Source organism: Thalia democratica, chromosome 2 (assembly GCF_965202585.1).
Source record: "Thalia democratica chromosome 2, ktThaDemo2.hap1.1, whole genome shotgun sequence".
In the NCBI taxonomy this organism is placed as follows: Eukaryota; Metazoa; Chordata; class Thaliacea; order Salpida; family Salpidae; genus Thalia; species Thalia democratica.
The window spans coordinates 9,838,193-9,910,281 of NC_139166.1; positions in this window are offsets into that span (position 1 = coordinate 9,838,193).

Here is a 72,089-nt window from a genome sequence, read left to right on the forward strand (position 1 = left end):
ATTATTAGATTAAAGTTCTTTTTATTTCAGTTTTTAAAAACCTCATTCTGACTCAGGCTAGTTTATACTAGTTATGTACCAGACTCACTATCCGGGTCCGAGTTCGGCCGGATATTGCCATTTTTGTCTGATATCCGGATCCGGCCGGATTTGAATTTGAAAAAAAAGTCCGGATCCGGTTCCGGCCGGATTCTAATTTGAAAAAAAAGTCCGGGTCCGATTCCGGCCGGATTTTAATTGTTGGTCCGGTACATCACTAATTTTTATACACAAAATTTTCTTAATTTTTTTTTTTCGTTTAACTGGTTGTTTTTTACTAAAGATTTAAATATTTAAACGCAAAAAATTAAATCTAATAGCTCGTAAGGAAATTTTATAAGTATGTGGTGTACGACTCGATAACCGAAAGGTTCCTTTGTAAACCAGCTCTTTAGACCGAACAACAAATAAACAATAAATGGTAAAAAAGTATTTGAGCTGTTAGTGTTTAAATAAAACTGTTCATGAAAAATAAAATTATTTAATTTGTTTTTAAATCAAGTTATTTGTGAAAAAATAACAATTTATTTATTTTTTTGGATAAAAAGTTAATTATAGTTATGGAAAATTTTAAAATGATTCGAGTTAATAAAAACTGCATTAACGCATTAATAAGGTATAGGCTCGGCTGCTGTCCTGGACAAGACGTTAAACTGTATCCGTGGTATGCGACTCGATAACTGAAAGGTTTTTGTGTCCTAGGACCAAATAGTTTGAGCGCTTTTTTGTCGTTCAATAAACAAGTAAAGGTGTTTTTTTCTATGAAATTTTTTATTGTAATTTTATTTTTGCTAATAAAAAAAAAGGAGCTAAACTACAAACATTTAAACCCTTACCTTAATTCAAACACATAATAAACATTATTTTTGCTTATTTAAACAGATTAGTTAAAATTAATTTAATTTCGATTAAACTTAAAACAAACAAAAGTATTATTTTGCCAATTAAACTACTGCAATGCAGTTATCACAATCGGTTAGTTTTATTTATGTTTTTTATTTCATGGAGTGTTTTATGTTTATGAACATATTAATTTTTAACATTGTATTATTAGCTTAGTGCTTCTAAAAAATTTGGGCTTTACAACATTACATTTGCTGTAAAGTAGGTTGTTTATTACAAAAGTTATTTTTTATTTTATCATAAACTTGACATATCATACACAAATAAATAATTTTAACAGTTTGTAAAAAAAATTAGCTACAGTTTTTGCATAGGTCTTTCTTACTTAGTAATCTAGGATGCACAGGTTTTTATTTAAAGATCTACATTGCGAAATTTTTGAGGTCCATTGCCTATAAACTTATTAAATTTCAAATAAAAATTCAATTCTTTGACTATAAATAAATTTAACTTCATTATAAATAAACGAAAGTTAGCTTGTATAAGCATTGCCTACAACAAATTAACAACTTTTATTATTTTTGATTTTACAGTTTTTGACACTAACTTACACAGTCTAAATTCAAACTGTATACTCTTTGCTTTAGTTAAAATATAATAAGAACTTAATTGTAACTGAACATCTTATTGATTAACTAATCATTGCTTTTTGAAAGAATTATTGAAATAGTGGTTTTGTAAATTTTCATTCACCTCAGAATACTTTCTGTGCAAAACACATATATTTTTTAAAGAAGTACTGTTTAATGTGCTAATTATTTTATTCCCAGTACAAACTAATGCTTATTAGATTATTGTTCCTATATAACCTAGACAAAAAACTTTTCTTGCAACTTACTCTAACATAATTTTTCGAAGTTGACAGCAATTTGAATCTACTTTCTAGCTAGTTTGACCCAAAAATGTTTTCTTTTCTTAAATCCGGCCCGCTTCAGTCTATACAACCAAGATTTATTCTTTATTTTAAACAGCTAAATCTATTTTAATACAATTTTTTAACTTTCTTGTTTAATTTACGACACTTTTTAATATTCAAAACCTTAGAGCACAACATCAAGAATATAATTTGTTTTTGTATTTAAAAACCTAGCGCAAAATTAACAAAGGCACATAAAAAAATATTCACGTCATTATTCTAGTATTCTGTAAAAACGCTGTTGTAAATGGAAATTTTCAAAATTAAACTCTTTATTAATTCTGTTTTTAAAACACTATTTTAACATTTAGAAAATTGATATTATTAAAGCATCGGTGTGTTTTACATTATTTGGAGTTTGAAATGTAATAAGGAATGCAAAAACTGCCACAAATAAAAACTCAAACATTTCTGACAAACAAGTATCTGATATAAAATAAATACAAGCGAAAAGAAACGTTTATGTTTCAAAAGTTCATGTAGTTTAAAGCACAGTAATTGTTTTGTGTAAGTTTAATAAAAATATCAAAGCTTTGGTTTAGCTGTGAGAATTAGTTGGTTTTAAAAAACTGCAGAAAAATATTAGAAAAACAAAAAAAAAACAGTTATTTTCAAAAATCACATAAAATTTTTTACTTTATCGCCTTTAAATGGAAACTTGTTTATCTTTAATTTGGAACTTAACTAACTTTAATAAAAAGTATTTATACTATTTTTTAGTTCACAAGAAGACACAAAAAGCATTGGCGTTAGAACTCGAGTTAAAAGTTTTTGTCTGGTAATAAAGAAGTAATGTAAAATATCTGGTCATAAAAACTTCAAACTTGTACAAACAATAATGGAATAAAAAGTTTCATGAAGCAAATTTACGGATCGATGAGTTTAGTGTTGGAATTGTAAAGTTTTATATTTAAATATATTTTTTAACTAAAACTAAAAAAAGCAAGGGCTAAAAGCTAAATAAATCGTTTTTTAACATTAAGTCCCAACATTAAGTGTCATTGTTTTTTTTAATATAGATCGTAAAGTTAGATGGGTAGATATTGACTTTTTTTTTACCTTAATGTAAGATTACAGTCAAAACTATATAAATCTTTAAAAATAAATCAATTAACGAAATGCACGACAAAACCTTATTACTGGTTTCTTCATTTCGACTCTTATATAAGCAATTAAAGGGTTTTTTTTTAATTTGTAAAAAAATTAAATTCTGCAGAAAAACGACAAAAACACAAGCAGCTTGCATTTAACCAGCAATTAAAAAAAATCCTGAAAAAAACAAATATTTTGATAAAGTCACGAACAAACTTTAACTTTAAATTTTTTCAACACTCTTGGACATACGAAATATAAAAAATTGGAAATTTTGAAGCAACCACGAGAGAAAGTCTCGAAACATTCTGCAGAATGATTTGTATTAAAATCTAACTATTTTATTGAAATATTTAAAAAAATCGATATAAAATACAACATCTAAACCTCAAAAAAAAAAACGCCAAAGTTTTCAAAAATCCCCCGGGTCCGAAAATACTCTCGAAAATTTTTCGCCAAAACAAATTCAAAATTTCCCGCCAAAACGTCAGCGCAGCTCGAGCACAATCTGGTCGCCGCGCGTCCTGGCGCACAGGTAGAACGACTGGTCCGGGATGAGGCGGGCAACGACCAGATCCGTGACGAGGACGGCGGGCGACTTGGCAGCGGGAAATCCCCCCGCTCGAAAGTCGGACCTGGTGAACTTAGATTTTCAACACTTTCGAACATAAGAAATATTTAAATAATTGGAAATTTTGAAGCAACCGCGAGAGAACATTTTGCAGAATGAATCGCATTAAAATTTAACTACTGAACTGAAACATAAAAATCATATATAAAATAAACTCTATAAAAAAAAGTTACAAAAACAAACCGCCAAATCTTTCAAAAACCCCCCGGTTACGAAACAGTTATCAAACATACCTACTTTATACTATAGTTACTTAGTTTATTGAACGAAAAAAAAAAACGCTCAAAATATTTGGTCCAAGGACCTTACACCGTGGATACCTTTTAATGTCTTTACCATTGGAATTAAGTACTTATTATAAAGCTTTAAATGATTTTCGTGCAATAAATTTATTTATTGGTTTGAACCGCTTTATTGACTTATTTATTAACTTATCAATTTTCATTGGTATTTTTATTGATAACAATTTATTTAATCTAAGTTTTTCAATAGTTAACCTCAAGTAAATCTGAATATTTAAACATTAGAATGTTTTGTACAAATAACTTGAAAACTTTTATATTGTCAATAAAGTAGCTAAAAGTTTTATTTACAAGATATTCAACCTTTTTAGATAGTAGCTAGTCTAAATAACATACACTTTTTAGCAAAAAAAAATTACATTAATTAAAACGTGCTAGATTAAGCAGCACGAAATATTTTTATGCAGAAAGTTATTTATATAAATTAATGTTTTTAAATTAGTTACATAAAAAAAAAAAATTTAAAAAAATTTATTTCTTTATGCTTAACCTTGCTTCAATTAGTTTAAGCTGTGAATATAATATATAAATTTTTGTTAAGCTTATTTGAAACTATAAAACGTTTCTATTATAAAACAAACTATAAGGTTATGTATTAACCTATGTTTAAGTACTAAGGTATAAGTTTATTTATTCAATAATTAAATTCTTTTAAATAATCCTTTGGAAAAAAGAATTAATAGCAATTATTAAAACAAAATTTATAGATTTTATTTAAAAACTTTATGTTTCTACACTTTAAAGTATCTGAATTTATGAAAATTAAACAAACTAAAGTTTGACAAAAACTGAGTAAATTTTTTGCACAAAGTTTTTATATAAAAGTTACATGATACTATTGTGTTAATGATGAACGGCCTTTGAAAATTGTTTTTATTGAATTATCGAAAACGTAAAGTATTTGTTTTTATTTTATTTTAAGTATCTTACTTGAAATTTAATAATCACGTCCGAATGTTTTATTTTTCTTTGTTTTACTTCGAAACGGTTCATTGCTCGCACGAAAAGTTTTCGATATTACTTAACATTTTTATTTACTTACATAGAAAAACTTACATTTTCATCAAACTGTTAAAACTGGTCTGTGATTTTATTCATTACTTAAATTAGTAAATACTAGCTTAAGTAAGGTGTTTAATTTGTTTTTGATAATAATAGTAACATTATAATTTTTATTATAATATACATTTAATTATTTTTTAATAAAAGTAAATAATAAAGTTAGGACTTTCAAGTGCAGAGATTGTGTTAAAAGAGTTCGAGTAATACGCTTAAAGGTTTTTTAAATAAAAAAACATAAGTTATGCCAAATTTTGACAAAATTATAAAAAAGTTATACTTTAAAAATCAATCTTTAATCTAATTTTAAAAATCCAAACACGATTAGTATCATTGTACAGTACAAAAAGCTTTTAAAATATTTTAATAATAAAAAAAGTCTTACACAATAAATCATTAAAGATTACAAACTTATGAATATTAAATACTTTTTTCTATTATAATATATGTATTTAATTTTGGCTTGTTTTGCTATTTTAAAAACACTTGTACTAAAATTAACGACTGTATATTAATTAATTAATTACAAAAATTATTATGAGTTGTAGTACGTATACTTAAAATACATCAGTAGACTTAGAAAACCTTTAGATTATAAATACGATCTACTAAAAAAAAGAAACCTTTATGATAAACTAATAAAAACTTTTTACTCGATTAAAAAAAAACAAAATACAATTTAGTTTAAAAAAAATCAGAGTTGTGTTTTTGTCGATTCTTTTTACTATAGAAGTTAGTAATAATGTACCTTACATTGAAAAAAAATAAATTAGAGATTGGATAATTTTAAAATTTTGAGTTATATTTGTATTTCAGTTACAATATGTATAATTAAATTTACTGCAGTTTATTTTTATAAACTATAAAGCATTTTCTTTTGTACTTAAATAAATATTTCGTCATTAACAATCTTAGTGTTTGTTTAATGAAAAACAGAATTTGTTTTAATCAAACTAACAACTTGATAATAGCTTTCTTTTTGCGTTAGAATATGAACACTTAAAATTTTAAGCAAGTCACAAAATAATTGAATTTTTTTTCTCAATAAAACAAGTCTTAAAGGTGAACAACAGTTATTTTTTAATTCAAAAACAAAATTATCCTTGTTTTTAAATAAACGGTTTCATAATAATAACTTCTTTAAATTTCGCAAACGACAGTTATTTGTTTCTTTAGAAAATTAATTCACACCTTATGTAAATTAAAAATTTCGTTCAATGTTTTTTATTTGCTTTACTTCAAAGGCCATTACTTACTCGCACGCACACTACGAATGTTTCTTAATAGCTTTTCAATTTGTTTGTCGTTGCTTTGGACGCTTGTGTATTGTTACCAATGAAGCTAGTATGCTGTATATAAGCAGTCTGATGGTAGTATTTTCACTAAACGTTGCCAACCTGATAAGAAGTGTAGTGACAAAAGAAAAAATATTAAACATTTCTAGACAAAGTAAAATGCTGTAGTTGGTAATTGTCTTAACTCATATTTTTGCATTTTAAACTTGTGTTTTTATAAATCAGAAAAAAAAGCTATATTCAGCTATCGAAACTTAGCAAATTTTTATGGAAACATTCATAAGTTCCCAAAAATAATATTATGTTTAAAAATAACTTCAGTATTGTTTATATGCAGCATACAAAAATAGTACAGTTTGTTGTAGCTACATAAGTAAAGCTAGATAAAGTGCATAAAAGTAGTTTTATGAGCACATAAAGTTTGTTGAATAATTTGGTTTTGGTATTAGTTTAACTAAAAAATTTAAACATAAGTGACTCATTTAAAAAAGGTTTTTAGGTAATTTCGTTTAGCACTTCATCAGAATAAAGTTGCTATAAACTGATAATAATTTAGTGTATATTTAGTTATATACAGTAATTTTGAAACACCAACTTGGATAGTAGGTTAAAATTTCTATCTAGAGCGAGAAAAACTTACAATCTCTCAGTTCTAGAATCTTTGTTTATTAGAACTCGTGGGCCGTACATTTGCAAACAAAAACAATACAATTTAAAACTTTATAAATAGCGTGTTTTTAGTATTATTGTTGTCGTTTATTGTCGTATTTTATAATGTACTTTTTATTTAATTCATTCAGGTAAAATTTATACTATCTTAAATGTTTTTATTATAAACAGTTTTGTTTTACAAACAACTTCAAACTCATAAGTATAATTCAACTTTAATTTAAGCATTTTAAACAGACTTTTATGCTTTACGACGTAGTTTTAGCTAGGTTTTTTAAAATAACTGTTTATAACTTGTTTTACACTATATATCATCAGTTTTTAGCAAGTTTATTCTGATGAAGAGCTAAACGAAATTAGTTAATAAACTTTTTTTTAAATGAGTTACTTATTATTAAATTTTTAGATTAAGTTTATTGTAATTAAAAAGAAAACGTTTGAAAAGTTTAAAGGTCATTGTACTAGATTATTGAACTAAGCTAGAAAGTTAAGTTGAATATTTTTTTTTAGTGTTAAGCAGAATTGTTATTTATCTTAAGTCTCGTTACGACCAATGTTTTTGTTTTGTCAACTGTTAACAATCTAACTCTAAAAACCTAGTTTTAACATTAACAAAACAATTAAATATGAAATTGTTTTAGAAAATTATTCAAAATACCAAAATCAAAACTATATTTAACATAACAAACTTATTGCAATATAAAACATGTAATAAAAAATAAAATATTTAACTTAACTTGAATAACTTAAAGTTTTAGATTACATACTAATAAATAAAAAGAAAAAAATTGTTTAATAGTGCATTATTTTCTATTTTTAAGTAAAAATAATTAAATTTTCAGAATAAAAAATTAGAAAAAAAGTATTTTTGAGTTAAATTAGAAGTTATTAGTTTTAAAACTTTAAGTATTTTACTTTTCATTTAAAATCAAGTACGAATATTTTGTTTTTGTTTGTCTTTAAATTTTAAATGTTTTGCTAGTTACTCAAAATTCACGTTTTAATGCTAAATTTTATTTTGATTTTATTTGTTGTACCCAAAACCATTAATTATTTTATTTATTTTATTTATTCAAAAACATTACTTTTCTTATGTCAATCGTTATAATATACCTTATATAATAATAAAGTTTTAAGAAAGTCACAAAATAATTGAATTTTTCTTCTGAATAAAACAAGTCTTAAAGGTGAACAAAAGTTATTTTTTATTTCAAAAATAAAACTATCCTTGTTTTTAAACAAACGGTTTCATAATAATAATTTCTTTAAATGTCGAAAACGTCAGTTATTTGTTTCTTTAGAAAATTAAATCACACCTTATGTCAATTAAAAATTTCGTTCAATGTTTTTTATTTGCTTTACATCAAAGGCCATTACTTACTCGCACGCACACTACAAATGTTTCTTAATAGCTTTCCAATTTGTTTGTCGTTGCTTGGGTCGCTTGTGTATTGTTACCAAGGAAGCTTGTATGCTGTATATAAGCAGTCTGATGGTAGCAGTTTCACCAAATGCTTCCAACTAGATAAGTTGGTGTCTGAGAAAAGAAAATTATATTAAACATTTCTAGACAAAGTAAAATGCTGTAGTTGGTAATTGTCTTAACTGACTTTTTTGCATTTTAAACTTGTGTTTTTATAAATCAGACTAAAAAAAAGCTATATTCAGCTATCGAAACTTAGCAAATTTTTATGGAAACATTCATAAGTTCCCAAAAATAATATTATGTTTTAAAATAACTTCAGTATTGTTTATATGCAGCATACAAAAATAGTACAGTTTGTTGTAGCTACATAAGTAAAGCTAGATAAAGTGAATAAAAGTAGTTATATGAGCACATAGAGTTTGTTGTAAGTGAAAAAAACTTTTAAAAAGTTTGAAGACTATTGTACAAACAACTAGATTATTGAACTAAGCTAGAAAGTTAAGTTGAATATTTCTTTTGGAATACAGCAGAATTATTAATTAACTTAAGTCTCGTTACGACCAATTCTTTTGTTTTGTCAACTGTTAACAATCTAACTCTAAAAACCCAGTTTTAACATTAACAACACAATAATTGTAAAATTGTTTTAAGAAGTTATTCAAAAAACCAAAATTAAAAGTTATATTTAACATAACAAACTTATTGCATTATAAAATATGTATTAATAAATAAAATTCATTGTAACTTATTTTGGTGTATTAATTGTAACTGTAATATTTTACTTCTCAATTTTTATAGCATGCTTCTTAGTTAATTCTCAAACTATATGGTTGTAAGTTTTATATAACTATAATACATAAATTTATAAAAAAAATGTTTATTGAAAATATTTAAAACTACTTAAAGACATTTATGGAGATAAAATTATGAATTTAAAGAAATAAAAACTATTTAAAACACTGTTATTTAACGGATAAAAACTTTCGAATATTTTTTCCAAACAGTTTTGTCGGTTTTAACTATGTTAAAACAGTCTAAGATTATTTAAAGAAAAATATAATAACAACTGTGATAAAGATATTTAAGTAAAAACTTAAAACTATTATGGAAAACTAGAATGTAATTTGCTAATAAAAAGCATTATTAACTAATAAACAACTTAAAGTAATAGATTACATACTAATAAAAAAAAAGAAAATAAGGCGTTTAATACTGCATTGTTTTTTATTTTAAGTAAAAATAATAAAGTTTTCTGAATAACAAAATAGAAAACAAACTTTAATTGAGTTAAATTAGAAGTAATTATTTTTAAAACTTTAAGTATTTAACTTTTAATTAAAATCAAGTCCAAATATTTTGTTTTTGTTTGTTTTAAAATTCGAAATTTTTTGCTTGTCACTCAAAATTCACGTTTGATTGTTCAATTTTATTTTGATTTTAGTTGTTTTACTCAAAACAATTATTCATTTTATAAATTCAAAACCGTTATTTTTCTTGCACACTCAGCTTCAGCGTTTATAATTACCGTTCATTATATATGTTTTTTTCTTTTATTTTAGTTAAAGACATAATACGCTTGTTTAAACTAATTAAACGTTATTAAGTAAAATAATTTTTTGATTATTTTTTTGGGGATAAAAATTATTTAATAAATAGAATCAGCAAAAGTTATAATATTTAACATAAAAAACTAAAATAAAAGTTAATTGCATCTAATTTATCAGTAAATTCAAAATAAAATTTAATAAGATAATCTAAAAAGTGGACTTATGAAAAGAATACCATAATTTAATGATAAACTGGTACAAAAATTACTAATTAAATTGTAGAAAATTATTTTTAAAAATAATAAAATTATAAAAAAACAACATAAGTTATTTGTATTACGATTATCAGTTTTTATGCTTATAATGAAAAATATAGTGTAAAAGAATTAATTAATTTATTATTTGTGATACTTTAAACTAAGTTTTGTTTACTTAATATGTTATCAATATTTAAATGATATAATATAAAAGTCTGTTTTTTTTTTGTTTATTAAAACTAATAAACAGCTCTAAAAGTTCTATATAAAGGTTAACTTTTTATGATATAAAAATTCAAAAAGACTTATTTTATTTTACTATTTAAAAGTTAAACAGTGATTCAGCCAGCAAAGGACATGTTTAAATGCATGATTTGTTTATTTCTCCTGGCAACTTTATTGAAAGCCAATCCAGTATCTGTCAATAAAGTTCAGAACCCATTTAACTACTATTCAGTTAGTTTCTGTTCAGTTAAAAATAAAGTTTATAGCTATTACAACTAAAATTATAAACGAAAGTTATTTAAATTTTTAAATAAGCGTATTCTAATGCATAGGCATGTTGTTTTAATATAATACTTTAGAAATACTGTGTTTTAATGTTTTATCAAGTAAAATTATTTGGCTAAATGCTAAATGCTAAATGAGATTTTATTTAAACTGGTTCAAATTTGACTTTTTATTCAGCACTGCTTGAACAAATAACTTTATCAACAGAATTCCACCAGTCTTGTAAATGATGATGTCGTGAACGTGATTGTAAAAAATTCAGGGGAATTTTCAGTAATGACCACATTTTCCGTCTACTTGGATGAAAACACGGAACTGACGAGTTTCTACGCCGACAAAACCACAAAAACTAGCAACAAGGCGCGAGATTATGTGTTGAAACCAACAGTATTTACTGGTAAGTTTTTTCGTTAGCATGATGCATTACAAACACTTAAAGCGAATAGTTTAAATACGTATCGGGATAACTAAAGTATTCAGTTAACAAATAAATTTATAATAGCTACTGTCATTTTTTGACCCATTTTATGTTACGTTGTTAAACTGTTAGTGGTATAAACTGTGCATAAACTTTTAATGTTGTATCCATTAAAAACACGTATTTATTTTAGTATTTATTTTTGAAACTTCATTAGTTGCTGTTGGTTTAAAAATTTAAAAATTAACTGCTTTTAATAACTTGATATGCTTTATTTGTTGTATGAGACAAAACTTTATTTTTTTGACAACTTTATTTGCAGATGATCTTTTCAAGAAGGAAAATGAAGCAGCTTGGACAAAGATGTGGGTTTCAAAAAATGAACAAGAATCTTTTGAATTCAGCTACAGCGCCGTTGGTGGCCATCCTGAAAAGAAGAAGATGAATAAGTTCTTGAGCGAACTTGTCTTGGACACTGAAAATCCCCAGCAAGTGAATGTCATAATATCATCTGCTAACTTCAATCAGACTTCTTATCCGAGCAACTCAAAACACCAGTAAGTATTTAGTTTGTTATAAAAAACATCTAACTAAGTTTTCTAAATAAATTTTAGTTATACCAAGATTATGTTTAGAAATAAAAAAATTGTTTTAACATAATTTATTTTACAGTACATAAATTTATGATTAATTTTAAACGTGCTCTATTCCAAGTGAAGCGAAAAGTTTATTTTCAATTCAACTAAGAATTCTAAAACATCTACACAAACACAATTAAAAAGTTTTACATTCTCAATATACTATACAGTATACTTTTAATAGAAAAGTACATTAACAAATACATAAACTTTACTGAAAAACTAAACTAAATGTTAACACATTTTTATTGTCAGTTAAACAAATTACTACAAACCAACTAACATAGTTCAAAAAGACAATTCCAAACATTACACAGATGGATTGTTCGATGTCATCCTGATTATGTATTCAACCTTCAATTCACCCATTACCAAGTCGAGGCGGAATTCGATGACGTCACTCTCTTCGACGTCACAGAAGGATCCCGCCGGTTGATATCAGAGGTGTCAGGTTTGGGAACAACGGAAACCAACACCAACAACCTGATGATCAACTTCCGATCTGATTGTGATGTCACAATGTCTGGTTTCAGAGCGGTGGTGTCAGCAGTTAAGAGGAATGATGTTCAGAAAACCACGTCGCCCGTGGCAACTACTGATATCCCACAATCTACACAAAGTACTACGGGTTGGTAAACAATAAGTTAATGAAAAAACTGTAATAAACATCAAAAAATGTTTAAGACAATTTTTCTGATCAAGAATTGAAACTAAGTAAAAGAAAATCTAAAGTAGCACAAAAAGTAATTGAAACGTTTTATATGTTTTTCCTTATTTTTAGCTTACAACGTTCCGGATACTACAGCCTACTTTCCTGAAACATCAACCCAATATGAAACAACACAAATGAACACCACAACTTTACAAGAAACAACCCAAACAACTACTATTTCACCTAACATTTTAGGTAAATTTATAAATAAAATATTGTAATTCCTTATTGTTAAATATTTCTAAAGTTTGTATTTTGTATATAATAACCCTTATCATACTAGTTTGATCAGATCTCGTCAGCTAGCTTAGATGGCTTAGAATTTATTTAATGTACAAGTTTATGAAATGTTTCAAGACTAAAACTATTTAATACAGTCAATGGTTTTAATAATAACATGCTTTTTTATGTTCAAAATAAGATAGTTACAACTTTTATAAATCGTTTAGAAACATTAAATGTTGGTTTTTTATCAAAAACATTAACTTACTTGTTTTATCTGATATTGATATACTGCAAAATTATAAATTTTAATATAAAATTTTTATTAAGTTGAAATCAAAAATTAAATAGTATTAGGAAACTAAATAGTGAATAATAAATTAAACAGTTTGTTTAAATCTAATTTTGTTATTGCTCAATATTATAGCTATTCTTACATACTTTTTAAAGAGTTTTAAAAATTTTCCTAACAAATTTTAATAAATCTAGGAAGAGGGTATAGTTGTAAAAGTATCAAAGAATCTGATCCGAGATCAGTTAGTGGAATATATGAGGTAGAAGTTCAAGGAGAAACAATTAAATTATTTTGTGAAATGGAAAGTTCAGGCGGTGGTTGGGCCGTTAGTATTTTGATAATTTTTACGTATATTACTATAACTTAAATTTTCAAACTAGTAAAAAGTTTTACGTTTTGATAAAATTAAAGATAACGAGCTAAAAATAACAAAATAGGTTTATTGCTTTGATGCATATTTTTTTTTAATTTCCTTTAAGAAATAATTTAAACAAACAAGTTCTTTTTTCTATTTTTTTAGGTCGACTGTATGCAAGAATTTTAAATTTAGCTAAGTACTACTACCTTCAAATCTAAAACTTTAGAGTTTTATTCTAAAAAGTTAATTACTAAAAAAAGTGTACGTATTATGTTAAACAAGTTATTTCACTAAATTTTATACTCAAAGGTAGCCAATTTAAGCAAAAAAAAGTATTTTTTAATTTCACCATAATTTTTTACCTTTTCACAAACCTGTGGTGTACGACTCGACAACCGAAAGGTTCCTTTGTACACCAGGTCCTAAAACAAATTTTTTCAGCGCTTTTCTTATATCTCTCATTTGACATTAAATAGTTTAAAGCTAATGTTACAATAAAAAATCAATTTTAAACGTTTCAAAGGTGTTCCACAATCGAATGGACGGATCTACAGATTTCGCAAGAGACTGGGTATCTTATGAAAATGGCTTCGGCCAATTAAATAAAGAATTCTGGCTGGGTTAGTATTAATATTTGTGATTTGAAACCGAAAAGTCACTAAATGTTCCTTAGAACTTATAAGATACTAAATGTTTTTCGAAACTTATAAGTCACTTAATGCTCTTCAGAACTTAAACGTGACTAATTTTTTTTTAGAACTTATAAATCACTTAATGTTCTTCAGAACTTATAAATCACTCAGAACTTATAAGTCACAAAATGTTCTTTAAAACTTTCAAGTCACTAGATGTTCTTCAGAACTTACGTTTCACTAAATGTTCTTCAGAACTTATAAGCCACTAAATGTTCTACAGAACTTATATATCACTAAATGCTCTTCAGAACTTATAAGCCACTAAATTTTCTACAGAACCTATAAGCCAAAAAATGTTCTACAGAACTTATAAGCCATTAAATGTTCTTCAGAACTTATAAATCACTAAATGCTCTTCAGAACTTAAATGTGACTAATTGTTCTTCAGAACTTATAAATCACTTAATGTTCTCCAGAACGAATAAGTCACAAAGTGTTCTGAAGAACATTAATATATAAACTATTTAAAACATATAAATTTCTTGAAATTATAATCGAGTTCAATCTAACTTTATAAGCTTTTGTTAGATAAAGCACCATTTTTATATAGTTTTCAGTTAATACTATTAATATATATACAGCCTACATTTTTGTTTTTATGCACCTTATTTTAAAATAGAAGTTGAACGTTCTTCAGAGAAAACTAACCAAAGCTATAACTATTTTGTTGGTTTTTCATGCTTTTGTTATTGTATGCTTTTTCTGCAATATATAACTAATTAAAATAGAAATTGAATATCATACACAACAACTTTGATTATATTATATTACACAAAACTATTTTAATTATTCTTTGCAGGTCTTACAAACATCCATAAACTAACAAGCAATGAATCAGTTGATCTTCGCATCGAGATGTCTTCATTTGATGGTAGAAACAAATATGCTGAATACAAGTTAGTCCGACTAAAAACTGTTCTATGACGTTTTAAGTAACAAATATATATAAATTAAAACAAAAAAATGAAAGGTAATGTTTATATTGTTCAAGTACTTTTGATAGTTTACTAACATACAACAACAAATTACAGGGATTTTAAAGTCTCTAATGCTTCAGACAACTATCGACTGACTTTTAAAGAAAACTCTTACTCCGGAAATGCAGGTTAATAGTTTTATTTCACGCTATTTATACTATTTTTATTGTTATACACAAAATCAAAGTTGTCTGTATTAAATGGTTAAAACTATTTAAATCATATAATAATAGTTGTTTAAAATGTTCTAACATAACTTCAATAAAAAAATATTTTCAACTAAAAAATAAATTTTTTTATCTGTTTCATGTTATAAAAAGGTTTAAACTGTAAATATTTCATAACTGTTTTCCATTACTTCATATACAAATGACAGTGAACATGGTATTGACATACTGTAAGTACAAATGGGCTTAGGATAAAACTTTTTATAATATTTTTCCTCAAGATTAAACTAATACTCTACCAGTACCCTGCAACTATTTAGTGAACCAACTTTTTTATTTATGAATTAATGAGGAAAGTTTAACAATTAAGTTACAAAAAAAGTAACAAAAATATAGAAAAAATTTATAGGTTTTTTCAATGCATTCAAAAGCTTAGTCATAGTTTTTGAAACTCAAAAGTTTTAAGTAAGCAATTAAAATTAATACAATATGTTGTGTTGGAAATAATTTAAATACAAAGACAAGTAAATTGGAAAATAGTTATATAGTACATAATCTTACATATAATTTTTATGTTTAAAATGAATTACTTGACTTAACAAATACTGTTTACTTAAAGCTTCCTACAATTCAAAATAAAACAATTCAAAAATGACTTACTTTAGTTTAAATATGCTATTATCTCTTTCATCACAACATTTAATAAATGATATTAATAAGTTAAAAAAAGTATTAAATTAAAAACTTTTTGTATTTGAATTATTATTTATTTATTACTTCATTTACATATTATAATTCAAAATGAAAACTTTTGAAATAGAAGTATTATAAAGTTTATTAAGTTTAAAAAGCTATTAGACCATTCTTAAACATTGAATTACTATTCAAATTGGAACTTTTATAACTAAAGAGTCGTTTAATTAACTTGATATGAAATATATTAAATAATAAATTTAATCATAAACAAACGTTTATGTTGGTCTAACGCTAGGCAGAAAACTAAACTAAGTAAAAATAAATTGTCTTTTACTTTTTTTAACTTTATCAAATGTAAAAAACTGAAAAAAAAGTAAAACAAAATAAATAAAAGTTTGAACTACGTCGATGAGCAAATGTATTTTTTAGATACATAAACTTTGAAATCAGATTAAAATAACTAATGACAGCAATACAGTGCACCATTAAACTTTTTCAATTTTGCTTGTACCTTTGTGTTAATAACCTTGCCTTATTAGTTGTATAGTAGTTATGGTACTAAGCTTAAACATTCTTTTAACTTAAAAGTCTTATTTGATTTATATATTTTCGTATATTATACACCTTGTTTTACGGTATGATATATTTTTAGTAAAAACAAAAATCAGTATTTTACTTACTTTATATTTATAGTTAAAGCTAAACTATTTCGTATACGTAGTTAATCAAGCAATTTTTTTTCAGGTGACGCACTCGAGCACCACAACAACATGCAGTTCAGCACTTACGCCGTGGACAACGATGAGTGGTATGATAATTGTGCTCCTAAGTTTGGTGGAAATGGAGGCAACTGGTACTACGACTGTCTCTACCAAAATATGAACGGAATTTATGGAGCAGACGGAGATGAAGGTGGTGAGTATATGATGTGGTACGATTTTGATACCAGCAGTTACGTTATGGCACTCAAGGCAATGAGATGGATGCTACGCGAAGTTGTTTAAAACAATTTGTTTTATTAGTGACTGTTCGCAGCTGTCATTGTTACATTTAAATATTAATTACTTTTTAATCTTTTATTTCTAAGCAGTTAACATACTCAAAAGAGTGAAACATTTAGCTAAAAGTTTGATTGTTTTAAATACTTTTTTACTTTTAATTGTTTTGAAAATGCTGTAAAGTTAATTCTCATAATGCAATCTTACCTCATTAAACTTTTGTTATTATTTTAAACAATTTAATTGTTTATTTTAAGTGTACAACATTTTAATGTTTACTTTTTTTGATTATAATTACTTTTGCTTTTATTGATCATGTAAATAAACAATTTGTTGCATAATTTGTTTTTTTTTTCTTATTTTATGTAGATTTATACATGAAACTAATTTCATTTGTTTTTATTTGAATTTTTTTCCGCTGTATAAGTATGTAGTAAACATAATTAAAAATAAATTAAGTTAAGTAAGTTAAATTAAACTTATCTTTATTTATATTGACATTAGTTTCATTAAACTTAAAGATTTTACAATAAGAATTTAAAAGTTAGCTTAATTAGTTTACTCATATGCAAAAAAAACACTTTTCAATAACTAGTAATAAGCTATAAGAGGACTAAACAAATAAGTAAAATTTTAGTATTTAGTTAAATTAAATAAACAAATACATTTGAAGTTTCTTTACAATGTTATACATAAAAATATTAGTTAAGTTTTTATTTTTTTTAGTGTATGCTAAGTGTATTTCTTAATCAAGTCTGTTAACTAACAAAATCTGGTAAACTTGTAAAACGTTATATAAATATTTAGAAGCATAAGAACAAGTTACTGTTATAGTAAAAAATGTATACTTCAGTTAGTCTTTTTTTAGAACTAAACGTGTGTAAATTGCTACATGACAACTAAATTACTTTTAAATGACTTCTAAACTTTAAAAGTGTATAATAGATAGTTAAATTCGTGAAAAACTATAAAGGAAATAATTAGAAAGATAACAATTACTATCAATTATCAGAGTTTTATATGTCTCAATTTTAATTATCTAGATTAAGTTGTATTAAACCCATAAAAAAAATATTTTTAATTTGTTTTGGAAACATTAGTATAAGCTCAACAAAATACAAACAAGTGTACTAGAAAGTTTCAATAAAAAGTAATTACTTGTTGTTGTCGTTGACAAATGCAACCAGTACTTTTCAAAACAGTTATTAATCATTTTGTTCAACAAACTTACTTAAAGAAAAGATATGCCATTATAAAAAAATTAAGCAAACTGAAAAAACAAAGTAAAAGTTATACGAAAAGTCACATACGGGTTTTGATAATTTAAGTTTCTTTTAGATAATAGCATTACGATTTTAGTATTTCTTTGATACTTAGCTCTATGATAGGGTTAATGGTTAAAAATATTATATCGATAGTTTGTGGTTATTTAATTTTTACACTAAACAAACATATTATAGAACATTTAAATATATATCATTAAACTAGTTAAGAATAAAACATTATCATGCACAAAAAAAGAAACTTCCGATTAAGAAAAAGTAATTGCCAATTGGCGTTGTTACCCGAAAATTAACCCTTATGTTTTTATTAAGTGATCAAAAGCTGTTTTAGAATTGATAAAAATTTAAGTGAACTTTTTCAGATTTTTACCGTAAAGGACAAATTTTTCTTAAGAAAAATCTTTCACTGACGATTTGTATTGCTTGGTTTTTGTTTAGAGCTTGTTATATTTTAAGGAAACTTTTTTAATAATTATCTTGTGTTAATGTTGAATCAAACTATTATTTTTGTTATTGTGTTTTTCTGTAAACTTTAATTTATTTTTTCTAAATACATATAAAATAACATTTTGTATTTAATCCCTTGTTCGCATCTTTTACCCAAATCCTTTTTGGTTTAGTTATGATCAGATCAGTATCATTTTATTTTTTTAAATAAAATTCTGGTTAGATCTGTACTTTTTTAAAATCAAGATCTGGACAAACCTGTCTTTATTTTTTGAAATCAAGATCTGGACGGAACTGGTTTCTTAGTAAAAATAGCCAGATTGCGAAATCAGTAAATTACGATTTTTAAAAATTTGTCAAACGCCTGTGTATATCTATTTTACTTAAAACCAACAACAGCAGTTGATTTAGAATTATTAAGTTAATTACGATAAAAAGCAAATTAGAACTGTGAATATAATATTTACTTTAAAGCACAATTAATTTAGTATACAACGTTGTATACTATTTTGTACTTGTATCAACTGACAGTTGATACTTTAGGATTGGTTACTATTATCTAGTGTTATTTTATACTTATAAAGATTTTTTATTTTTCTACAGTAAAAAAAAATTTAGACTGTTCGCTTTTAAATAAAGTTATTTATGAAAAAAAAAATGATACAAACTTATTTGCTTATTTATTTTTAAAGAAAAGAAGTTGTGTAATCTAAAGACTAACATAGTTTTGGGAGATCTTAAATTTATTTTAGCTTATAACAACCAGATAAAAGTAGTGCATGATTGTTTACTTTACTTTCATTTTAAAGATCTTGTAGTTTTTGTAAATTTTTTCTAAATAAAATTAAGCAAAAAAGATATAAAAATTTGATAAAATCCTACTGAATTGAGTCAACAATGCCTGTGGTTAAATGCCCGCTAGAGAGTTGCACATATCAAACACCAGATGTCGATACTTCTGTACTTGCCGCTTTGCTTATCATCCACAATATGGTCCAAATTAATTTAATTTCTTCTAAACTAAAGCCTTCAAAGATGGTCCGTCCTCGAATAGTAAGATACTGTAATGAAGAAGTATGGAACACATTTCTGCAATAATAGTGTTCAAAGAAAGCACAGAGATGACAGAGTTATAAAAACGTCGTCAATTATAAATGTGCTGTGATGAAGATCTAGGCGATGCTACTCTATAAAGACATGCAGATGTGATAAATTCAAGTGAGCTTTTAAGTATGATCAAGCAGTTTGCAGTCATTCTGCTTTCAGTTGTTGTACGAAAATCAGACTTTCTTAGTACAAGAAGGATTTGACTGAAATCACTAGATCATTTGCTGCTTGTTTAAATGGTAAAACTAATACGTGCTCTTACATCTGTACTTGCCCAAAGGATGGCTATAATCAAGTAATAGACTTCACAGACATAATCCTATAAGATGTTATGGTGTCTGGTCTAGCAGATAAGGATATCCGCAAAGAGGTGCTAGGATTGGGAGGTCTAGATGCGAAAGGTAGCAATGAGACAATCGGTTTATTGAAGCAAAAAATATGGCACGTGATGCGGTGCAATGACACAATCTGCGATTAAGAATTTGGAGAAGGATTGACATGACGCTACCGAATGATTTGATTATGGATTTTTTATGGAGTATTTTGTTTTTATTAACCATATAGTTAACATTGTGTTATTAGCTTAGTGCTTTTTAAACACTTGTGTATTTCAACATTGTAGTTGCTATAAAACATTTTAAATAACAAAAAGTAGCTTTTTTTATTTTTTCCTAAACTTGACATATCATACACAAATAAATCATGATAACAGTTAATAAAAAAAAATAAAAGTTACATACTTATTGACACAAAAAAAATTCATCTTAGTAATATTTCACCTTCAATAATCACTTAGTAATTTTCATGTTTTTAATAAATGTAGAAATATTTTAAGTTCTTAAATTTTTGTTTAAAACTTTCGGGTCCATAGACTATAAACTTATTAAATTTCAAACTAAAATTCAATTCTTTGAATATAAATAAATTTAACTTCATGATAAATAAACGAAAGTTAACTAATATAAGCATTGCCTACACCAAATTAACAACTTTTATTATTTTGCTTTTACAGTTTTTGACACTAACTTACAAAGTAAATATTTAAACTGTATACTCTTTGCTTTTTTTAATTGGAACAATTCAAATAAGATAATAACTCAATTGTAACTGAAGATCTTATTAATTAACTAATCATTGCGTTTTGAAAGAATTATTGAATTAATGAGTTTGTAAATTTTCATTCACCTTAGAATACATTTTGTAAAAACAAATAAATTTGCTTGAAACACTTATTTTTAAATTCGCTACTAACTTTATTTCCTGTACAAAGTAATGCTTGTTAGATTATTGTTTCTTTACAAATTTAGACTTTAGAATCTTTTTGGTAACTTTCTCTAACATAATTTTCGAAGTTGACAGCAATTTGAATCTACTTTCTAGCAAGTTTCACCCAAAAAAATGTTTTCTTTTTATAAATCCGGCCCGCTTCAGCCTATATTCTATATATTCTTCAGCCTATATTTTCTATCTGGTCATTCTTTGGACGTTTTTTAAAATTGCTTTTTCGAATTAAGTTCAGAATACTCACAAACATTTTGTTTTTTCTTTTAGCATGCCAACGTAAAAAATAGTTATAGATTTATATACTTTGACAGTAAATTATGTATTTAAATAATACAACGACATAACTGTACAAATAATAAAATGATTACATTATTCCCCTGTATAATTTTTATCTTTATTTTATACAGCCAAATCCTTTTTTATACAAACTTTAAAGCTTTTTCTTTAATTTACGACACTTTTTAATATTCAAAATCTTAGAGCACAACATCAAAAATATAATTTGTTTTTGTATTTAAAAAACTAGCGCAAAATTAACAAAGGCACATAAAAAAATATTCACGTCATAATTCTAGTATTTTAAATTATAAACGCTACTTCAAATTTATAAAAGTAAACTCTCTATCAATTCTAACACTATTTTAACATTTAAAAAATTGATATTTTTAAAGCATTGGTGTGTTTCACATTATTTGGAGTTTGAAATGTAATAAGGAATGCAAGAACTGCAACAAACAAAAATTCAAACATTTCTGACAAACAAGTATCTGATATAAAAATAAATACAAGCAAAAAGAAACATTTATGTTTCAAAAGTTCATGTAGTGTAAAGCACAGTAATTGTTTTTGTGTAAGTTTAATAAAAATGTCAAAGCTTTGGTTTAGCTGTGAGAATTAGTTGTTTTACAAAACTGCAGATATATATTAGAAAAACAAAAAAACAGTTATTTTAAAAAATCAAACAAAATTTTACTATATCCTCTTTAAAAAAAAAAGTTGTTTGTCATTAATTTGGAACTTAAGTAATTTTAATAAAAAGTATTTATACTATTTTTAGTTCACAAGAAGACACAAAAAGCATTGGCGTTAGAACTCGAGTTAAAAATTTTTTTCTGGTAATAAAGAAATATTGTAAAACATCTGGTAATAAAAACTTTAAATTTGTACAAACAATAATGGAATAAAAAGTTTCATGAAGCAAATTTACGGATTGATGAGTTTAGTTGGAATTGAATAGTTTTATATTAAAATATATTTTTTTAACTAAAACTAAAAAAGCATGGGCTAAAAACTAAATCAATCATTTTTTCACATTATGTCCCAACATTAAGCATTTATTTTTCTTTTTGCTCAATATAGATCGTAAAATTAAATGGGTAGAAATTGACTTTTTTTTGCCTTAATGTAAGGTTACAGTCAAAATCATAAAAATAAACCAACTTAACAAAGTGCACGACAAAACTTTATTACTGGTTTCTTCATTTCGACCCTTATATAAGCAATTCGAGGTTTTTTTTTATCTGTAAAAAATTTAAATTTCTGCAGAAAATAAAAACACAAGTCGGATAAGTTTACGAAAATAAAGCAGCTTGCATTTAACCAGCAATTAGAAAATCCTGAAAAAAACAAATATTTTGATGAAGTCACGAAAAACTTTAACTTTAAAGTTTTTCAGCATTTACGAACATTAAAAATAAAAGAGGAAATTTTAAAGCAACCACGAGAGAAAGTCTCAAAAATATTCTGCAGAATGTATTGTATCAAAATCTAACTACATAACAGAAACATAAAAATATCCGATACAAAATCCAACATCTAAACTCCAAAACTATAAATCAAAAAAAAACCGCCAAAGTTTTCAAAAGTCCCCCGGGTCCGAAAAAACTCTCGAAAATTTCCCGCAAAAACAAATTCAAAATTTCCCGCCAAAACGTCAGCGCGGCTCGAGCACAATCTGGTCGCCGCGCGTCCTGGCGCACAGGTAGAACGACTGGTCCGGGATGAGGCAGGCCACGACCAGGTCCGTGACGAAGACGGCGGGCGAATTTGCGGCGGGAAATTCCCCCGCTCGAAAGTCGGCCCTGGTGAACTTAGATTTTCAACACTTTTGAACATAAGAAATATTTAAAAAACTGGATATTTTGAAGCAACCACGAGAGAACATTTTGCAGAATGAATCGCATTAAGATTTAACTACTGAACTGAAACATAAAAATCATATATAAAATCCAACATCTAAACTCAATAAAAAAAAAAATTACAAAAACAAACCGCCAAAATTTTTAAAAAACCCCCGGGTCCGAAACAGTTATCCAACATACCTACTTTATACTATATTTACTTAGTTTATTGAATGAAAAAAAGAACGCTCAAAATATTTGGTCTTTGGACCTTACACCATGGATACCTTTTAATGTCTTTACCATTGGTATTAAATACTTAATATAAGGCTTCAAATGATTTTCGTGCAACAAATTTATTTATTGGTTTGAATCGCTTTATTGACTTATTTATTAATTAACTTATAAATTGTCATTGGTATTGTTATTAATAACAATTTATTTAATCTAAGTTATTCAATAGTTAACCTCAAGTAAATCTGAATATTTAAACATTAGAATGTTTTGTACAAATAACTTAAAAACTTTTATATTGTGAATAAAGTAGCTAAAAGTTTTATTTGCAATATATTCAACCTTTTTAAATAGTAGCTAGTCTAAGTAACATACACTTTTTAGAAAAAAAATACGTTAATTAAAACGTGCTAGATTAAGCAGCACGAAATATTTTTATGCAGCAAATTATTTATATAAATTAATGTTTTTAAGTTAATTACATAAAAAATACAAATTTAAAACAATATGTTTCTTTATGCTTAACCTTACTTCAATAAAGTTTAAGCTATGAATATAATATACAAGTTTTTGTTAAGCTTATTTGAAACTATAAAACTTTTCTATTATAAAACAAGCTATAAGGTTATGTTTTAACCTAGGTTTAAGTATTAAGGTATAAGTTTATTTATTCAATAATTAAATTCTTTTAAATAATCCTTTGGAAAAAAAGAATTACATTGTTTTTGAAATAGCTATTATTAATACAATATTTATAATTTAAATATAAAAACTTTATGTTTTTCCACTTTAAAGTATCTGTAGTTATGAAGATTAAACAAAATAAAGTTTGACAGAAACTGAGTAAATTTTTTGCACAAAGTTTTTATATAAATGTTACATGATACTATTGTGTTAATGACGAACGGCCTTTGAAAATTGTTTTTATTGAATTATCGAAAACGTAAAGTGTTTGTTTTTATTTTATTTTAATTATCTTACTTGAAATTTATTAATCACGTCCGAATGTATTATTTTTGTTTGTTTTGCTTCAAAACCATTCATTGCTTGCACGAAAAATATTTGATATTATTTAACATTTTTATTTACTTACATATAAAAACTTACATTTTCTTCGAACTGTTAAAACTGGTCTGTGATTTTATTCATTACTTAAATTAGTAAATACTAGCTTAAGTAAGGTGTTTAATTTGTTTTTGATAATAATAGTAACATTATAATTTTTATTTTAATATAAATTTAATTTATTTTTAATAAAAGTAAACTATTAAGTTAGGACTTTCAAGTGCAGAGGTTGTGTTAAAAGAGTTCGAGTAATACGCTAATAGTTTTTAAATAATATAAACAAGTTAAGCCAAATTTTGACAAAATAATAAGAGAAGTTATACTTCAAAAAGCAATCTTTAATCTAATTAAAGAAATCCTAACACGATTAGTATCATTGTACAGTACAAAAAGCTTTTAAAATAATATAATACATAAAAAGTCTTACACAGTACATCATTAAAGATTACAAACTTATGTTAATTAAATACTTTTTTCTATTATAATATATGCATTTAATTTTGACTTTTTTTGCTATTTTAAAAACACTTGTAGTAAAATTAACGACTGTATACTAATTATTTAATTACAAAATTTATTATGAGTTGTAGTACGTATACTTAAAATACATCAGTGGACTTAGAAAACCTTTAAATTATAAATACGATCTACTAAAAAAAAGAAACCTTTATGATAAAATAATAGAAACTTTTTACTCGATTAAAAAAAAAAAACATTTTAGTTTAAAAAAAAACCAGAGTAGTGTTTTTGTTGATTTTTTTACTATAGAAGTTAATAATAATGTACCTTACATTGAAAAAAAATAAATTAGAGATTGGATAATTTTTAAATTTTGAGTTATATTTGTATTTCAGTTACAATTTGTATAATTAAATTTACTGCAATTTATTTTTATAAACTATAAAGTAATTTTTTTGGTACTTAAAAACACATTTCGTCATTAACAATTTTAGTTTTTGTTATAAGAAATAAAGAATTTGTTTTTATCAAAATAATAATATGATAATAGATTTCTTTTTGCGTTAGAATTTGAACACTTAAAATTTTAAGCAAGTCACAAAAAAAATGTAAATTAAAAATTTCGTTCAATGTTTTTTATTTGCTTTACTTCAAAGGCCATTACTTACTCGCACGCACACTACGAATGTTTCTTAATAGCTTTCCAATTTATTTGTCGTTGCTTGGGACGCTTGTGTATTGTTACCAAGGAAGCTTGTATGCTGTATATAAGCAGTCTGATGGTAGCAGTTTCACCAAATGTTGCCAACTAGATATGTTGGTGTCTGAGAAAAAAAAAATATATTAAACATTTCTAGACAAAGTTAAATGCTGTAGTTGGTAATTGTCTTAACTCGTTTTTTTGCATTTTAAACATGTGTTTTTATAAATCAGACTAAAAAAATCTATATATAGCTATTGAAACTTGGCAAATTTTTATGGAAACATTCATAACTTCCAAAAATTAACATTATGTTTTAAAATAACTTCAGTATTGTTTATATGCAGCATACAAAAATAGTACAGTTTGTTGTAGCTACTTAAGTAAAGCTAGATAAAGTGCATAAAAGTAGTTTGATGAGCACATAAAGTTTGTTGAATAGTTTGGTTATGGTACTAGTTTAACTAAGATTTAAACATAAGTGACTCATTTTAAAAAGGTTAATTAGTTAATTTCGTTTATCTCTTCATCAGAATAAACTTGCTATAAACTGATAATAATATAGTGTATATTTAGTTATATACAGTAATTTTGAAACACTGAATTGGATAGTTGGTTAAAAATTCTATCTAGAACGAGAAACACTTACAATCTCTCAGTTCTAGAACCTTTGTTAATTAGAACTTGTAGGTCGTAAATTTCCGAACAAAAAGATATATACAATTTAAAACTTTATAAATAGCGTGTTTTTAGTATTATTGTTTTCGTTTGTTGTCGTATTTTGTAATGTACTTTTTATTTAATTTATTCAGGTAAAATTTATATTATCTTAAATGTTTTATTTTAAACAGTTTTGTTTTATTAACAACTTCAAATTCATAAGTATAATTCAACTTAAATTTAAACATTTTAAACAGACTTTTATGCTTTACGACGTAGTTTTAGCTAGAATTTTAAAATTACTGTTTATAACTTAATTTACACTATATATCGTCAGATTTTAGCAAGTTTATTCTGATGAAGAGCTAAACGAAATTAGTTAATAAACTTTTTTTGAATGGGTGACTTATTTTTATATTTTTTAGATAAAGTTTATTGTAATTAAAAAGAAAACTTTTGAAAAGATCATTGTACAATAATATTGAACTAAGCTAGAAAGTTAAGTTGAATATCTTTTTTTAGTATTAAGCACAATTTTTATTTAACTTAAGTCTAGTTACGACCAATGTTTTTGTTTTGTCAACTGTTAACAATCTAACTCTAAAAACCTAGTTTTAACATTAAAAAATAATTAAGTGTGAAATTGTTTTAAGAAATTATTCAAAATACCAAAAATAAAAACTATATTTAACATAACAAACTTAGTGAAATATAAAACATGTAATAAAAAATAAAATTCATTGTAACGTATTTTGGTTTATTAACTGTAACTTTAATATTTTAATTTTCTCGTTTTTATAGGATGCTTCTTGGTTATTTTTTAAACTTTATGGTAACAACCTTGATATAACTATAATATATAAATTTATTAAAAAAATGATTATTGAAACTATTTAAAACTACTTAATAACTATTTGAAAATATTTACAAAGATAAAACTTTGAATTTAAAGAAAAAACTATTTTAAACACTATCATTTAATGGACAAAAACTTTTAAATATTTTTTTCCAAGTAGTTTAATTGGTTTTAAATATGTTAAACAATATAAGATTATTTAAAGAGAAAACTATTAATAACTGTAATAAAGTTACGTAATTAACAAGTCTAAGTTACTTGAAATAAATAGTATTTAATTTTATTAATTAAAAGCATATAAAACTAATGAATAACTTAAAGTTTTAGATTACATACAAATAAATAAAAAGAAAAAAAAATGTTTAATACTGATTATTTCCTATTTTTCAGTAAAAATAATTAAATTTTCAGAACAACAAATAAGAATAAAAGTTTTTTTGAGTTAAATTAGAAGTTTTTAGTTTTTAAATCTTTAAGTATTTTACTTTTTATTTAAAATCAAGTCCGAATATTGTGTTTTTGTTTGTCTTAAAATTTTAAATGTTTTGCTTGTTACTCAAAATTCACGTTTTAATGCTAAGTTTTATTTTGATTTTATTTTTTGTTGTCAAAACCATTAATTATTTTATTTATTTTATTTATTCAAAACCATTACCTTTCTTATGTCAAGCGTTATAATTTGTCTGATATAATAATAAAATTTAAGCAAGTCACAAAATAATTGAATTTTTCTTCTGAATAAAACAAGTCTTAAGGTGAACAACAGTTGTTTTTTAATTCAAAAACAAAACTATCCTTGTTTTTAAATAAACGGTTTCATGATAATAATTTCTTTATATGTCGCAAACGTCAGTTATTTGTTTCTTTAGAAAATTAAATCACACCTTATGTAAATTAAAAATTTCGTTCAATGTTTTTTATTTGCTTTACTTCAAATTCATTACTTACTCGCACGCACACTATTAATGTTTCTTAATAGCTTTCCAATTTGTTTGTCGTTGCTTGGGACGCTTGTGTATTGTTACCAAGGAAGCTTGTATGCTGTATATAAGCAGTCTGGTGGTAGCAGTTTCACTAAATGCTTCCAACTAGATAAGTTGGTTTCTGAGAAAAGAAAACATATTAAACATTTCTAGACAAAGTAAAATGCTGTAGTTGGTAATTGTCTTAACTCACTTATTTGCATTTTAAACTTGTGTTTTTAGAAATCAGTCAAAAAAAAATAAATTTAGCTATTGAAACTAAGCACATTTTTAAGGAAACATTTATAAGCTCCCAAAAATAATATTATGTTTAAAAATAACTTTAGTATTGTTTATATGCAGCATACAGAAATAGTACAGTTTGTTGTAGCTACATAAGTATAGCTAGATAAAGTGCATAAAAGTAGTTTTATGAGCACATAGAGTTTGTTGTAATTGAGAAAAAATTTTTAAAGTTTAAAGATCATTGTACTAGATTATTGACCTAAGCTAGAAAGTTGAGTTGAATATCTTATTTTGGTGTTAAGCAGAATTATTATTTAATTTAAGTCTCGTTACGACCAATGTTTTTGTTTTGTCAACTGTTAACAATCTAACTCTAAAAACCCTGTTTTAACATTAACAAAACAATTAGTTGTGAAATTGTTTTAAGAAGTTATTCAAAAAATCAAAATTAAAAGTTATATTTAACATAACAAACTTATTGCAATATAAAATATGTAATAAAAAATAAAATTCATTGTAACTTTTTTTGGTGTATTAATTGTAATTGTAATATTTTACTTCTCAATTTTTATACCATGCTTCTTAGTTAATTTTCAAACTTTATTGTTGTAAGTTTTATATAACTATAATACATAAATTTATAAAAAAAATGTTTATTGAAACTATTTAAAACTACTTAAAGACTTTTATGGAGATAAAATTATGAATTTAAAGAAATAAAAACTATTTAAAACACTGTTATTTAACGGATAAAAACTTCCGAATATTTTTTCCATACAGTTTTGTCGGTTTTAACTATGTTAAAACAGTTTAAAATTATTTAAGGAAAAATATAATAACAACTGTGATAAAGATATTTAAGTAACAACTTAAAATTATTATGGAAAACTAGAATGTAATTTGCTAATAAAAAGCATTATTAACTAATAAACAACTTAAAGTAATAGATTACATACTAATAAAAAAAAGAAAATAAGGCGTTTAATAGTGCATTGTTTTTTATTTTAATTAAAAATAATGAAGTTTTCAGAATAACAAAATAGAAAACAAATTTTTATTGAGTTAAATCAAAAGTTATTATTTTTAAAACTTTAAGTATTTAACTTTTAATTAAAAATCAAGTCCAAATATTTTGTTTTTGTTTGTTTTAAAATTCGAAATTTTTTTCTTGTCACTCGAAATTCACGTTTGATTGTTCAATTTTATTTTGATTTTAGTTTTTTTACTGAAAACAATTATTTATTTTATAAATTCAAAACCGTTATTTTTCTTGCACACTCAGCTTCAGCGTTTATAATTACCGTTCTTTATATTTGTTTTTTTCTTTCATTTTAGTTAAAGACATAATACGCTTGTTTAAACTAATTAAACGTTATTAAGTAAAATAATTTTTTGTTTATTTTTTAGGGGATAAAAATTATTTAATAAATAGAATCAGCAAAAGTTATTATATTTAACATAAAAAACTAAATTAAAAGTTAATTGCATCTGATTTTTCAGTAAATTTAAAATAAACTTTAATAAGATAATCTAAAAAGTGGACTTATAAAAAGAATACCATAATTTAATGATAAACTGGTACAAAAATTACTAATTAAATTGTAGAAAATTATTTATAAAAATAATAAAGTTATAAAAAAACAACATAAGTTATTTGTATTACGATTATCAGTTTTTAGGCTTATAATGAAAAATATAGTGTAACAGAATTAATTTATTTATTATTTGTGATACTTTAAACTAAGTTTTGTTTACTTAATATGTTATCTATATTTAAATAATATTATATAAAAGTCTGTTTTTTTTTTATTTATTAAAACTAATAAACTGCTCTAAAAGTTCTATATAAAGGTTAACTTTTTATGATATAAAAATTCAAACAGACTTATTTTATTTTACTATTTATAAATTAAACAGTGATTCAGCCAGCAAAGAACATGTTTAAATACATGATCTGTTTATTTCTCCTGGCAACTTTATTGAAAGCCAATCCAGTCTCTGTAAATAAAGTTCAGAACCCATTTGACTACTACTCAGTTAGTTTCTGTTCAGTTAAAACTAAAGTTTATAGCTATTACAACTAAAATTATAAATAAAAATTATTTACATTTTTAAATAAGCGTATTGTAATGCATAGGCATATTGTTTTATTATGATACTTTAGAAATATTGTGTGTTAATGTTTTATCAAGTAAAATTATTTTCAATAAGCTAGCTGCTAAATGAGATTTCATTTAAACTGGTTCAAATTTGATTTATTATTCAGCACTGCTTGAACAAATAATTTTATCAACAGAATTCCACCAGTCTTATAATTGATGATGTCGTGAATGTGATTGTAGAAAATTCAGGAGAATTTTCAGTGATGACGACATTTTCCGTCTACTTGGATGAAAACACGGAACTGACGAGTTTCTACGCCGACAAAACCACAAAAACTAGCAACAAGGCGCGAGATTATTTGTTGAAACCAACAGTATTTACTGGTAAGTTTTTTCGTTAGCATGATGCATTACAAACACTTAAAGCGAATAGTTTAAATACGTATCGGGATAACTAAAGTATTCAGTTAACAAATAAATTTATAATAGCTACTGTCATTTTTTGACCCATTTTATGTTACGTTGTTAAACTGTTATTGGTATAAACTGTGCACAAACTTTTAATGTTGTATCCATTAAAAACACGTATTTATTTTAGTATTTATTTTTGAAACTTCATTAGTTGCTGTTGGTTTAAAAATTTAAAAATTAACTGCTTTTAATAACTTGATATGCTTTATTTTTTGTATGAGACAAATCTTTATTTTTTTGACAACTTTATTTGCAGATGAACTTTTCAAGAAGGAAAATGAAGCAGCTTGGACAAAGATGTGGGTTTCAAAAGATTAACAAGAATCTTTTGAATTCAGCTACAGTGCCGTTGGTGGCCATCCTGAAAAGAAGAAGATGAATAAGTTCCTGAGCGAACTTGTCTTGGACACTGAGGATCCCCAGCAAGTGAATGTCATAATATCATCTGCTAACTTCAATCTGACTTCCTATCCGAGCAACTCAAAACACCAGTAAGTTTTTAGTATGTTATAAAAAACATCTAACTAAGTTTTCTAAATAAATTTTAGTTATACCTAGATTATGTTTAGAAATAAAAAAATTGTTTTAACATAATTTATTTTACAGTACATAAATTTATGATTAATTTTAAACGTGCTCTATTCCAAGTGAAGCGAAAAGTTTATTTTCAATTCAACTAAGAATTCTAAAACATCTACACAAACACAATTAAAAAGTTTTACATTCTCAATATACTATACAGTATACTTTTAATAGAAAAGTACATTAACAAATATATAAACTTTACTGAAAAATTATACTAAATGTTACTTTTTTATTGTGAGTTAAACAAATTACTACAAACCAACTAACATAGTTTAAAAAGATTATTACAAACATCACACAGATGGATTGTTCGATGTCATCCTGATTACGTATTCAACATTCAATTCACCCACTTCCAAGTCGAGGCGGAATTCGATCACGTCACTCTCTTCGACGTCACAGAAGGATCCCGCCGGTTGATATCAGAGGTGTCAGGTTTGGGAACCACGGAAACCAACACTAACAACCTGATGATCCACTTCCAATCTGATTGTGATGTCACAATGACTGGTTTCAGAGCGGTGGTGTCAGCAGTTAAGAGAAATGATGTTCAGGAAACCACGTCACCCGTGGTAACTACTGATATCCCACAAACTACACAAACTACTGTGGGTTGGTATACAATAATTATTCAGAAAAAATGTTGAAAAAAAACAATAAAAAATTCCAAAAGAAAAAATTTTTTTAAAAAACAAAACTAAGTAAGATATAGTTTAAAATAAAACAAATCTTAGTTTAAAATTTTAGTTCAAGTTAGTGAAAATTTTTGAATATACAGACTGTTATTAAGAAACAAAGCTAAGCAAAATAACCTATAACTGATACAAATAGTTACTAAAACTTTTCTTTATTTAGAAAATGACCAACAAGAAGCTACAACTTACTTTCCTGAAACATCAACTCAGTATGAAACAACAGAAATGAGCACCACAACTGTACAAGAAACTGTTCAAATGACCACTATTTCCAATGAACAAACCACATCTAGTATTTTAGGTAATTTAAAAATAAAATATTGTAATTTGTCACTGTTTAACATTTATAAAATTTATATTTTGTATTTAAACCTTTTCATACCAGTTCAATCAAAATTTGTCAGCTAGCTCAGATGGCTGGAAAATTATTTAAAAAACAAGTTATTAAACATTTCAAAACTAAAACTAATTCATACAGTTAATAGTCGATATTGAATTGGTTTTGTGTGTTTAAAGTTAGCTAGCTACAAATTTTTAAACCAGCAAAAAAATTAAAATGTAGGTTATTTATTAAAAGTAAGAACTTTATAAGTTTTTTGTTAGTGATAAACTTTTTGTTAGCCGGATTTTAATTTGAAAAAAAGTCCGGGTCCGGTTCTGGCCGGATCTTAATTTGAAAAAAAAAAGTCCGTATCCGGGTCCGGCCGGATCCTAATTTGAAAAAAAAAGTCCGGATTCGGGTCCGGTACATCACTAGTTTAAATTTAGCTAGCTACAAATTTTATAAACCAGCAAAAAAATTAAAATGTAGGTTGTTTTTTATAAGTAAAAACTTGATTGTTTTTTAAATAGTGATATACTACAGAACTAGTAATTGTACTATAAATTTTATATTAAACTTAAATTGAAATTACATAGTATTAGCAAACTAACATTATTTCATTAAATTGAACAACTTGTAAATCACCGTGTTTAAATATTTATTTAAACGACTTATTAAAAAAAGCTAACCTTTTATACTTTTCAAAATAATTTAAACACTTTGTGTAAAAATTTACTAATTTTAGGAAGAGGAAATAGTTGCAAAAATATTAAAGATTCTGACCCGAGTGCAGTTAGTGGAATATATGAGGTAGAAATTCAAGGAGAAACAATTAAATTATTTTGTGAAATGGAAAGTTCAGGCGGTGGATGGGCCGTTAGTATTTATAAAGTTTTTTTATTTTATCTTTTAATAGCCGACAGTGTTTGAATAACATTTCGTATACTTAAATTTCAAACTTTTAATAATAGTATTGAAAGTAAATGAAAAAGTAAATGTTTCAATAACATTTTATCACAAACACCTTTGATGATAAATGACTTAACTGTTTTATGGTTTTGGCATGTATGAACTTTTCTAATCTTCTTAAGTACTAGTTAGAGTTAAAACTAGTGTTTTGTTTTATTTCATTATATTAAATTTGTGTACAAATTTAAAGATGCTGAGTTATACACTTTATCTTTAAAGTTTTAAATTGAAGTTTAATCTTAAGCAAAAAAATCAAACTTTTTAAAAATTAAATAAATTCTTAAACTTTCAAATTAGTTTTTGAAATTAGTTTTATTGTTGTGTTAATGTAAACTTGTTTCAGAATTTAAATATTAAATAGTATTTTTATACCAAACCTATAATTAAAGATAACTATCTACTTTTTCGCAGGTGTTCCATAACAGATTTGACGGATCAACTGACTTCGCAAGAGACTGGGTGTCTTATGAAAGCGGATTCGGCCAGTTAAATAAAGAGTTCTGGTTAGGTTAGTATTACATACGATCAAAAGTAAAAGAATAAAGTTAATTAAAAATTTAAATTATAAAAAACGATTGAAAGTATTTCTTTAAGTTTTAAACGTAAATAAATAAACTTCAATAAAAGTTGTCATTTAATTTTGTGTATAAGAAATATACACTATCATAGTTTGCACGCTTTTATTTCTGCTTTTACCGTTTTAGCTGAATTTAATTTAAATGCTTATACATATATAAATAATCCAATTTGTAAAGTATAATAAAACTTTTAAAAGTACAAGTCAAAGTGGGTTAAATGCAACTAGCTATTTTTATAATTATCTCAATTTATTCTGTTCTATATTGTTTTTTTTTTCCACAGGTCTTAAAAACATCAACAAACTAACAAGCGTTGGTTCTGTAGATCTGCGCATCGAGATGTCCTCATTTGATGGTAGAGATAAATATGCTGAATACAAGTTAGTTTGTTTTATGAAAAAAATTGTTGATTAATTTTGTATTCTGTTTAGATATAGTTATAAACTAACACATGATTATTTTTGTCATAATTCTTACTTATTTTGAACAAACTGTTAATAAAAAATTAAAATTTTCAGGAATTTCACAGTTTCTGAGGCTTCGGACAATTACAGAATGTCTTTCAAGGAAAACTCTTACTCCGGAAGTGCAGGTTAGTACAGTTATATAACCTTATAAGAAGAAAACTACAACTGTACCTTTATTTTAAATTGGTTAAAACTTTTCGATATAGTCATAATAACTATTTTAAATACATTTAAGTAAAAGTTTAATTTCATAATATAAAAAACTAAAAACTATCAAGTTCTTTTTTTTGTTTCATGTAATTTAACTTGTTGTGTATAAATACTAAAAATGACATTGAAAAGGGTATTGGATTGTGTAAACTAAAATAGGATAAGACTTTAATCGTTATAAATATAATCTTTAAACTAATACAAGTACTCTACTAGTATTCTACTACTGGGTCCATTTAAGTTTCATAAAACTAAATCTAGAAGCTTTACTTACTAAATACACTCAATTTTTTAATACTTGATAAATAAAAAGTAAACTTTATTCAAATAGTTCTTAAGTAGATTAAAATAAAATTATATTAAAATTAAACCTATTTAAAAAAAACTGTATAAATAAAGATACGTCATAGTAAACAATGTAACAGCAATTAAAAAGATAATTTTTATATTATTTCTAGTAAAAATTGTAACGAAATACTTAAATTAGATTTAAGTAGCAAATTTAAGTAACAGCTGTAAATAAGAAAACTATATATTTTGAAATGAAAAGAAGTATGGTTGCTTAAATAATAATAGTGTATTCATACCATTTTGTTGACACATAGAAAGCTCCTCTTAAAAAACAACAAATTCTAAAGTATTTTATGATAACTTAAATGTAGTTTTGTTAAATTTAGTTTCTTTCAAACTATATAAATGAGACTCAATTTTTAGAACAAGATATATTTCATGCTTCTTTCATCAGTTGAATACTAAGCAATAAAAATAAAGTTTGAAATTTAACTTATATAGTGGAAATGCAATCAACGTAATTAATAATAATAAAGCAAAGAGTAATTAACAATACATAAGTACTTATAATTACAATGCAACTAAAAAAATAATAATAAAACTGAGCAAAGCAACAACTTATAAAACAATTTAAGAAAACAACGAAACAGTATAATCAAAATCTTTATGTTTACATAACTTAGGTTTTCTTAATAAAATACAAATAGCCTCAAGTTTAATTAAATCCGAAATGTGAAAACATTTTTTAACAATTTTAAATCTTTTTAAATTATAATTACTAGCACAATCAAGGTTATTTACTAAGTGTTCAGAAATAGCAGATCTTTTTGAAGCATTTATTACTCTAATAGATTTAATTTTCTCATTACTCTTACAAAATTCGTCAATACTTTTTGGAATATGTTCTTTTATTCTTTTGCCAAATTGTTGTTTGTTTAGACTAGTGTTTCCCAAAAAGGGCAAAGTGGGTCACTTGGGGGCAATGAGCAGCAAAGGGGCAACAGAAGGGCATGAGATTATAGTTTGAAACTTACTTTAGATACTCTGGATTTGATGATGAAAAGCAAAAAAATAGGTCTTAAGTGTTTTGAATAGTAGTTTTAAAAGTTATACTACTAATATGGAAAAATTATAGGAAATTTATAGAACAACAAGCCGTAAACAAGGGTACCACATGGTCGTAAAAAAAGGTCTTAGGCGTTTTTAATGGTAGGTTTTTGAGAAATCTTGTTGAAGGGAGCCGTAGCTTTTCTATTTTGTTTAAAGGGGGCCTTTTTAAAAAAGAGTTGGGAAACCCTGGTTTCGGTAGAAGATTAATTTCTGCGCAGAATATTTTCAATGTACAATATAAAATAATTACGTCATAGTTTTTTTGCTTTTTTGTATAACTTTTGTATTATTCTTTAGCAAAATGCTATTTATTAAAATCCGTGCTAGCTCAAGATTAAATAAAATATTGTTTTAATGAAACGCTTGTTTTGTTTATTTTTTTAATCGAATTTTCTTGATAAATTGTTTAAAAGCCAATTAAGTGGGCTCCGTTGAAAGTAATTAAATTCATATAACCACATGTTTATATATACATATATATACATATATGTAGTTTATTAAAAAAATATGATTTAAAAAATTCTAGAACATATGTTTAATATAGGGACAAAAATGCTGTCTTTAATCTTCAATTTAAATTAAGCAATTTGGTAAACAGAGATGCAAAAGTTATACAAAAAACATTATGACGTAAGAATTGAATATTGTACATGAAAAATATTCGGTGCAAAAATCGATCTTCCATCTAACTAACACTATACATATTTAAAAATTTACTTTAATTTAAGAGGAGCTTTTTCATATATCGACAAAACGATATGAATTCACTCCTCTTATTTAAACAACCTTCCTTTTTTAACGCATACACAACGGCTGTTGATTCTTTTAAGCACAGCCTACAAACAGGGTTATTACCATCTGCTATTTGCTGCGCTCTTTTTATCACCTCCCATATTAATTTAAAATTAATGTTTTTGCGCTTTAGGACGCAAAATTTTTAAACACAAGAGTTCGTCAGACTCTTTAATGCCCTCTAGCGTTACATGGTGGTTACCTTATACTTATTTATACTTCTATCTTTTTTGAATATTTTAAACAATCGTATGTTCAACAAAATAATTTTAAATGAACTTTAGAATTAAACTAATAAAAACTCTTGATATATCCTTATTTATTAAAAGTTTGATGTTAGAATAAATAAAAATAGTTTTTAGTTTGTAGTTGTCTTCAAACTATTGTTTCCTTGCTATTTATAGAACTCTTTTTTAGATTATTTTCCTCATAACAGCCTTTGTGCTTCGTGCGTTTATAGAAGCAAATCAGAGTTGAAAGAGATGAAAAGAAACTGCTTAAAATTTTTGAGTGTTAAAAGCGTTTATTTTTCGTTTGTTAAACAACTACGTAAAACATTTTAAATGTATTTTTGAATTGCTTTTTGAACATTAAACTTAACCGTAAACAAGCGTAAAAAACTATCAAATTATAAATAATAAATGAAAGACCCAAGTAAACTGTATTAGTTTAACTAAAAAATTACAAATAAATTAGTTTACTTAAATTTGTTAATCGTAAATTAGCTAAAAACATCTGATTTTTGTACTTACATCAGGTACTTTTTTGTACTTTCATGAAATCGTTTTAAAAATTTTTTGTTCTCAGTCAAGTCAACTACACGTCTTTTATATTTATAAGTTGCTCCAAATCAATACCTTTGTTTTTTTTAATCAAAACATATCCTTACTTTCTTTCTTTCAAGAAAATATTATTTTCGTTTTAAGGGTCACCATATATAATCACTGAAAAGAGGAATCTATTCATTGTTATAATGTAATGACTAAAGATATGACTAATTATAATGCTTTTTTTATCTTTATACCAATGCTCTATCAGCATCCATTTACTAGACCAACTTACGATTTCCATTACTAACACTTACTCTACTAAATAAAAAAAACTTTTTTTTTTATTGACTTATTTATAACTACATACAAGTTGATTAAGACAACAAATTTAACAACGAATATAGTGTTAAATCATAAATTTTTTTAACTTTTATGGTTTCAAAGGTTAATAATTTTAGTTTATCAAGTACACGCTAAATACTTTGCTATATGTAACTATGATTAAACATTAAAATTGAAATATTTCTTTTTTAGTGCTCTTGTACATTACATTATATATTGATGTACGCTGTAAATTTACAAAGAATAGAAATGATAGTTTTCCTTATTTTAATACAAACATCTGAATGTCCACTTTTAGACATAAAATAATCTGAAACTTTATCAAACAGGATATGACGCATTCGATTACCACAACAACATGCAATTCTCTACATTCGACGTGGACAACGACGACTACAGTGGAAGTTGCGCTACCAAGTATGGTGGAAATGGAGGCAACTGGTACCGCTTATGTGCTTCACAAAACATGAACGGAGTCTATGGAGCAAATGGAGATGCAGGTGATGAGTATATGTTTTGGTACAGGTTTGATACCAGCAATTATCACATGGCACTCAAGACAATGAGGTGGATGCTGCGCGAAGTTGTTTAAAATAATTGATTTTATTTTTTTAGTTATTTGCAGCTACCATTGTTACATTTAGATATTAATCACTTTATAACCATTTATTTTTAAGCAATTAACATACTAAACAGAGTGAAACATTTAACTAAAAGTTTGATTGTTTTCAATACTTTTTTACTTTTAGTTGTTTTAAAATGCTGTAAAATTAATTCTCATAATGCGATCTTATCTCATAAAACTTTTGTTATTATTTAAAAAAAAATTAATTGTTTGTTTTAAGCAAACGACATTTTAATGTTTGCTTATTTACTTTTTTAATTACCTTTGCTTTTATTCATCATGTAAATAAATAATTTGTTGCATCATTTGTTTTTTTTTATTTAAGGTAGATTTATACATGAAACTAATTTCATCTGTTTTTATTTGAATTTTTTTCCGCTGTATAAGTAGTAAACGTAATTAAAATTAAAGTTAAATTAAATTTTTATTTTTAACATTATAATTAGTTCTGTTAAACTGACAGATTTTACAATAATGAATTAAAAAGTTAGCTTAATTAGTTAACTCATATACAAAATAGAAATACACCTTTTTAATAACTAGTAATAAGCTATAAGAGGACTAAATAAATATGTAAAAGTTTAGTATTTAGTGAAATAAAAGAAAATAGGACATTTAAAGTTTGTTTAAGATGTCATACATTAAAAACGGTTGATTATTTTTTAAGATCCTCAGTGTTTGCTAAACGGCTTTGCTAAGCTAATTTTTCAATTAATAAAAATTTTGAAAAGTTGTAAGAAACTGTATATCTATTTATTATAATAACAACAAATTACTGTTTTAATATAAAAGTGTATTTCAGTTAGTCTTTTTTTTAGGAATTAAACAAGTATAAGTTACTACATAAAATTTTTTTAAAGAATAAACTTAAGTTTATTACTTTGACTTAAGGAAAATATATCAGAAGGTTCAACTGATTTAAAAATAATGCAAAATGAAGACAAATTTCACAATTACTGACACTTTCTATCATTGCAATAGTCAGAATTTTAGTTATCAAAATTAAAATGTCCTGCACCCATAAAAAACTAGTGTATATAAATTGTATATGTTTCGGAAATATTAGCAAAAATTACATAATGTAGTTTCTAACAAAAAGTTTTAATAAAAAGTAGCTACGTAGTTTTATCGTTGACAACCAATACTTTTAAAAAAAGTTTTTAAAACTTGCTAACCAACAATTTTACTTAAAGAAAAAAGCTTAAAATCAAAAACACTTTTAAAAAAATATTAAAGCAAACCTAAAATAAATTAATTAGAATTTTTACAGAAAGTCAAATATGGATTTGCATAATTAAAGTTTTAAAATAATTACATTACATTTCTAATACTTTTTTGATATCCAGTACTATGTTATAAACAATAAGTAGTTCTATTGATAATTTTCGGATAATTAATTTTCATACCAATCAAAATTGTTATAGAACATACATATAGAATATTGAGGGTTCATTATTTGGAAATAAAACGTTACTATTAGCAGAAAAAAGAAACTTTCAATTAAGAAAAATTAATTGCCAATAACTGAATATTTAAATGAAAGATCACCTCTATGTGATCTTAGAACTTTTTTAGAATTGATAAAAATTTACTTAAAAAGTCAAACTTTTTGTAAAAAAAAATCTTACACTGATGATTTGTGTTGCTTGATGTTTTGCTTAGACCTTTTTATCTTTTAAGATGACTTTTTCATTATAATACTTTGCTTAGAGTTTTTTTTATTCATAGAATTTTTTCATAGTAATCCTGAGTTATTATTGATAGAAATAATTAGCTTTGTTTTCTAAGACAATCTTAAAGTACTAATTCATCTCTAATAATTTTACACAAAAATAATACATGTGTTTGTTTTCATTTTCCATTTCTTTTACCCAGATCCTTTTAAATTTAGTTAGAATCAGAATTGAGTCCGTATCGTTTTTTGAAATCCAGATCTGGACGGATCTGGTTTCTTGGTAAGAATTCCAGATTGCGAAATCAGCAAATAACAATTTTTAAAAATTTGTCAAACGATTTTATATATTTATTTTCCCTTAAAATAGAAACAATAGTTGCTTTAGAATTGTTACCTTAATAACGAAAAAAATAAATAAAAGTGTAAACATAATATATTATAATACTAAAATAATAATAACATAATCATAACATAAACATAATAATAGACTTCGTGAAGCCAGAAAAATTTTTTTCGGAGGGCAGCTAGAAAATGTGCTACTGAGTTTTGGTTAAAGGCTAGTGCCCGTATTCAGGCTGCTGCTGACAGAGGAGATACCAAATCAGTCTACGAAGGATTAAGAAAAGCAGTTGGACCAACAAAGAGGTCAATATCACCTTTGTTATCTGAGATTGGTGAAATCTTACACAGTAGGAATGAACAGTTGAGTAGATGGGTTCAACACTTTTCCCTTCTGTATTCTACACAGAATATTGTTACTAATGATGCCCTTAACAGAATGGATAGTCTACCAATGATGGATGACCTGGATAGCGTACCAACTACTGAAGAACTCAGTAAAGCCATTGATATGATGGCTCCGTGGAAAACTCCAGGTAGTGACGGCATACCAGCGGACTTGGTCCGCAGTTGTAAGTCATGCTTGTTACCTCATTTACATGATATTTTAGCCAAATGTTGGAGAGAAGGTATAATGCCACAAGACATGCGTGATGCTAAGATCATAGTCTTATAAAAAAACAAGGGTTCCAGATCGGACTGCAATAGTTACAGGGGAATTTCTCTTCTTGCGATTGCTGGTAAAGTTTTTGCAAGAGTGGTTCTTCCTCGTATTCAGAAGCTGGCTGAAAGAGTATATCCTGAGTCTCAATGTGGATTTAGGTCTAAAAGATCTACCACCGATATGATTTTTTTTGTACGTCAGTTACAAGAGAAATATAATGAGCAGAACATGCCTTTGTACATCGCTTTCATTGACCTCACTAAAGCCTTTGACTTGGTAAGTAGAGAAGGACTATATGCTATACTGCTGAAAATTGGATGTCCTCCAAAATTATTCAATATTGTGAAGTCTTTTCATATAAACACAAGGGCAACCATTCAATATGATGGTAGTGTATCTGATTCATTTGAAATCAAAAGTGGGGTAAAGCAAGGCTGCGTACTTGCTCCAACTTTGTTTGGAATCTTCTTTTCGATGCTATTAAAGCATGCTTTTAATTCATTAACCACTGGAATCAAGCTTCATACAAGAACTGACGGACACCTTTTCAACCCTTCAAATCTAAGAGCTAAGCGAAATCTGAAGAAAGTCACCATACGTGATCTTTTATTTGCTGACGATGCTGCACTCGTGGCTCACTCTGCCCAAGACCTGCAGACACTGCTGAATCAGTTTTCTTCGGCATGCTCGGATTTCGGCCTTACTATAAGCCTTAAGAAGACTAAAATTCTAAGTCAAGGAACAAATATTTTACCATCAATCAAGATCAATTGTAAGGATATCGAGAATGTAGATAACTTTGTATACCTTGGCTCAAATGTTGCGTCAAACGCATCATTGGACAAAGAAATAAATAGTCGCATTGGCAAAGCATCAGGCACTTTCGCTCGCTTGACTGCAAGAGTTTGGGATAACCAAAAGCTAAGCATTCGAACAAAGGCTAACGTTTACCGTTCCTGTGTCTGAAGTACTCTGCTTTACGGTAGCGAGACATAGACGTTACCTAGCGTACAGGAGAAGAAAATCAATACCTTCCACCTACGATGCCTTCGTCGCATCCTTGGAATTACATGGCAGCAAAAGATCACCAATGAGGAAGTATTGAGACGTACTGGTCTTACCACTATGTACTTTACCCTCAGTCAGCGCAGGCTTCGCTGGCTCGGTCATATCCTGAGAATGATTACTGAGCGGATCTTAAAGTTTTTATTGTATGGCGAGTTGGTCGTTGGCAAACGAAACCGAAGACGTCCAAAATTACGTTTTAAGGATGTATGCAAGCGCGACCTAAAAAGCTTGAACATTGGAACTGATGACTGGGAGTTGCTTGCAAATGACCGTGCCAAATGGAGATCAACTATACACAAAAGACTGCAAGAAAGAGAAAAGGAATATTTAAAAAAACGAAGAAGAAGATGAAGAAATAAGACGCAGAATGAATTTAATTGTTTTTTTTTTTGTGTGTTTGTGTTTTGTTTATTGCATCACTGTGTATTTTTTTTTTTTTAAACATGTAGTTTTTTTATTTATTTCTCTGTGCACAACACGCATAGCCGATCTCGGCTGACAGCGGGCCTTATTATTATTATAAGCATAATATATTAATGTTAAGTAAAAACAAATAATTACAATAAGTTTCATACTATTTTATACTTGGCAGTTAATACTTAAAGACTGATAGCTTTTTATTCGGTTTTCTATCGTATCTTTAAAGGTTTTAAATACTTCAATGTCAAAAATATAAGTCATATTGGAAAGTTCCAGTATAAAATAAAAAGTTATCTATTAAAAATTGATTAACAAGGTCATTAGTGATCATTGCTACTCGTCTATTTACTTTTGTTTTAGGAGTTAATAGTATTTGTCATTTAATAAGCAACTTTTTTTTTCTTGTTTTTATTTTGTTCAAAAGTTGAATTTTGTTTGGTTACAATAACAGTGGTTTAGTCTAATTTGCAGCATTTTCTATTTGGTTATCTTAGATCATTTTATAGGATTGCTATTCTAAATTAAGTTCAGAATACTCACAAATATTTTGTTTTTTCTTTTAGCATGCAAACGTAAAAAATAGTTAAAGATGTATATACTTTGACAGTAAATTAAGTATTTAAAAAATACGCTGAGATAACAGTTTCAAGCAAACTTATGTTAAAAAATCTCTTTTTCTCAGGAAATCAAAAAGAAAAGAAAAACTTCTTTTTTATGTTTAATAAATATTTTGCCTTGTAGTATTACAATTTCAAACTTAGACAGGTATTCAAAATATAAAAAAGTATATTTTAAAACAGAAGAAAATTTGTTGTTGTTAATACTATTATTGTTTTTTTTTTACTAGAAGCATAAATTTAACAGTACTTGTCTTTTTATTTTCATTTATAAAAGTTAAGTTCAGTTATGGTAGAATTCACTTTTTTAAAGTTATTAAAAAATTATGCAATAACTTATTTATCTATTCGTATGTAAAAATTTTTTTACAGTCCAATTGGAATTATTAAATAAAATAAAAATTACACTTTTAGCACAAAATACTGATAAAACTAAACATAAAAATATTTCAGTGTTCTTCAGTTTTTCTTTTTTTAAAGAGGTTGTAACCTATCATTTAGGTATTCAAATGTTTGCTATAAGTATTGCTTATCTTTATTTATAAGTTGATTAAAGCCATATCTATTTTTAATTCTTATGTTACTTAACAAGTTTTTAAGTACATTTTTATACACAAATTTTACTTAATTTTCGTTTTTTTTTTTTCGTTTAACTGGTTGTTTTTTTACTAAAGATTGAAATATTTAAATGTAAAAAATTAAATCTAATAGCTCGTAAGGAAATTTTATAAGCATGTGGTGTACGTCTTGATAACCGAAAGGTTTCTTTGTACATCAGATCCTTAGACCAAACAACAAATAAATAATAAATAATAAAAAAGTGTTGGAGCTAGCTGTTAGTGTTTAAATAAAACTGTTCATGAAAAGTAGAACTATTTAATTTGTTTTTAAATTAAGTTGTTTGTGAAAAAATAACACTTTATTTGGTTTTTTTGAATTTTTGTTAAGCTTATTTAAAACTATAAAACATTTCTATTATAAAACAAACTATAAGGTTATGTATTAACTTATGTTTAAGTATTAAGGTATAAGTTTATTTATTCAATATTTAGATTTGTTTAAATAGTCCTTTGGAAAAAAAAGAATTACAGTGTTTTTAAAATAGCAATTATTAATACTAAATTTATAATTTAAATATAAAAACTTTATGTTTCTACACTTTAAAGTATATGTAAATATGAAAATTAAACAAACTAAAGTTTGACAAAAACCGAGTAAATTTTTTGCACAAAGTTTTTATATAAACGTTACATAATACTATTGTTTTAAAGATGAATGGCCTTTAAAAATTGTTTTTATTGAATTATCGAACACGTAAAGTATTTGTTTTTACTTTATTTTAAGCATCTTACTTGAAAATTAATAATCACGTCCAAATGTTTTATTTTTGTTTGTTTTACTTTAGAACCATTCATTTCTCGCACGGAAAGTTTTTGATATTATTAAACTTTTTTATTAACTTACATATAAAAACTTACATTTTCTTCGAACTGTTAAAACTGGTCTGTGATTTTATTCATTACTTAAATTAGTAAATACTAGCTTAAGTAAGGTGTTTAATTTGTTTTTGATAATAATAGTAACATTATAATTTTTATTTTAATATACATTTAATTTATTTTAGATAAAAGTAAATAATTAAGTTAGGACTTTCAAGTGCAGAGGTTGTGTTAAAAGAGTTCGAGTAATACAATAAAAAGTTTTTAAATAATAAAAACAATTTAAGCCAAATTTTGACAAAATAATAAGAGAAGTTATACTTCAAAAAGCAATCTTTAATCTAATTAAAGAAATCCTAACACGATTAGTATCATTGTACAGTACAAAAAGCTTTTTAAATAATATAATATAAAAAACGTCTTACACAATACATCATTAAAGATTACAAACTTATGTTAATTAAATACTTTTTTCTATTATAATATATTTATTTAATTTTGACTTTTTTTGCTAATTTAAAAACACTTGTAGTAAAATTAACGACTGTATACTAATTAATTAATTACAAAAATTATTATGAGTTGTAGTACGTATACTCAAAATAAATCAGTAGACTTGAAAACCTTTAAATTTTATATTCGATCTACTATAAAGAAAAAGAAACCTTTATGATAAACTAAAACAATTTTTTACTCGATGTAAAAAAACAAAATACATGTAAGAAGTAAGAGTTCTGTTTTTTTCAATTGTTTTTACCATAAAATTAATGATAATGTATCTTATATTAGGAAAATTAAATAAGAGATTAGATACTTTAGAATATTCCTAATTCATGTTTGAGTTACAGTTTGTATAATTAAATTTACTGCAGTTTATTTTTACAAACTATAAAGTAATTTTTTTGGAACTAAAAAAAACATTACGTCATTAACAATCTTAGTGTTTGTTATAAGAAATACAGAATTTGTTTTAATCAAACTAATAACCGAATAATAGCTTTCTTTTTGCGTTAGAATATAAACACTCAAAATTTTAAGCAAGTCACAAAATAATTAAATTTTTTTTTCTCAATAAAACAAGTCTTGAAGATGAACAACAGTTGTTTTTAAATTCAAAAACAAAACTATCCTTGTTTTTAAATAAACGGTTTCATAATAATAATAATTTCTTTAAATTTCGCAAACGTCAGTTATTTGTTTCTTTAGAAAATTTATTCACACCTTATGTCAATTAAAAATTTCGTTCAATGTTTTTTATTTGCTTTACTTCAAAGGCCATTACTTACTCGCATGCACACTACGAATGTTTCTTAATAATTTTCCAATTTGTTTGTCGTTGCTTGGGACGCTTGTGTATTGTTACCAAGGAAGCTTGTATGCTGTATATAAGCAGTCTGATGGTAGCAGTTTCACCAAATGTTGCCAACTAGATAAGTTGGTGTCTGAGAAAAAAAAAATAAACATTTCTAGACAAAGTAAAATGCTGTAGTTGGTAATTGTCTTAAATGACTTTTTTGTAGTTTAAACTTGTGTTTTTATAAATCAGAAAAAAAAGCTATATTCAGCTATCGAAACTTGGCAAAATTTTATGGAAACATTCATAAGTTCCCAAAAATAACTTCAGTATTGTTTATATATAGCATACAGAAATAGTACAGTTTGTTGTAGCTACATAAATAAAGCTAGATAAAGTGCATAAAAGTAGTTTTATGAGCACATAAAGTTTGTTGAATAGTTTGGTTTTGGTACCAGTTTAACTAAAAAATTTAAACATAAGTGACTCATTTGAAAAAAGGTTTATTAGTTAATTTCGTTTAGCTCTTCATCAGAATATAGTTGCTATAAACTGTTAATAATTTAGTGTATATTTAGTTATATACAGTAATTTTGAAACACCGACTTGGATAATAGGTTCAAAATTCTATCTAGAGCGAGAAACACTTACAATCTCATTTCTAGAATCTTTGTTTATTAGAACTCGTGGTCCGTAAATTTGCAATCAAAAAGATATATATAATTTAAAACTTTATAAATAGCGTGTTTTTAGTATTATTGTTGGCGTTTATTGTCGTATTTTGTAATATACTTTTTATTTAATTCATTCAGGTAAAATTTCTACTATATTAAATGTTTTTATGTTAAACAGTTTTGTTTTACAAACAACTTCAAATTCATAAGTATAATTCAACTTTAATTTAAGCATTTTAAACAGAATTTTATGCTTTACGACGTAATTTTAGCTAGGTTTTTTAAAATAACTGTTTATAACTTGTTTTACACTATATATCATCAGTTTTTGCAAGTTTATTCTGATGAAGAGCTAAACGAAGTTAGTTAATAAACTTTTTTTTAAATGAGTTACTTATTATTAAAATTTTTAGATAAAGTTTATTGTAATTAAAAAGAAACCTTTGAAAAGTTTAAAAGTCATTGTACTAGATAATTACCTTTGCTAGTAAGTTGAGTTAAATACCTTTTTTTGGTGTTAAGCAGAATTATTATTTAACTTAAGTCTCGTTACTACCAATGTTTTTGTTTTGTTAACTAATAACAATCTAACTCTAAAAACCTAGTTTTAACATTAAAAAATAATTAAGTGTGAAATTGTTTTAAGAAGTTATTTAAAAAAACAAAATCAAAAACTGTATTTAACATAACAAACTTATTGCAACATAAAATATGTAATAAAAAAATAAAATTCATTGTAACTTATTTTGGTGTATTAATTGTAACTTTAATATTTCACTTTTCTCATTTTTATAGAATGCTTTTTAGTTATTTTTCAAACTTTATGGTAGCAACCTATATATAACTATAATACATAAATTTATTAAAACAATGATTATTGAAACTATTTAAAATTACTTAATAACTATTTGAAAATATTTACGAAGATAAAACTTTGAATTTAAAGAAAAACGATTTAAAACACTGTTATTTAATGGACAAAAACTTTTAAACACTTTTTTCCAAGCAGTTGTATTGGTTTTTAATATGTTAAACAATATAATATTATTTAAAGGAAAAATTATTAATAACTTTAATTAAGTTACTTAATTAACAAGTCTAAGTTACTTGAAATAAATAGTGTATAATTTTGTTAATTAAAAGCATCTAAAACTAATGAATTACTTAAAGCTTTAGATTACATACTAATAAATAAAAAAAAAAAAAGTTCAATAGTGAATTATTTTCTATTTTTAAGTAAAAATAATTAAATTTTTAGAATAACAAATTAGAAAAAAAAGTTTTTTTGAGTTAAATTAGAAGTTATTAGTTTTAAAACTTTAAGTTCTTTACTTTTCATTTAAAATCAAGTCCGAACATTTAGTTTTTGTTAGTCTTAAAATTCTAAATGTTTTGCTTGTTACTCAAAATTTACTTTTTAGTGTTAAATTTTATTTTGATTTTATTTGTTCTACTCAAAACCATTAATTATTTTATTTATTTTATTTATTTTATTAATTCAAAACCATTACTTTTCTTATGTCAAGCGTTTATAATTACCGTTTTCCAAATGTTTTTTTTTATTTGTTTAAGTTTGTAACTTAACTAGTTAAAAACGAAATACGCTTGTTTAAACTAACTAAACCTTTTTAACTGAAAAAAACATATTTGATTAATTTTCGTCGAATAAAAACGACTTAACCAATAGAATCTGCAAAGATAATAATATTCAACATTAAAAATTGAAATAAAAGTTAATTGCTACTGGTTTTTCAAGTAAATTCAAAAAAAACTTTAATAAGATCATCTACAAAGTGGACTTATGAAAAGAATATTGTAATTTAATGATAAACTGGTACAAAAATTACTAATTTATTTAAAGGAAATTATTTATAAAAATAATAAAGTTATAAAAAAACAACATAAGTTATTTGTATTACGATTATCAGTTTTTAGGCTTATAATGAAAAATATAGTGTAACCGAAGTTATTAGTAATAAACTTAAATAATAACTTATAAATTAAATTATTGACTTATTTATTAACTTATCAATTTTCATTAATTATGTTATTGATGACAATTTATTTAATCTAAGTTATTCAATAGTCAACCTCAAGTAAATCTAAATATTTAAACATTAGAAGGTTTTTGTATAAATAACTTAAAAACTGTTTTATTGTCAATAAAGTAATTAAAACTTTTATTTAAAAGATATTCAACCTTTTTAAATAGTAGCTAGTCTAAGTAACATATACTTTTTAGAAAAACAATTACGTTAATTAAAACGTGCTAGATTAAGCAGCACGAAATATTTTTATGCAGCAAATTATTTATATAAATTAATGTTTTTAAGTTAATTACATAAAAAATACAAATTTAAAACAATATGTTTCTTTATGCTTAACCTTACTTCGATTAGTTTAAGCTGTGAATATGATATACATATTTTTGTTGAGCTTATTTGAAACTATAAAACATTTCTATTATAAAACAAGCTATAAGGTTATGTATTATCCTAAGTTTAAGTATTAAGGTATAAGTTTATTTATTCAATATTTAATTTTTTTTTAAATAATCCTTTGGAAAAAAAAGTACTACAGTGTTTTTAAAATAGCAATTATTAATACTAATTTATAATTTAAATATAAAAACTTTATGTTTCTACACTTTAAAGTATCTGTAGTTGTGAAGATTAAACAAACTTAATTTTGACAAAAACTGAGTAAATTTTTTTCATAAAGTTTTTATATAAACGTTACATGATACTATTGTGTTAATGATGAACGGCCTTTGAAAATTGTTTTTATTAAATTATCAAAAACGTAAAGTATTTGTTTTTATTTTATTTTAAGCATTTTACTTGAAATTTAATAATCAAGTCCGAATGTTTTGTTTTTGTTTGTTTTACTTCAAAACCATTCAATGCTCGCAGGAAAAGTTTTCAATATTACTTAACATTTTTATTTACTTACATAGAAACACTTACGTTTTCTTCAAACTGTTAAAACTAGTCTGTGATTTTATTCATTACTTAAATTAGTAAATACTAGTTCAAGTAAAGTGTTTAATGTTTTTTTTATAATAATAGTAAACTTTATAAAAAAAAATTTGTAGTATACATTGACATACATGAATTACAAGTGCTGAGGTTGTGTTAAAAGAGTTTGAGTAATACGCTAATAGTTTTTAAATAATAAAATATAAGTTAAGACAAATGTTGACAAAATTAAAGTAGAAGTTATACTTAAAAAGTCTATATTCATTCATATTTTTAAGTACCTTTTACAATTAGTATCATTGTACAGTGCAAATTTAGAACAAAACTTTGTAAATAATATAATATATAAAAAGTATTCCATATTGCATCATTAAAGATTACAAACTTATAAAAATTATATACTTTTTGATTTATAATGTATGTATCTAATCTTGACTAATTTTGCTATTCTAAAAATACTTGTACTAAAATTAACATCCGTATACTAATTAATTTATTACAAAAATTATTTAGAGTTGTAGTACGTGTATTTAAAATAAATCAGTAGACTTAAAAAACCTTCAAATTGTATATTCGATCTACCATACCAACTCGGTGTAAAAATTCAAAACACATGCAAGAAATTAGAGTTCTGTTTTTTTTTAATTTTTTTTACCATTAAATTAGTGAAAAAGTATCTTTTAAAAGGAAAATTAAATAAGAGATTAGATAGTTTTAGAATATTCCTAATTCATATTTGAGTAACAATTTGTATAATTAAATTTACTGCAATTTATTTTTATAAACTATATTGTATTTTATTTGTATAAAAAAAAAACATTTCTTCATTAACAATCCTGTTTGTTTTATGAAATACAGAATTTGTTTTAATCAAACTAATACCTGATAATAGATTTCTTTTTGCATTAAAGTATGAAAACTTAAAATTTTAAGCAAGTCACAAAATAATTGAATTTTTCTTCTGAATAAAAGAAGTCTTAAAGGTGAACAACAGTTGTTTTTTAATTCAAAAACAAAACTATCCTTGTTTTTAAATAAACGATTTCATAATAATAATTTCTTTAAATTTCGCAAACGTCAGTTATTTGTTTCTTTAGAAAATTAATTCACACCTTATGTCAATTAAAAATTTCGTTCAATGTTTTTTATTTGCTTTACTTCAAAGGCCATTACTTACTCGCACGCACACTACGAATGTTTCTTATTAATTTTCCAATTTGTTTGTCGTTGCTTGGGACGCTTGTGTATTGTTACCAAGGAAGCTAGTATGCTGTTTATAAGCAGTCTGATGGTAGCAGTTTCACCAAATGTTGCCAACCTGATAAGTTGGTGTCTGAGAAAAGAAAAAAATATTAAACATTTCTAAACAAAGTAAAATGCTGTAGTTGGTAATTATCTTAACTTACTTTTTGTAGTTTAAACTTGTGTTTTTATAAATCAGACTAAAAAAAGCTATATTCAGCTATCGAAACTTAGCAAATTTTATTGAAACATTCATAAGTTCCAAAAAATAATATTATGTTTAAAAATAACTTCAGTATTGTTTATATGCAGCATACGAAAATAGTACAGTTTGTTGTAGCTACATAAGTAAAGCTAGGTGATGTGCATAAAAGTAGTTATATGAGCACATAGAGTTTGTTGTAATTGAAAAAACTTTTAAAAAGTTTAAAGAGAATTGTACTAAATTATTGACCTAAGCTAGAAAGTTGAGTTGAATATTTTTTTTTGGAATAAAGCAGAATTGTTATTTATTTTAACTCGTTACGACCAATGTCTTTTTTTGTCAACTGATAACAATCTAACTCTAAAAAGCTAGTTTTTACATTAACAAATAATTAAATATGAAATTGTTTTAAGAAGTTATTCAAAAAACCAAAACCAAAAATTATATCTAAAATAACAAACTTATTGCAATATAAAATATTAATAAAAAATAAAATTCATTGTAACTTATTTTAATGTATTAATTGTAACTATAATATTTTACTTTTCTCATTTTTATAGGATGCTTCTTAGTTATTTCTCAAACTTTATGGTAAAACCTTGATATAACTATAATACATAAATTTATTAAAAGAATGATTATTGAAACTTTTTAAAACTACTTTATAACTATTTGAAAATTTTTACGAAGATAAAACTTTGAATTTAAAGAAAAATGTATTTATAACACTGTTATTTAAATGACAAAAACTTTTAATATTTTTTTCCAAGCAGTTGTATTGGTTTTTAATATGTTAAACAATATAAGATTATTTAAAGGAATAACTATTAATAACTTTAATTAAGTTACTTAATTAACAAGTCTAAGTTACTTGAAATAAAAAGTATATAATTTTGTTAATTAAAAGTATCTAAAACTAATGAAAAACTTAAAGTTTTAGATTACATACTAATAAAAAACATAAAAAAAAAAGTTTAATAGTGCATTATTTTATATTTTTAAGTAAAAATAATTAAATTTTCAGAATAACAAATGTAAAAAAAAGTTTTTTTGAGTTAAATTAGAAGTTATTAGTTTAAAAACTTTAAGTATTTTACTTTTTATTTAAAATCAAGTCCGATTATTTTGTTTTTGTTTGTCTAAAAATTCTAAATGTTTTGTTTGTTACTCAAAATTCACGTTAAAATGTTAAATTTTATTTCGATTTTATTTGTTCTACTCAAAACCATTAATTATTTTATTTTTTTATTTATTAAAAACCATAACTCTTCTTATGCCAAGCGTTTATAATTACCGTTTATTTCAAATGTTTTTTTCTTTTGTTTGTTTATGTTTGTAACTTAATTAGTTAAAACGAGATACGCTTGTTTAAACTAACTAAACCTTTTTAAGTGAAAAAACATATTTGATTAATTATCGTCGAATAAAAATGACTTATCCAATAGAATCAGCAAAAATAACAATATTAAAAATTAGGAATTAAAATAAAAGTTAATTGCATCTGATTTTTCAAGTAAATTCAAAATAAACTTTAATAAGATCATCTAAAAATAGACGTATGAAAAGATTATTGTAATTTAATGATAAAAATTAAGGTTTATAAATAATAATCCATAAGTTAAGCCAAATGTTGACAAAATAAAAGTAGAAGTTATACTTCAAAAATCTATATTTATTCATATTTTGTGATCCTTTTACAATTAGTATAATTGTACGGTGCAAATTTAGAACAAAACTTTGTAAATAATATAATATATAAAAAGTTTTCCATAATGCATCATTAAAGTTTACAAACTTATAATTATTATATACATTTTTGAATTATAATGAACGTTAAATCTTGACTTATTTTGCTATTTTAAAAATACTTGTACTAAAATGAACATCCGTACACTGATTAATTTATTACAAAAATTATTTTAAGTTGTAGTACGTTTATTCAAAATAAATCAGTAGACTTAAAAAACCTTCAAATTGTATATTCGATCTACTACAAAAAAGAAACATTTATGATAAACTAAAGACAATTTTTTACTCGATGTAAAAAAACAAAACACATGTAAGAAGTTAGAGCTCTGTTTTTTTTTAACTATTTTTACCATAAAATTAGCGATAATGTATTTTATATTAGGAAAACTAAATAAGAGATTAAGATAGTTTTAGAATATTCCAAATTTATACTTGAGTTACAATTTGTATAATTAAATTTACTGCAATTTATTTTTATAAACTATAAAGCTTTTTCTTTTGGTACTAAAAAAAACATTTCTTCATTAACAATCTTAGTGTTTGTTTTATGAAATACAGAATTTGTTTTAATCAAACTAATAACCGGATAATAGCTTTCTTTTTGCATTAGAATATGAACACTTAAAATTTTAAGCAAATCACAAAATAATTGAATTTTTTTTTCTCAATAAAACAAGTCTTAAAGGTGAACAACAGTTGTTTTTAAATTCAAAAACAAAACTATCTTTGTTTTTAAATAAACGGTTTCATAATAATAATTTCTTGTAATGTCGCAAACGTCAGTTTTTTGTTTCTTTAGAAAGTTAAATCACACCTTATGTCAATTAAAAATTTCGTTCAATGTTTTTTATTTGCTTTACTTCAAAGGCCATTACTTACTCGCACGCACACTACGAATTTTTCTTAATAGCTTACAAATTTGTTTGTCGTTGCTTGGGACGCTTGTGTATTGTTACCAAGGAAGCTTGTATGCTGTATATAAGCAGTCTGATGGTAGCAGTTTCACTAAATGTTTACAACTAGATAAGTTGGTGTCTGTGAAAAGAAAAAAATATTAAACTTTTCTAGACAAAGTAAAATACTGTAGTTGGTAATTATCTTAACTGACTTTTTTGTAGTTTAAACTTGTGTTTTATAAATCAGAAAAAAAAGCTTTATTCAGCTATCGAAACTTGGCATATTTTTATGGAAACATTCATATGTTCCAAAAAATAATATTTTGTTTAAAAATAACTTCAGTATTGTTTATGTGCAGCATACAAAAATAGTTCAGTTAGTTGTAGCTACATAAGTAAAGCTTGATAAAGTGCATAAAAGTAGTTTGATGAGCACATAAAGTTTGTTAAATAGTTTGGTTCTGGTACCAGTTTAACTAAAAAATTTAAACATAAGTGACTCATTTAAAAAAGGCTAATTAGTTAATTTCGTTTAGCTCTTCATCAGAATAAACTTGCTATAAACTTATAATAGTTTAGTGTATATTTAGTTATATACAGTAATTTTGAAACACCAACTTGGATAGTAGGTTAAAAATTCTATCTAGAGCGAGAAACACTTACAATCTCTCAGTTCTAGAATCTTTGTTTATTAGAACTCGTGGGCCGTAAATTTGCAATCAAAAAGATATATACAGTTTAAATTTTTATAAATAGCGTGTTTTTAGTATTATTGTTGTCGTTTATTGTCGTATTTTGTAATGTACTTTTTATTTAATTCATTCAGGTAAAATTTCTACTATCTTAAATATTTTAATAAACGGTTTTACAATAATAATTTCTTTAAATGTCGCAAACGTCAGTTATTTGTTTCTTTAGAAAATTAAATCACACCTTATGTCAATTGAAAATTTCGTTCAATGTTTTTTATTTGCTTTACTTCAAAGGCCATTACTTACTCGCACGCACACTACGAATGTTTCTTAATAGTTTTCCAACTTGTTTGTCGTTGCTTGGGACGCTTGTGTATTGTTACCAAGGAAGCTTGTATGCTGTATATAAGCAGTCTGATGGTAGCAGTTTCACCAAATGTTGCCAACTAGATAAGCTGTGGTGTCTGAGAAAAGAAAAAAGAAAAAATATTAAATATTTCTAGATAAAGTAAAGTGCTGTAGCTGGTAATTGTCTTAACTCACTTTTTTGTAGTTTAAACTTGTGTTTTTATAAATCAGAAAAAAAAGCTTTATTCAGCTATCGAAACTTAGCAAACTTTTATGGAAACATTTATAAGTTTCCAATAATAATATTATGTTTAAAAATAACTTCAGTATTGTTTATATGCAGCATACAAAAATAGTACAGTTTGTTGTAGCTACATAAGTAAAGCTAGATAAAGTGCATAAAAGTAGTTATATGAGCACATAGAGTTTGTTGTAATTGAAAAAACTTTTAAAAAGTTTAAATACCATTGTACAAACAACTAGATTATTGACCTAAGCTAGAAAGTTGAGTTGAATATTTTATTTTGGTGTTAAGCAGAATTATTATTTTACTTAAGTCTCGTTACGACCAATGCTTTTGTTTTGTCAGCTGATAACAATCTAACTCTAAAAACCTAGTTTTAACATTAACAAAACAATTAATTGTGAAACTGTTTTAAGAAGTTATTCAAAAAAACAAAATCAAAAACTATATTTAACATAGCGAACTTATTGCAATAAAAAATATGTAATAAAAATAAAATTCATTGTAACTTATTCTGGTGTATTAATTGTAACTGTAATATTTTACTTCTCAATTTTTATAGCATGCTTCTTAGTTAATTCTCAAACTTTATGGTTGTAAGTTTTATATAACTATAATACATAAATTTATTAAAACAATGATTATTGAAACTATTTAAAATTACTTAATAACTATTTGAAAATATTTACGAAGATAAAACTTTGAATTCAAAGAAAAACTATTTATTTAATGGACAAAAATATAAATAATATTGTATAAATAACTTAAAAACTGTTATATTGTCAATAAAGTAAACTTTTTTTTTGAAAGATATTCAACCTTTTTAAATAGTGGCTAGTCTAAATAACATACACTTTAAAAAAAATTACAATAAATAAAACCTTTGCTAGATTAAGCAGCACGAAATATTCTTATGCAGAAAATTGTTTATATAAAATACTGTTTTTGATTTAATTAGATAAAAACAAAATTTAAAAAAAATATGTTTCTTTGTGCTTAACCTTACTACAATAAGTTTAGCTATAAATATGATATACAAATTTTTATTAAGCTTATTTGAAACTATAAAACATTTCTACTTTAATACAAACTATAAGGTAATGTATTAACCTAGGTTTAAGTATTAAGGTATAAGTTTATTTATTCAATATTTAAATTTTTTGAATAATCCTTTGGAAAAAAAAAATTACAGTGTTTTTAAAATAGCAATTATTAATACTAAATTCATAATTTAAATATAAAAACTTTATGTTTCTACACTTAAAATTATCTGTAGTTATGAAGATTAAACAAACTAAAGTTTGACAAAAACTGAGTAAATTTTTTGTACAAAGTTTTTATATAAAAGTTACATGATACTATTGAGTTAATGATGAACGGCCTTTGAAAATTGTTTTTATTGAACTATCGAAAACGTAAAATATTTGTTTTTATTTTATTTTAAGTATCTTACTTGAAATTTATTAATCACGTCCGAATGTTTTGTTTTTGTTTGTTTTACTTCAAAACCATTCATTGCTCGCACGAAACATTTTCGATATTACTTAACATTTTTATTTACTTACATAGAAAAACTTACTATTTTTTCAAACTGTTAAAACTAGTCTGTGACTTTATTCATTAGTTAAATTAGTAAATACTAGCTTAAGTAAGGTGTTTAATTTGTTTTTGATAATAATAGTAACATTATAATTTTTATTTTAATAAACATTTAATTTATTTTAAATAAAAGTAAATAATAAAGTTAGGACTTTCAAGTGCAGAGGTTGTGTTAAAAGAGTTCGAGTAATACGCTTAAGGTTTTAAAAAAATAAAAAATAAGTTAAGCCAAATGTTGACAAAATAAAAAGAGAATTTATACTTCAAAAAGCAATCTTTAATCTAATTTTATAAATCCTAACACGATTAGTATCATTGTACAGTACAAAAAGCTTTTTAAATATATAATATATAAAAATTCTTACACAATACATCATTAAAGATTACAAACTTATGAATATTAAATACTTTTTTTATTATAATATATGTATTTAATTTTGACTTGTTTTGATATTTTAAAAACACTTGTACTAAAATAACCGACTGTATACTAATTAATATATTACAAAAATTATTATGAGTTGTAGTACGTATACTTAAAATACATCAGTGGACTTAGAAAACCTTTAAATTATTAATATGATCTACTAAAAAAAAAGAAACCTTTATGATAAACTAATAACAACTTTTTACTCGATTAAAAAAAAAAAAACATTTTAGTTTAAAAAAAAATCAGAGTTGTGTTTTTGTTGATTTTTTTTACTATAGAAGTTAGTAATAATGTACCTTAAATTGAAAAAAAATAAATTTGTATTTCAGTTACAATATGTATAATTAAATTTACTGCAATTAATTTTTATAAACTATAAAGAAATTTTTTTGGTACTAAAAAAAACATTACGTCATTAACAAGCTTAGTGTTTGTTTTATGAAATACAGAATTTGTTTTAATCAAACTAATAACCTGATAATAGCTTTCTTTTTGCGTTAGAATATGAACACTTAAAATTTTAAGCATGTCACAAAATGATTGAATTTTTTTTCTCAATAAAACAAGTCTTAAAGGTGAACAACAGTTGTTTTTAAATTCAAAAACAAAACTATCCTTGTTTCTAAATAAACTTTTTCATAATAATAATAATTTCTTTTAATGTCGCAAACGTCAGTTATTTGTTTCTTTAGAAAATTAATTCACACCTTATGTAAATTAAAAATTTCGTTCAATGTTTTTTATTTGCTTTACTTCAAAAGCCATTACTTACTCGCACGCACACTACGAATGTTTCTTAATAGTTTTCCAATTTGTTTGTCGTTGCTTGGGACGCTTGTGTATTGTTACCAAGAAAGCTAGTATGCTGTATATAAGAAGTCTGATGGTAGCAGTTTCACCAAATGTTGCCAACTAGATAAGTTGGTTTCTGAGAAAAGAAAAAACATTAAACATTTCTAGACAAAGTAAAATGCTGTAGTTGGTAATTGTGTTAACTCACTTTTTTGCATTATAAACTTGTGTTTTTATAAATCAGACTAAAAAAAGCTATATTCAGCTTTCGAAACTTAGCAAATTTTTATGGAAACATTCATAAGTGCCCAAAATTAATATTATGTTTAAAAATAACTTTAGTATTGTTTATATGCAGCATACGAAAATAGTACAGTTTGTTGTAGCTACATAAGTAAACCTAGATGATGTGCATAAAAGTAGTTTTATGAGTACATAAAGTTTGTTGAATAGTTTGGTTTTGGTACTAGTTTAACTAAAAAATTTAAACATAAGTGACTTATTTAAAAAGGGTTTATTAGTTAACTTAGTTTATATCTTCATCAGAATTAAATTGCTATAAACTGAAAAAATAATGATAATTTAGTTATATACAGTAATTTTGAAACACCGACTTGGATAGTTGGTTAAAAATTCTATCTAGAGCGAGAAACTTTTAAAATCTCTTAGTTCTAAAATATTTGTTTATTAGAACTCGCGGGCCGTAAATTTGCAATCAAAAAGATATATACAATTTAAAACTTTATAAATAGCGTGTTTTTAGTATTATTGTTGTCGTTTATTGTTGTATTTTGTAATGTACTTTTTATTTAATTCGTTCAGGTAAAGTTTCTACTATCTAAAACGTTTTTATTTTCAACAATTTTGTTTTACAAACAACTTCAAATTCATAAGTATAATTCTACTGTAATTTAAACATTTTAAATAGAATTTTATGCTTTATGACGTAATTTTAGCTAGGTATTTTAAAATTACTGTTTATAACTAAATTCACCTTAAATTATTATCAGTTTTCAGCAAGTTTATTCTGATGAAGAGCTAAACGAAATTAATTGATAAACCTTTTTTAATGAGTCACTTATGTTTAAACGTTTTAGATAAAGTTTATTGTAATTAAAAAACACTTTTAAAACGTTTAAAGATCATTGTACTAGACTATTGACCTAAGCGAGAAAGTTGAGTTGAATATCTTATTTTGGTGTTAAGCAGAATTATTATTATTAGAATTATTATCAGAGCTTAAGTCTAGTTACGACCAATTTTTTTGTTTTGTGAACTGTTAACAATCTAACTCTAAAGACCTAACTTTAACATTAGCAAATAAATAAGTGTGAAATTGTTTTAAGAAATTATTCAAAAGACCAAAATCAAAACTATATTTAACATAACAAACTTAGTGAAATATAAAATATGTAATAAAAAGTAAACTCCATTGTATCTTTTTTTGGTGTATTAATTGTAAGTATAATGTTTTACTTTTATTACTTTTATAGGATGCTTATTAGTTTTTTTTTTAAAACTTTATGGTAACAACCTTGATAAAACTATAATACAGAAATTTTTTAAAAAATGATTATTGAAACTATTTAAAACTACTTAATAACTATTTGAAAATATTTACGAAGATAAAACTTTGAATTTAAAGAAAAATCTATTTAAAACACTGTTATTTAATGGACAAAAACTTTTAAATATTTTTTTCCATGCAGTTGTATTGGTTTTTAATATCTTAAACAATATAAGATTATTTAAAGGAAATACTATTAATAACAGTAATAAAGTTACTTAATTAACAAGTCTAAGTTACTTAAAATAAGTAGTATATAATTTTGTTAATTTAAAGCATCTAAAACTAATGAATAACTTAAAGTTTTAGATTAAATAATAATAAATAAAAAGAAAAAAAAAATTATTAGTGCATTACTTTTTATTTTTAAGTAAAAATAATTAAATATTCAGAATAACAAATTAGAAAAAGAGTTTTTTTGAGTTAAATTAGAAGTTATTAGTTTTAAAACTTTAAGTATTTTACTTTTCATTTCAAATTAAGTCCGAATATTTTGTTTTTGTTTGTCTTAAAATTTTAAATGTTTTGCTTGTTACTCAAAATTCACGTTTTAATGTTAAGTTTTATTTTGATTTTATTTGTTCTACTCAAAACTATCAATTATTTTATTTATTTTATTTATTTAAAACCATTACTTTTCTTATGTCAAGCGTTTATAACTACCTTTTGTTTCAAATGTTTCTTTATTTTGTTTGTTTAAGTTTGTAACTTAATTAGTTCAAAACGAAATACGCTTGTTTAAACTAACTAAACCTTTTTAAGTGAAAAACATATTTGATTAATTTTCGTGGAATAAAAATGACTTCACCAATAGAATCAGCAAAAATAGTACTATTTAACATTAAAAATAAAAATAAAAGTTAATTGCATCTGATTTTCAAGTAAAATCAAAATAAACTTCTTAAGATAATCTAAAAAGTGGACTTATGAAAAGAATATTGTAATTTAATGATAAACTGGTACAAAAATTACTAATTTATTTAAAGAAAATTATTTATAAAAACAATAAAATTATAAAAAAACAACATAAGTTATCTGTATTACGATTATCAGTTTTTAGGCTTATAATGAAAAATATAGTGTAACAGAATTTATTAATAATAAACTTAAATAATAACTTATAATTTTAATTATTGACTTATATATTAAATTATCAATATTTATTAGTTATGTTATTGATGACAATTTATTTAATCTAAACTATTCAATATTAAACCTCAAGTAAATCTAAAAATTTAAACATTAGAATGTTTTGTACAAATAACTTAAAAACTTTTATATTGTCATTAAAGTAATTAAAAATTTTATTTGCAAGATATTCAACCTTTTTAAATAGTGGCTAGTCTAAATAACATACACTTTAAAAAAATTACATTAAATAAAACCTTTGCTAGATTAAGCAGCACGAAATATTCTTATGCAGAAAATTGTTTAAAAAAAAATATTGTTTTTGATTTAATTAGATAAAAAATTCAATTTTAAAACAATATGTTTCTTTGTGCTTAACCTTACTTCAATAAATTCAAGCTAAGAATATGATATACAAATTTTTGTTAAGCTTATTTGAAACTATAAAACATTTCTATTATAAAACAAGCTATAAGATTATGTATTAACCTATGTTTAAGTATTAAGGTATAAGTTTATTTATTCAATATTTATGTTTTTCTTTAAATAATCCTTTGGAAAAAAGAATTACAGTGTTTTTAAAATAGCAATTATTAATACTAAACTTATAGATTAATTATAAAAATTTTATGTTTCTACACTTTAAAGTATCTGTAGTTATTAAGATTAAGCAAACTAAAGTTTGACGAAAATTGAGTAAATTTTTTGCACAAAGTTTTTATATAAACGTTACATGATACTATTGAGTTAATGATGAACGGCCTTTGAATATTGTTTTTATTAAACTATCGAAAACGTGAAATATTTGTTTTTGTTTTATTTTAAGTATCTTACTTAAAACTTAATAATCACGTCCAAATGTTTTATTTTTCTTTGTTTTACTTCAAAACCATTCATTGCTCGCAGGAAACATTTTCGATATTACTTAACATTTTTATTTACTTACATAGAAAAACTTACATTTTCTTCAAACTGTTAAAACTAGTCTGTGACTTTATTCATTAGTTAAATTAGTAAATACTAGCTTAAGTAAGGTGTTTAATTTGTTTTTGATAATAATAGTAACATTATAATTTTTATTTTAATATACATTTAATTTATTTTAAATAAAAGTAAATAATAAAGTTAGGACTTTCAAGTGCAGAGGTTGTGTTAAAAGAGTTCGAGTAATACGCTAATAGTTTTTAAATAATAAAAAATCAGTTAAGCCAAATGTTGACAAAATAAAAAGAGAAGTTATACTTCAAAAAGTAATCTTTAATCTAATTTTAAAAATCCTAACACGATTAGTATCATTGTACAGTACAAAAAGCTTTTAAAATATTTTAATAATAAAAGAAGTCTTACACAATAAATCATTAAAGATTACAAACTTATGAATATTAAATACTTTTTTCTATTATAATATATGTATTTAATTTTGGCTTGTTTTGCTATTTTAAAAACACTTGTACTAAAATTAACGACTGTATATTAATTAATTACAAAAATTATTATGAGTTGCAGTACGTATACTTAAAATACATCAGTAGACTTAGAAAACCTTTAGATTATAAATACGATCTACTAAAAAAAAGAAACCTTTATGATAAACTAATAAAAACTTTTTACTCGATTAAAAAAAAACAAAATACAATTTAGTTTAAAAAAAATCAGAGTTGTGTTTTTGTCGATTCTTTTAACTATAGAAGTTAGTAATAATGTACCTTACATTGAAAAAAAATAAATTAGAGAATGGATAATTTTAAAATTTTGAGTTATATTTGTATTTCAGTTACAATATGTATAATTAAATTTACTGCAGTTTACTTTTATAAACTATAAAGCATTTTCTTTTGTACTAAAATAAATATTTCGTCATTAACAATCTTAGTGTTTGTTTAATGAAAAACAGAATTTGTTTTAATCAAACTAACAACTTGATAATAGCTTTCTTTTTGCGTTAGAATATGAACACTTAAAATTTTAAGCAAGTCACAAAATAATTGAATTTTTTTTCTCAATAAAACAAGTCTTGAAGGTGAACAACACTTGTGTTTAAATTCAAAAATAAAACTATCCTTGTTTTTAAATAAACGATTTCATTATAATAATTTCTTTAAATGTCGCAAACGTCAGTTATTTGTTTCTTTAGAAAAATAAATCACACCTTATGTCAATTAACAACTTCATTCAATGTTTTTTATTTGCTTTACTACAAAGGTCATTACTTACTCGCACGCATATTATGAATGTTTCTTAATAGCTTTTCAATTTGTTTGTCGTTGCTTGGGACGCTTGTATATTGTTACCAAGGAAGCTTGTATGCTGTATATAAGCAGTCTGATGGTAGCAGTTTCACCAAATGTTGCCAAATAGATAAGTTGGTGTCTGAGAAAAGAAAAAATATTAAACATTTCTAGACAAAGTAAAATGCTGTAGTTGGTAATTGTCTTAACTCATATTTTTGCATTTTAAACTTATGTTTTTATAAATCAGAAAAAAAAGCTATATTCAGCTATCGAAACTTAGCAAATTTTTATGGAAACATTCATAAGTTCCCAAAAATAATTTTATGTTTAAAAATAACTTCAGTATTGTTTATATGCAGCATACAAAAATAGTACAGTTTGTTGTAGCTACATAAGTAAAGCTAGATAAAGTGCATAAAAGTAGTTTTATGAGCACATAAAGTTTGTTGAATAGTTTGGTTTTGGTATTAGTTTAACTAAAAAATTTAAACATAATAAACTTATTTAAAAAAGGTTTATTAGTTAATTTCGTTTATCTCTTCATCAGAATAAACTTGCTATAAACTGATAATAATATAGTGTATATTTAGTTATATAGAGTAATTTTGAAACACCGACTTGGATAGTAGGTTCAAAATTCTATCTAGAGCGAGAAACACTTAAAATCTCTCAGTTCTAAAATATTTGTTGATTAGAACTCGTGGGCCGTAAATTTGCAATCAAAAAGCTATATACAATTTAAAACTTTATAAATAGCGTGTTTTTAGTATTATTGTTGTCGTTTATTGTCATATTTTGTAATGTAATTTTTATTTAATTTATTCAGGTAAAATTTCTACTATATCAAATTTTTTTATTTTAAACAGTTATGTTTTAAACAGTTTGGTTTACACTTCAAATTCATAAGTATAATTCAACTTAAATTTAAACATTTTAAACAGACTTTTATGCTTTACGACGTAATTTTAGCTAGGTATTTTAAAATAACTGTTTATAACTTAATTTACACTATATATCATCAGTTTTTAGCAAGTTTATTCTGATGAAAAGCTAAACGAAATTAGTTAATATATTTTCTTTTAATGAGTGACTTATTTTTAAAATTTTTTGATAATTGTAATTAAAAAAAAAACTTTTGAAAAGTTGAAGATCATTGTACTAGATTATTGACCTAAGCTAGAAAGTTAAGTTGAATATCTTATTTTAGTGTTAAGCAGAATTATTATTTAACTTAAGTCTAGTTATAACCAATGTTTTTGTTTTGTCAACTGTTAACAATCTAACTCTAAAAACCTAGTTCTAACATTAAAAAATAATTAAGTGTGAAATTGTTTTAAGAAGTTATTCAAAAAACCAAAAACAAAAACTATATTTAACATAACAAACTTATTGCAATATAAAATATGTAATAAAAAATTAAATTCATTGTAACTTATTTTGGTGTATTAATTATAACTTTAATATTTTACTTTTCTCATTTTTATAGGATGCTTCTTAGTTATTTTTCAAACTTTATAGTAACAACCTTGATATAAATATTGAATTTAAAGAAAAAACTATTTATAACACTGTTAAGTAATGGACAAAAACTTTTAAACATTTTTTCCAAGCAGTTGTATTGGTTTTTAATATGTTAAATAATATAAGATTATTTAAAGGAAAAACTATTAATAACTGTAATTAAGTTACTTAATTAACAAGTCTAAGTTACTTGAAATAAATAATATATAACTTTGTTAATTAAAAGCATCTAAAAGTAATGAATAACTTAAAGTTTTAGATTACATAGTAATAAATAAAAAGAAAAAAAACTTTAATAGTGCATTATTTTCTATTTTTAAGTAATAATAATTAAGTTTTCAGAATAACAAATTAAAAAAAAAAGTTTTTTTGAGTTAAATCAGAAGTTATTATTTTTAAAACTTTAAGTATTTTACATTTCATTTAAAATAAAGTCCGAATATTTTGTTTTTGTTTGTCTTAAAATTCTAAATATTTTGCTTGTTACTCAAAATTCACGTTTTAATGTTAAATTTTATTTTGATATTATTTGTTCTACTCAAAACCATTAATTAATTAACCATTATTTACTATAGTTATTTTATTTATTCAATCATTACTTTTCTTATGTCAAGCGTTCATAATTACCTTTAATTTGATTTTGTTTTTCTTTTGTTTGTTTAAGTTTTTAACTTAATTAGTTAAAACGAAATACGCTTGTTCAAACTAACTAAACCTTTTTAAGTGAAAAAACATATTTGATTAACTTTCGTCGAATAAAGATGACTTAACCAATAGAATCAGCAGAAATAATAACATGTAACATTAAAAATTAAAATAAAAGTTAATTGCATCTGATTTTTCAAGTAAATTCAAAATAATCTTTAATAATATCATCTAAAAAGTGGACTTATGAAAAGAATATGGTAATCTAATAATAAACTAATACAAAAATTACTAAATTAATTATATAAAATTATTTATGAAAATTATAAAATTACAAATAAACAACATAACTTATTAATATAACGATTATCAGTTTTTAGGCTTATAATGAAAAATATAGTGTAACAGAATAGATTAATTTATTATTTGTGTTACTTTAAACTAAGTTTTGTTTATTTAATATGTTATCAATATTTTATTAATATAATATAAAAGTCTGTTTTTTTTTTTGTTTATTAAAACTAAGAAACTGCTCTAAAAGTTCTATAAAAAGGTTAACTTTTTATGATATAGAAATTTAAACAGACTTCTTTTATTTTACTATTTAAAAGTTAAAAAGTGATTCAGCCAGCAAAGGACATGTTTAAATACATGATTTGTTTTTATCTCGTGGTAACTTTATCGAAAGCCAACCCAGTTTCTGTCAATAGAGTTCAGAAAGCATTTGATTACTACTCAGTTAGTTTAATTTATTGTTTAGTAAGTCTAAAATTTATAGCTATGACTTATTAAATATAAAGTAAAACAAGTATTTACACTTTTAAAGAAGCACATTGTTTACTTTTAATGCATATGCATATTGTTTTAATATAACACTTTAGAAATACTGTGTGTAAATGTTTTATTAAATAAATTTATTTAGAATAACATTAACTGCTAAATGAGCTTGTACGTAACCGGTTTAAAATATAATTTTTATTTAACACTGCTTGAACAATAACTTTATCAACAGAATTCCACCAGTCTTGTAAACGATGATGTCGTGAATGTGATTGTAGAAAATTCAGGGGAATTTTCAGTAATGACGACATTTTCCCTCTATTTGGATGAAAACATGGAACTGACGAGTTTCTACGCCGACAAAACCACAAAAACTAGCAACAAGGCGCGAGATTATGTGTTGGAACCAACAGTATTTGCTGGTAAGTTATTTTGTTGATAAAAACTAGTTGAAAACAGTATTTTATAACGACCAAAAACTAACTATGTTTATTATTGATAAACAACTTGTGCTTTAAGTGCTAGTTTTATGCATATGTCATTGCATATTTTTTGTTTTTATAATTTAATCTAAACTAAATAGTTTAAGTAACTTTTTTTTTATAATTTAGTTGGTCGAACTTTTAAGAAGATGATAGGCTACTTTATATGTTAAGAACACCACAGCAATTTAAATCAAAACTAAAATGTAATTGAGTTAATAAACTAGTTTCTTAATTGTTTCGAACTTAATAAAACAACCATTTTAGATGATCTTTTCAAGAAGGAAAATGAAGCAGCTTGGACAAAAATGTGGATTTCAAAAGATGAACAAGAATCTTTTGAATTCAGCTACAGCGCCGTTGGTGGCAACCCTGAAAAGAAGAAGATGAATAAGTTCCTGAGCGAACTTGTGTTGGACACTGAGGATCCTCAGCAAGTGAATGTCGTTATATCATCTGCTAACTACAACCTGACTTCCTATACGAGCAACTCAAAACATCTGTAAGGACTTTTAAAATTGTTATAATATACTGTCTTTCTTAAGCAAATTGTTGCTAAACGAAATTATTTTTTAAAAAGTAAAAATTTTGTTATAAATTTTTTGTTATAACTGAAGAATAGCTCTTTGTTGAATTAAGTGAATTTAATAACAATGTAAAGTATCTGAAACAAGTATAAACATATAAACTAAAATGAGCTAAAGCTTAATAGCTCTATATTCTCTTCAGCTCATTTAAGAGAAAATAAACTAAGACAAAACAAAGCTCAAATGAGGGAATTTAGATGAGTAAGAAAAACCATAAAAGTTGAAATAAACTGTAATTCTAACAAAATTCAATAGGCTTTAACCAAGAAAAACGCTTTAACAAATTAACTATTACCAAATAGGTAATATAACTGTAATACAACAAAAAAAAGTTATACACAAATAAACATATTAAATTTAACGTGAATCCATTCTGTCTTTGATAATATCACCAATTTGGATCTGATTCAGTTTAACCTACGAAGAGCAAGTGGTACTTCCTTTTTTATAGGAACCATAGGAAAAGTAGTGTGCTCTTCCTCAACATTCTTACGATCCTAATCAACTTCATTTGTCTCATTAGTTCTAGCATCATTCGAACCATCTGAAAACATTGAAGACGAATCAGCAGATTGATGACTTACACTGTCCTCTTGTAAGCTAGATTGATCTCGACTCCAACCATAGATACCCTTGCATCAATACTCGTTGAGATTAGGTTGTATAACCTCAAATACCTTATATTCCTTCGCGTCAATCTCTGTTGGCAATCATTTCTCACTACAAAATGATCATATGGAAGCATCTTCATTACAACTCCACTCCTGTCCCATTTACGTGAATGGTTGCCGCTGTGTTTCTGCAGTAGACCTCTACTGCCAACGTACAAAGGTCGCAACTTCCTAGCTTTGTGGTTGATAGCTTCTGCATTTTTGACGAATCTTGTACGCTGTGCCTCTTCTTTTAATTTCTATACTTCTCTCCACACCAGTCACACCGCCAGATTAGAAAATTTGTCCAGTCTGTTTAAAAAAGCAAATCCATCTCGCAGCTGTGGTCCGTATATAACTTCAGCTGGGTATATTTTACAGTCGCTGCCAGGGGTGTTCCTTAACTGAAGCATCGCACTTACAAATATATCGCTATCTACGCTACCTGATTAAGTAACATTGCACCTTAGGAATCTTTTTGCTTGCTTTACAGCGACTTTTGTTCTTCCATTTGACCTTGGATAGTATACTGAAGCTACTTAATGTGTAACATCCTAGGTTTTGATATGTTCTATTGTTGAGCTAGACGAAAAATCTAGTCCACCATCACATGATATGTCCTCAGGTACTCCGAATCTATAAAAATAAGTCTAGTATGCTCTTAATCAAACAACGCGAACCTGCTTGAGATGTTTCGCTGTGTTTTGAAAATATTTCTGTTCAACCTGACAATCTTTCACCTACTACTAAAAACTCTTTCAAGCAAACTGGAAAAATCTGCAAATATCTTCTGAAAAGGACTTGTAGGAGGGTCAGATAACTATTGTGGTAACGATGGTTGAGAAGCAAAGTTTTGGTTGCAGCTTTGACACTTTTCTCGAATTTATTCAATGTCCTGTGTAATTAAAGGCCAGAAGACAATTTGTTGGGCACGAGCATGCATTGATGTTACACCTTGGTACGCTGAACTTAACTTATTAAGAACACGAGGTCGTAAACTTTAAGGCTTCAGCACTCTGTCCTTGTAAAGTATAACTCCATCTCTCACGTACAAAGCACCACCGTATCTAAAATACGCTGACAAAAATTCATCGTGTTTTAAACTTCGACCTTCTTCGATACACCTGGATACTCTTGAAAGTAGTTTGTCATTTGTATTGTTTATTGAGCGGTAAAAAAAACGCTCAAAAAGTTTAGTCTTAGGACCTGGTGTACAAAGGAACCTTTTAGCTATCGAGTCGTATACCTCATGCTTATAAAGTTTCTTTCGAGCTAATAGATTTAATTTTTTGTCATTTAAGTATCTAAATCTTTAGTAATAAAACAATCAGTTAACCATAATGAAAAAAAAAACGAAAATTAACTGAATTTTGTGTAAAAAATTTACTTAAAAACTTGTTTAGTAACATAAGAACTAAAAAATAGATATAACTTTAAAACAATTTATAAAAGGAGATAAAAAATACTTTTATCAAACATTTGAATACTTTAATGTTAAGTAACAACCTCTTTAAACAAAGTAAAAATGTAATATTTTTACGTTTAATTGTATCAGTCTTTTGTGCTAAGGGTATTACTTTAATTTTGTTTAATAATTTCAGTTGAACAGGAAAATTAGTTTTATTCGAATAAATAAATAAACTGTTGCATGATTTTTTAACAACTTTATAGAAGTGAATTCTACCATAACTGAACTTAACTTTTATAAATGAAAGTATGAAGATAAGTAATGTTAAATTTATGCTTCTAATAAGAAAACAATAAAAAGTAATAATATTATCAACAGCAATTTTCTTTTTGCTTTAAAATATACTTAAAAAATATTTGTAAACCTTAAAAAAAATACTTTTTTATTAGATTTTGTTTTAGATTTTTTCAGATAAAAATATTTTTTACCATAAGTTTGCTTAAAACAGTTATCTCGGTGTACTTTTTAAATACTTAAATTTCTTTAAAAGTATATATATCTATAATTTTTTTTTTTACGTTGGCATGCTAAAAAAATGTTTGTAAGTATTCTAAACTTAATTTAAAATAGTAATCTTAAAAAAAAATCTAAAGAATAACTAGATAGAAAATACCGCAATCTAGACTAAACCATTGTTATTGTAACGAAACATATCAACTTTTGAAAAAAAAAAATTGGTTATTTAACAATTGGAACTTCTTTGGATTAACAATAATGCCAGCTTTTCCAACTTTTGACAAAAAATATATTATTCTCCACCAGTTACACTCTAGTTCAGAACCATAAAACACAGAATCATCTACACACCTTTCCTTTCTATCAAAATCAGACAAGGTAGCTGAAAAACGACAATTGTAACCATCACCAGATGAAACAAAGGTATAAGGTGCTCTAGTATAACAAAACCTACCTAACAGAGTGGAAAATGTTGTGAGATGCCTATCACTTTCTCTCAAAGGAAATCCATGATACCCGTTCCAAGCATCTGTTACAGTCTCTTATGTTCCTTTTGGAATTTTGCGTGCCAATTTAAACGGAGTTTCCGAAGCACATGTCTCTCCCTTGCACCACTTGTTAAGAAGTGAAAGATCTACAGTTATCTAGGTAATCCACCTTGTTTTCTTGTGATAACCACACGATGACACCAGATTAAAGGCTCACTCATTTGATAAAGTGGTCTATGCGGAACTATACTAAACGTAGAAGCTGTATATCCTTGCAGAAGCCACTCATGAATCTTACCCATGTTTTCACTTGTAGCCTTGAATGGAAGCTTGCATGGTTTATCTGGAACTTTGCTTCTGGTTGGGCATCTGCAAGTTACTTCGTGTGACTTGAGTTAACTTTGATCTTTTTCATTCAAATTTGCAACAATTTTAGAATGCTGATAAGGCAGCTAAGAACCAATAGTGGAAAAATTTCTTTTTATGATTAGAAGTTCAACCATTATTTCATACGAGAGAAAAAAACCCAGTCACTAAGTCACTGTCATAAATAAGACTGTTCCAGCTGATTACCTTATTTTCTTAAGACATTTCACTACTAACAGAAGCTCTTGACGCGCCTAAAATATTTATTAGAATTTTGTTAGCAGCCCGAATTGCAGGAAGTAGGTCATTCTTACTAAAACCAGTATCTTGAAAGTATTTACATCCCCAAAGGTATGACTGTGTACAGTATCAGCTAACGCACTTACCATAACAAAATTATTTGTGCCGTATTTAATAATTTTAATTGATGCACGTGGATGGTTGAATGTCTTGGCTCTACGCAAAATTTCTCTTAGTAAAAACAATGTTGTTAAATATAAATTGTTTATTAGCGTGTAATGACAATACTTGTCTATTCTGTTGCATAAAACAGGAGCTATCACTATGGGTTTGAACAGCATTAACCTTCTTTGACTGGCTGCGCCAACAAGAAAAACAACATCTGAAAGGTTTTACATTCTGTGTTCATTTCCCTTTTATTGGATAAAACAGCTTTTTAGAGCGCTGGCAAGGTACATATTGGGACTTATCCGCTAAATTAAAAGATTGCTTTTTCTTTCGTTGAAACGAAGATACCGCTGATACATTCTATGAGTTATCTATTGCATGTCTTCCCATTTCCGTACTTTCAATAAAGGAAACGATGATCTGGACAAGTGCTTAAAACTTCTGTTCTAATATCTTCGTCACTTACACCCGCAAGCATCACGTTTTTTATTGCTTCTTCTGTATAATTTGTAACATTTTCTTTCCGCATTCACAATCACTAACTGTAGTGAAATTACAAGCTTCTGCCTAACTTCGAACACGGTGATCTCATGTTGCAAATTTTCTGAAAGGTTCATCGTGATCTTGATATAATCTCACTAACTTCCGCTTTTATGACTGCTACTGACTACATCAATTTAGCTTCATACTCTTCTGGTTTAGCAATCAATCTAGGATCATTTGCCTACATCAGATCACCAAGTTTGTCATGCGCACATTAAAACAGTTGTATTCTTGCATTCTAGCTGCTTTCTAATTTCTATTCTGAATTACTTCGATAACGGGTTGCAAATGTTCTGAACGGATCATCGTGGTCTTGAAGTGGTATCACTAGCTCTGTTATTTTAACACCAACTGAAACTTTTATGACTGCTTCTGACTCCATCAACTTGGCTTCATACTTTTCTGGTTTAGCCATCAACCTAGGATCTTTTTTGTTTGATCAAGTTTGCATTGCGCACATTGAAACAGTTGTATGCTTGCATTCTAGCTGCTTATGTTCGAATTAATTTTGAATGCTTCCCACCTACAAAATAACGCAAGCGATATTTTTCAGCTGATCCCACGGTCCACTCTTGGCCGAATCAGTTGAGTTTCATTTGGCATCAATACACTTTCTGATCAACCAGAATTCTCTTTTCATGGTCAACTTTATGTAGGTTTAGAAGCCTGTAAACTAACTCACATTATTCATTTGGCGCTTGGTAGCTGCATTCTTGAATTGGGAACTTTATAACAACCATAATAAGATATTTTACATGAAGAATAACTACCTGTTGAATTAAGTGAATATAATAACAACGTAAAATATCTGAGAGAAGTATAAACATATA